Source organism: Cnephaeus nilssonii, assembly GCF_951640355.1.
Source record: "Cnephaeus nilssonii genome assembly, chromosome: 6".
Classification (NCBI taxonomy): domain Eukaryota; kingdom Metazoa; phylum Chordata; class Mammalia; order Chiroptera; family Vespertilionidae; genus Cnephaeus; species Cnephaeus nilssonii.
In genome coordinates, this window is record NC_137077.1 from 49,849,141 (window position 1) to 49,919,486 (window position 70,346).

Below are 70,346 nucleotides of genomic sequence, written 5' to 3' on the forward strand. Positions count from 1 at the left end.
ATTCATTCATTCATTCATTCATTCATTCATTCACTTACTCACTCAACAATTATCAGGTGCCTACTCTGTCCCAGTCAGTGTGCTTGGTACTGAAGGTACAGAGATAAGAAAGATGGTCTCTGCCCTCGTGGTGGTGTTGGAAGATTAATCTTGAGGACTTCTGTCGCATAATTTGAGGCCAAAGCACACCAATAATTTGGCCATTTATCTGTGTGGAAAGTCAGCCACATGTTTGAGCCCCTCCACCCCAATACACATGAGGGCTCATCAATAGCTCTGTTTATGCAGGTTCCTTTAATTATTGATGAATTTTTGGTTAGGATAGAGAGACACAAGCAATAAGTATCAATATAGAAAATGAAAAGTTCTAAGCAACTGTATATTGTTATCATTGTTATCAATATTGCAGATATTTCAGGACCCAGAGGCAGGTGTTTACCTTTTTTATTCTAGCGGGTGACATGGTTGGTCTCACCTGTCTTACCTGTGCCTGGAGGAACTTGTGCTTAATTGGACACTGGAATTTTGGGGGATGCTTGGGATTCTACTTGGAAGGGGATGTGTGCTTTTGACTAGAGCTCCTTTCTTCCTTACTAACCTCTATACCTTTTCTTTCCTTATTGCATTAGCTACGGTTCCAGTATGATGTTGAAAAGTAGTGGTGAGAGGGGACATCTTTGCTTTATTCCTAATTTTAGTAGGAAAGCGTCAAGCTTCTCATCATTAAGCATGCTATTAGCTGTAGGTTTTGGGGTAGATATTCTTTATCAATTGAGGAAGTGCTCCTCTATTCCTAGTTTACCACTATTTTTCATAGGCCCAGTTACCAGTTATATGTCTAATGGGAGAAGAAGCAGACAAATAATAACAAGAGAATATTTCTTGTGAAGATTATTAATGACCTCCATGTTGCTAAATTCAGTGCTCTGTTCTCAGATCTCATTTAACCTGATTTATTAGCAAGTATTTGATATAGTGGATCATTCCTTTTCCTTGAAATACTTTCTTCTTTTGGTTTCCAGATAGCACACTCTCCTGGTTTTCTTGCCATATTACTGGCTGCTTCTTTCCAGTCTTCTTAGCCAGTTCCTTTTCATATCTCCAACCTATAGACACTGTGGCACTCGTGGACTCAGCCGTTGTACCTTTTCTCATCTTTATCCATACTCATTCCCTTGGTGAGGTCATACAGCTTCACGACTTTAAATACTATCTATCCACTGATGACTGCCAAAGGCATATCTTTATCCTGGACTTCCGCTCTGCACTCCACATGTATACTTTGATCAATGTCTCTATTTGGATATCAAATAAGCATCTCAACTTTAATATCTCCAAAACTGTTCTCCCAAATGTTCATGCTACATATGTTCCAACTTGCTAGGCTCACTCCCCCTGCGGTAGCTCAGGCCACAAAATCCGAGAGCCATCCTTTATTCCTCTGTTTTCTCCATATTCCACATTCAATCCGGTGGCAAATCCCACCTTCAGAACGTATCTGGACTCCTACTACTTCTCACTATCCCCACCGCACCATGTGTGCCCCGGCTTATCGCTTCTCACAGGTGATCGACGTAATCTCCAGTCTGACTCCCTGTGTCCTCCTTTGCCCCATTCAGTCTTTTCTTAACACCACAGTCAATCATCCATTAAAAACATGTTAGATCATGTCATTTCTATGCTCAAACCCTTCTAATGGTTTCCCATCCAACTCAGAGTAAATGCGATACACAGTCTGCCCTCCCCTTTCATTGACCTTGTTGTCCTCGCCACTCTGGTCTCCTGGTTGTCCATCAAACAGGCAGGAAAACTCCTGCCTCACACACTCCCCCACTTGCTCTTTTCTCTGCTGGGAACTCTTTTTCCTCAAATAGCTACATGGCCAGGTCCCTCAATTCTTCCACGCCTAGGATCATGGGTCACCCCCTACTTAAGCCCCTAAATCCCCCATGTACTGCCTGTCTCCCCTCCCCACCCCCTTCTCTCCTTAGCAGTCCTCACCACTGAGGTCGTCTCCTGGGTGGATCTGCTGGCTCATAGTCTGTCTCCCTTGCTGGACTAAAGCTGCAGGAGGCAGGCACTGTGTTTCCAGTGCTAAGGAGAGTGGGGCACATGATTGAATGAATGGATTAAAAGCAGAGGAAAAGGGCAGACAGGAGCAGGGTGAAAAAGCAAGAGGGATTTAGGCATTTGGTGGTGCAGACACTCAAGCAGTTCACAGGGGAACCAACCCAGTTTGCCCTCCAGCTACTCCTCTTGGGGCTTAAATCTGGCACTTGGAGGAAAGGGCATCCCCCTCCCCTGGGGATCCAGGAGACTGGGGAGGAGACCCCTGTGGAGGTGAAAGGGAGAGGGGATCTGGAGGGATGGCATAGAGAATACCAGCTAGTGTGCCAGGCCCAGGACAGAAGACTTGACCCAGCCCTTGGAATTAGATGGATCTAGGCGCAGTCCCAGTGTGGCCACCTACCAGCAGTGTGACCTTAGACAGGGTGCACTGAGGGCAGGGTTCTGCTCTGGGGAGTAGGCAATAAAGAGTACTTGACTGTAGAGAACTTAAAATCAATAATATAACCAACTAAAAGTTGACCCGCTTTTTATTGTCACTGTGCATTGCTAGTCAGCAAACACTCTCTCTGTATGGTGTACTAGTTACCTGGGAGAAATTATTTTACTTCTCTAAGCCTCAGTTTTCTTGTCTGTAAAATGGAATGATTCCTACTTCCCAGTATCTTGAGGATTAAATCTGAAAGCCTTTGGGTGTATACTGTGTGGTTATTGTCATCCATTCACCCCCCTGCTGTCTTTCCTCCCTCTTTCCCTCTTTTTCTTCTGCCCCTTCTCCTCTCTCTTGCACAACCCTCCCTTCCCTTTGAAGCAGTCATCCCTGTTCCAGCCCAGCACCCCACCCCCTTCCCGCTCCAGCAGGTGTTCATTACCCCATCAGCCATTCTGGGGCTGTCCCGAGTCTGGGCTCAGCTTCCTTCAACCCTGACCAGCCGGGTGGGGTGGTGGGTAATTGGGATCAGTCAAGCATAACCCCTGTTCTGGGATGAGCTGACAACATCAGCAGTTTATAGTTCTGAGACATTATTTCGCCAGATTGTGCATAACACAACCCTCAATCATTTTTAGGGGGTGGCAGGTGGGGAGAGGCTGAGGAGTCACCCTGCAAACCTCAGGCTGAAGGTTTTGCTGCTCCCACAGTTTCTTCTTACTGCTGTCAGTCGGCCTGTAATGTAATCCTGGGGTCTGCTGGCCGGGCCCAGCCACAGCACCTCACTTTGCTGCTGTAGTGTGGTTGCTGGCTCATCATCAAGCTGTGCAGTGGGGAGGGGAAGAGTGGGTGTGGAGGGAGGGGCTAAGCAGGGTCTGGGAACCCTGGGCTCCCTGTGGCTGGGTGTGTGTGTGTGTGCTCGCGCACGTGGGTGTGGGACAGGGAAATCCCAGATGCTAAGAAGGCTTTGCTAAAAGCCACCTTCTTCAGAGTGTTTCCATTTTGCCCAGAGACAAGTTTGTGCTGGAGAGAGGCCCTCACAGGGAGGTAGGTGTTCATGCTGAGACCTGCCCTGTGGGCAGGGAAGCTGGAGTCCCCTAGCAGAAGGAGGGGCCAGTAAGACAGGTTGAGCCCACCCCTGCCCTCTCTACCCCTCTGCCCTCTCAGACTGATGACCCTAAGATGAAATCTAAATGCCTCCCAGGAGAGATAAAGCACCCCTCTGGTTCGGGCCCATCCCCATCCTCCAGGCGGGATGATTGTTTTAGGTTTAATCCCAATTCCTCTCATTGTCCACAGAGCTTCACCTGTCCAGGGTAAAAATATTGCATCTCATAGACAAAAGGTCGATTTGCTTCAACAAACCTTTATCAGGCACTGATGTGTGCCCGGCATTGTATTTAGATGCTGGGATGGCTGGTGCCCATCCCTCTTCCTCTGCCAGGATCAGTGGTCCTAAGTTTCCCTCCTCTGCTCGCAGTCCCATTTCTGAAACCAACCCAAGCTCTGGGTGGGGAGTGGCAGTAAAGTGTGCACCGGAGGCCACTGGTGAGGCTGGGATGAGGAAGGGATCCTGGAGAAAGTGCCTCTGGGCGCCAAGGCAGAGAGCACCTGAGGGAGGGGCAGTGGGGGTAGGAAGGGCCTTGTCGGGAGAAGAGAGGCCCCGGTGAGAAGGTAAGAAGAGGGACGAGGAAATGGGAGACATTCTGGGAGACAGAAACAGACACAAGGAGCTCTACCTGGGTCCTCCCGCCCTTCCCAGGCCTCGGGTGGTTCCCCACCATTCCTCGCAGGGGCGCTCTGGGAGGGCCTGGATTTGGAGTCCCAGGGGTGAAGAGAACAGTGAGGCTTTAGCTTTACTCATCTGGGTCTCCCTTCCACTCCCAGTGAGGAGGAGGGGCCTGATCCTCTCTGTATCCCAGCACCTGTGAGGCTGGCCCAGGGAGAAAGAAGCCCAGGAGGTGTTTGCCCAGGTGAATGGAGTGTGAGTCACTGGGCCACCACCAGGAGGCACTTTTCCCCACCTGCCTTGATTCATCCCCTGGGGAAGCAGGGAGGAAGGGGGTCACTGCTGCACATCACTAAGGGGTTCCCCTAGTGGAAGTGCTGGAGGGGGTCTGCCCAGGCTCAGAGCTCACATCCAGGACTGAGTTGGGGCGCCTTCACTATTAGGTGGAGTCGTGCCTCCCCTTCGCAGGGTCCTGGGCACTCCGAAATGGGAAGTTCCACATGGATGGTCCTCAGGCCCAAGCCCATCTCTCAGTGATGGTGGGGGAATTGCCCTCCCTGTCCTCCTTTATTCCAGTGGGTGTTTCCTGGTTCCATAGGTAGTAATCTATGGGATAGAGGTCGGTGGTCTATCGGGATCTCCTAGACTAGAGCTTTGAGTTATTAATCAGCAAGGAGCTTAGCTGGCTCTTGGGCCAGGTTCATAGTGATGGCAATTCAAGTGGCAGCTGAGGCTGTGTGGCCCCATTGTCTGTCCCCTCCTTTCATGTATCCCTGAACCTCAGACCTTAGGGCAGAACCCCTAAGCCCTGCTGTCCTTCAGGATCCAGCTCACCTGACCCTCCTCCTGGGGACCTTCCCGAGGCCCCTGACTAGGGTGGGACCCTCATATATGTTCCCCTTCACAATTCTCACATCTGCAATTTCCTGCTCCACGTCTGAATTTCCTGCTATTTATCATTGAGATATATTTCACATAACACATAACTCACTCATTTTAAATGTACAGTTCAGTGATTTTAGTATATTCCTAGATATGTGCAATTATCATCACTGTCAATTTTAGAACCTCAAAAAAATCCTTCAGTTATCACCCCCATACTTCCCCCTCGTCTCCCCGTCTTCTTCTTCCTCCAGCCCTAAGCAACCACTAATTTGCTTTCTGTCTCTTAGATTTCTATATTATGGACTTTCATATGAAAGGAATCATATGCTATATGGTCTTTGTGACTTGCTTCTTCTACCTATATTTTCAAGGTTCATCCATGTTGTAGCATGTATCGCTCCATTCCTTTTATGACAGAACAATATTCCATTGTATGAATATACCACATTTTGGTTATCCATTTGCTTGTTAATGGACATTTGGGTTGTTTCCACCTTTTGGCCATCGTGAATAGTGCTGGTGTAAACATCCACGTGCAAGTTTTGGGTTGGAAATGTGTTTTCCTTTCTCCTGTATGTACCTAGGAGTGGAATTGCTGGGACATATGGTAACTCTGTGTTTAACACTTGAGGAACCACCAGACTGTCTTCCAAAGTGGCTGCACCAGTTTACAGCCCCTATAATGGGCTCTAGGTGCTATGTCTACCGGGTGAGTTGGCCCTGACTAGGACTGTCTTGTTCATCACTGTGTCACCAGCCCCTGGGTGGCCTGACTCAGCAGGTGCTTCGTAAATGCATATTGAGTGAAAGAAGTGAGTGGATGGGTTCTTTTGAATCTGCTGCCCATGGATATGAACCCGAGACTTCCCTTCAGACTCTGCCCTTACAATCTTCTCTGTGAATCTCTCTCTGATCCCCTTGCTGGGCACAATCATGAGTTGCTCTTTCTCATAGCCTCACACTCCCTGGCTCTCTTCCTCTGTGACGCAGAGTCCCTTCAGGGTTCAGAGGGTCTTAATCACCCCTGTACCACCAGCTCCTCATGCAGGGCTTGGTGCAGAATAGATGCTCTGTGTAGGGCTGTGGGGGAAGGAGACCTGTGCCTCAATGCTCAGGAGAGCGGAGCCACAGGGGGAATTGGATGTGGGGGGTTGTTTTAGGTAATCAGTGAAGCAACAGGGAGGGTATCTGGCCCCACAGAGGGTGAAACTGTTGCTACCAAGTCTCATTTCCAGACCTTGGGGCTCCCTAGAGAGGAAGAAGAGATGGAGGGCTCTCCTCCCTAGCTGGGCTGCCACTCATCTTCAGTGCTTTTCCCGGACCAGGAATGTCCTGCACGCAGACTGGTCCAGGATGGTGAGGCAGAACCCAGGCCTGGGAGTCTGATGAGAACAGACATTATAGGGGCTCCATGAACTTTCTCTCGGACACGTGCAGGGCGCCATGTGGTGAGGAGGCCTATGTACAACAGACACGTAGTTTTTAATGTGGCAAGCGACTTGTACACTATTGCGGTGTGATGTGCAGTTTTTAAGTGTAATTTGTATGGGCCCACGTTTATTCCACAGGCCACTAGCAAATTGTTCATATGTAGTTTTCCCATTTATATAACAACCTTCCTTTTCAGCCCAAGTTCCCCAGCTTCCAGCCCCAAAGGCGGCTTATTTGTTCTCCCTCAAAGGAGGTTTCTCCTCTCAGACCCACAGAGCAGGTTGAATCATCCTGATTGCTGTAACCTGTGACCAGTTAGTTTATTGGGAACAGACAAGCCCAGAGGCTCTTGGCAGAGACTTGGAATCCTGAGAGGGTGAGGCTTCTGTGGCAGCAGCCCTAGGGGCGGGGCCTCTGGAGGGATGGGGTCAGCCCAGCACCTCCTCCTCCCTCACAGCCCCTGAGCCAGAGCCTCCAGTTGGCTGGTCAGCCCCACATCGCTGCAGCCAGGAAAACACATTCATATCAGACCCAAAGCAAGAGGGAAGTAAAGGGAGAGGGGGTAGGAACCAGGTGGCTATCTACAGAGGTGGACTTGACTTCATTGAGCAAATAATGTCAGCTCTTGATTGTCCCTATGCCAAGTAAATATTCCATGTCCCCTTGTCTTTGTTCTAGGCGTAGCTCCACCATCAACGGCCAATGGGAGCTCAGGGAAAAGATGCATTTTCAAAGTGTGAGCTCAATACATTTGAGCAGGCAAATCTACTGCTAAAGGCCACCTGTGGATTCTGTGTTAACTGAGAGGGCCTGGCTAGGTCCTGAGTGATCCCCAAATCCTGGCTTTGGAATTCAGAATGGGATTTTGGAATATCTCCTTTTGACATTTGCAATAGTGCATTTTTTAGGTGGGTGCTAAAAGAAGTTCACTTTTCTTAGGTGCATGAGAATCAGAGGTAAGGGAGGTGGGGAACCTCCGGGGGTCGGGGGAGGCTGGCTTTGTGGGGAAACTTCCATGATTTAATCCGCAAAACAGAACTGTGATGTGCGCAGTTGGCCTTCTCATCCGGAAGAGAAGTGGTCAGTGGCTGTTGTCATTCTCTTGGCCACGCTAGGGCCAGACTGTCAGCAGTCTAGGGGCATGGCGATGCAGTCTCTTTCCTTGCATCCCACCGCCGCCCCCAGGGCCTAGCTCGAGGTATGCACACAGATAAGTAAAAATGACTCTAGAAGATGTGATGGACCTGGGGAATGGCTCCCAGTGAAAACCTGAGGTCAATACAAGAAGGGGAGGTTTTGGAATGTCCTGGTGTTCTGCCCTGGAAAGCATTGGCAACATCCAGGCTGAGGGCTAGTGCCCTGCATCCTGGACTCCCAGCCTCTGAGGCAGTGCTAGCACTTGTGGCAGGAGGAGCCGCCCCCAGTCCCTAGCTTCATGCTGGAGCAGCCCGGGCGCCCCTGGGGCTCACAGGGGATGTAGACTTCACCGGTGCTCATGGCGCTGCAGCCCCCACTGCTCTTGAGGCCACTGGTGCAGTATTCGGTCCTCAGCATGGGCGTGCTGACCACACATGGCTCATACAAGACCGCACCTTTTGAGCTGCTCACAGCTGCGGGAATAGAAAAGGATGCTCAGGGCCCTGCACTGCATGACTAAGGGCATTGCCCTGAACGCTTCAGTCAGGCCATATCCCCCACTTGCTGCCACCACCTGTAAGGAACCCGCCCCCCCCCCCCCCCACAATTCTCACTCCAGCTACAAGTGCCTATAAGGTCCCCAACATTTCTCTGTTCCCAGAGCCCTGGTTTCTGCTTCACCCTCTCTGTTTCTACTTGTCTGAGCTGCTTCAAATCCTCTTTCTCCAGAAAAGCATCTCGTTGTCAGTCCTGCTCCTCATTCTGACTCCCAAAGACTTAGCTGCCTTGCAGGAGAGCTTCTCCCTCTGACCAGAGCTCCTGGCAGACAGAATCCCCTTTGGGATGGGGAGGCAAGCCGAGGTCTGGTCAGGAGGTTGATCAGCCCCCAAGAGCCCTTGGGAGACGCATCTACTCACAGATATTCACGGGCCCAGTGCCTTCACACAGCCTGGGGTGAGAGGAAAAAGACACAAAAATCACTGTATTAAAGTAAACAAGGCCAATAACTCTAGCCCCCCCACCCCCACTTCTTCTGCCCAAACCACAGGTCACATTGACGAGAAGGGCCCTCAGACTGTGAGCTGTTCTGGGTTTTCCATGACTGCAGGATGGGCTATAGCCACAGCAACCCGAGGACAGAGCGTCTCCACACCTGGGGCCCATCCTTGACTAACCTGTGCTCCTCGCCCTCCAGCAGGCGCCTGTAGGTGGCGATCTCGATGTCCAGGCCCAGCTTGGAGTTCATCACCTCCTGGTACTCCTTGAGCAGGCAGGCCATGTCCTGCTTGGCCTTCTGCAGGGCGGCCTCCAGCCCCGCCAGCTTGCACTTGGCATCGTTGAGGGCTGCCTCTCCCTGCTGCTCTGCCTGGGCCACGGCAGCTTCCAGATTGCAACGCTGGGGAAGAGGGCACAGTGGGCATTATTGGGGGCTTAGGAGCCCTGGGCTGACTCTCAGAGAGAACACGGCTAGTGTGAGATAATAGAATATATTTACAGAACTCCTAAAACCCTTGTGATTTCCTAAGTGGTAAGAGCATTGGAAATATCTTTTGTTCTAATATTTGGTCTTGGACCCAGAGCTCCTAAATTCCTTGGAATTTCCTGAATGACAGCAGTGTCTTTTGTTCTAATGAGTGACTCTGGGTGGGCCTCTGGGTGGTGCCTTGGTGAGGGTGGGTCAGAGAGACCAAGCCATGATTAGAAGCCTGGAATTTTCAGTCTCACCCTCCATCCCCCAGACTGGGGAGAGGGGCTGGAAATAATTATCATGCCTACGTGAGGAAGCAAAAACTCCACAAAAACTCCAAATGTGGGCTTCAGAGGCTTCCAGGTTGGGAAACACAGAGAGGTGTTGGGACAGTGGTGCCCTCAGGGCATGGAAGCTCCGCCCCCTTCCCATATACCTCCCCTATGCATCCCTCCCATTTGCATGTTCACTTGTATCCTTTATCAGCTCCTTTGATAACAAACTGGTAAACAGCAAGTCAACTGTTTTCCTGAGCTCTGTGAGCTGCTCTAGCAAATTAATCAAACCCGAGGAGGGGGTTCCACGTGACAGCAGATTGGTCAGAAGCTCAGGTGACAACCTGGACTTGTGATTGGCATCTGAAGTGGGGCAGTCTTGTGGGACTTGTGGGAGAGCCTTACCCTGTGGGATCTGACACTCTTTCCAGGTAGTGTCAGAACTGAGTTAAATTGTAGGACACCCCGCTGGCCTCACCTGGGCTTTGACATTCTCGATTTCTTGCTGCAGCCGCTGGATCAGCTTGTTCATTTCCTGGATCTCATTCTTGCGGTTGCGGAGGTTGTCACAGTGGGTCCCGGAGATCAGCCGCAGCTCCTCATACTGCGGGACTGAGAGGTCAGAACCCTGGGGCCTTGCTGTGGTACCTCCTAGCCCCCTTTCTCACTGCCTGCGTCTCTCCTCCGATGACTTGCTGGCTCAGGCGCTCTTTGGATTCTCACACTTGCTCTGTTCCCCATCCCCTCTCCATTTCTGGTCAGTTTCTGAGGTCCTTTTCTGGGCTGCTCCTCACAGCCCTGCACAGTCAGGCTTATTAAACTTTCCTCCAGTCTCCAAGCTCCCCTCCTCTCTGTTCAGCTGTTCTGAGGCTTGTGCTTTTCTCTCTGCACCGGAACCCAAAGGTCTCCCTCCCTCTTAGATGTCCCTCTGGACGTTAGAAAGGGTTTCTGTGCTCAGCCTGGGATGCCTAAGAGACAGAGGACTGAGGACAGACTATGTCACCCCCAGGGTGAGCACGATTGTATATTCTCCAAAGCAATTGAAAACAAAACGAAATATTCCTTTGACATAGGAGTGACTCAGTTGCCATGTTTCTTTTGCCCTTTGCTCTTCTTTCTGCCTGGAATGAGCATGTGGTATGACGGTCATCTTGAGACAGGAGGCAACCGTGACGATCAAAGCGATGTGCAGGATGGCAGAATAGAAAGCTAGAAGGAGCCTGTGTCCCTGATGGTGACATAGACCCCCTGGGCCATCGTGGGTAGTCTATTTCTGTACTTCAAGTTATTTGAGAAAAAAGTGAAAACTGAATTGAACTATTTAAAAAAAAAGTCTAATCCTCACAGCTAATTATAATTTAAAAATAATAGGATTGTCTTTCTGGCTTTGACTTAGGAAGATGGGAAACAGATTGTTTTCTCTGAGCCACTTGACTGATGGGCAGCCCAGGAGAGTAGCGGGAGGAGGGACCAGCCACCTGGTGTGGATGGGCCATGGAGTCACTGGGAACTGACTTCAGGCCAGCGTTTGATACCTTTGTTCCAGGGAAGAACCTTGCTGGAGGCACTGTCTGAGCCCCATTGCCTTCAGAAAAAAGTCCAAAGCACTTAGCACAACTCTGAAGATTTGCTGTCATCTGGCCCCATGCTACCCCATCCAGCCCCATCTCCTTGCGGTGCTTCATACTGGAACCTCACTGTCATGCTTCTGCATCCTGCTCGGCTGCCCCTCAGCTGGACGCCCCTCCCCTCATGCTCTGCTTACTGCAATCCTGCTTGGCCTTCAAGATCCAGACCAACACCACTGCCTGCCTCTGCCTTTCCAGACACTTCCTGCGACCTTGTTTTTCCGTTTGGTTGGTTACACGTTTCTCTCCTGTGGACTGTAATCTCCTGGAGCGCAGGGATGGTCTGACTCCTCGTATCCTCGTGGTGCCACACACCTCGGCCAGGCCATCCTTCCCTGACTACCTTATTTAAAATCATGTTCCCACAACACTCCCTGTGCTTCACCCTGATTGATTTTCTTCGTAGCATGCATCACCATCTAACATACATGGACTTATTTGTCTTGCTTGTTGGCTGTTCCTCCCTGGCCCTGCCTCTAGAATGAAAGTGACACGAAGGCAGGGATTGCTGTCTGTTTTGTCCCCGTTTAGAATCCCAGCATCTAGAACAGTGCTTAGCACATGATGGATGCTCAGGAAGCAGTTGCTGAATGAGTAAGTGGACGAGTGAACGAATGAATGAATTCATGAATTCATGGTGCCTTTCACAGATAGGGCAGGTGAGACTGAGATGATAATATTTGTTCAATCAAATTGCCTTTGGGGACACCAACTGCCCTTAGAGCAAGCCCCTAATTACCTAAGTCTGGGGCCATCTTAATCACCTTCCTGCTCTACCATTAGTAACCACTCCATGCCATTAGCCTCCCCTGACTCCTTGAAGCCCAGCGCCCTCTTTGCCATTATTGCCAATTAGTACTCCTTGAATTCATGTCGAGGGAGTCTGTGAGTAAATAAAGCTGGGGCCCCTGGCACCCTGATGACAGGCCTGGGCGGCCTGTGGGGTCCACTCCCACATGCTCCGCAGGCACCTGGCCTGGGGCCCGGCAGAAACAACAGGGGCTAGGATTTATGGGAATCCCTGTCTCTGTGACATGGCATGACTCTCTCATTATCTTCTCACCCACTTTCAGGGGAAGTGGGTCTAGCGCGCCCTCCTCCCCGGGGCCTCACCCGGCACTGGTACCAGGCCTCCGCTTCAGCTTTGCTGCGGCTGGCGACTTCGTCATACTGGGCCTTGATATCAGCAATGATGCCGTCCACGTCCAGCACCCGGCTGTTGTCCATCTTCACGATGACCGAGGTCTCTGAGATCTGAGACTGGAGCAGGCAGATCTCCTGGAGGGAGGGGGGAGGACCAGTGAGCTCTTTGAGGATAAAAGGGGGAGAACCTGCTCTGACCTCCCCATAGCAGCTTTGCACAGACTTGTGGTGGCTGTGACGGGCCTTCAATCACCAACCTGCTCCCTGTCCCACTCCAGTTACACAGGGCCCTGAGAGCCGAGGCCTGGGCATCGGACTTCCGGGGTCTCGCTGCTGAGAGCCAGCTGTCCCAGGCCAACTTCTCAGTCTGCTTGCCCTGAAATGTACCTGCTGGGCTAGAGCTTCCCCACCATCGTCCTCACGAACTGCCCCTGATCTACCACCTGTGGGCAGCGTGGCTACAGGTACCTCCTCGTACAGGCCCTTCAGGAAGTCGATCTCCTGGACCAGAGCCTCCACGTTGGTCTCCAGGTCAGCCTTCATCAGGAAAGCCGTATCCACATCCTGTGATCGGAGCATTGACAACTGTAACCTGGGCCTGGGAGAACGTGGGAGGGCCACCCCTCCACCAGGGGGGCCACTCCCCCCAAGCTGGTGGCAGGTGGCAGGGGTGGGACCCACCTTTCCTCATGGAAGCTCATGTGAAAGTGAAGAGGCCACAAAGCCAAGAATGGAGGGAGGGGTCCACAATCCCAGGACCACATGCCTGGGCCTGGCCCCCTCTTGGAGAAGGGCCTGAAAGGAGCCTTGAATGCAGCGTCTCTGAGCTCACTGTGTAGGGCCCGGGCCAGAGAATACCTAGCTATCTGTCTGAGAACTCATGGCAATGGTTTCCATCTTTTGGGGCTTGAGTTGAGAGTTTTTGTTTGGATTTGGCATCAGCTGCATTTCCAGCTCCTTGGGCAGATGTGGACACAACCCTGACCAGCTTTGGCCCCTGTGAATTAGGAGGCAGAAGCCCAGTCAACCACCGCCCCTTAGCAAAGGGTGGGAGAGGAAATGCAGGCCGCCTCTTTCTAGGGTCACTGAGGCTGGCACCGGGGCAGGAGGGTGAGTGGGCTGCAGACTCGTTTGGACACAGTCCAGGGGCTGAGTGTCCTGAGGCCCACTGGGCCAGCTCCGGGGGCTTTCTCCCTCTCTGAGCCAGCTCCTCACCTTCTTTAAGGCAACGAACTCATTTTCCGCACAGGGCCGCAGGGACAGCTCCTCTTCATATCTGGTGGAATGGGCAAGAAACAATGTTTGAGTCAACCCGTGGGGTTTGGAAGGGGCCTTGGTATCAGACCTGAGGGAAGGGGCCTTTGGGGCGCATCTGCCTTCCACTGGCTGCATTCCCCAAAGAGTCGCCAGGTGCAGCTCTGTCTCTGGACACCTCTAGCTGCTCCAGCCCTTCCAGACAGGTGATTATGACCATAGCCTGTCATTAGCCACGTTGCCAGTTTACCCCACTCCCCAGTCGCCTGCTCCTGTGAGGAATCATCCTCTGGGAAGTCCTTCCTCAGGCTAACTTCATTCTGTCTTGGTGCTAAGGAAGCCCACTTTATCTGATCATTTCCTCTGGGAGGTGGTGGAAGCCTGTTGCTGGCATCGCTGTCTGTGCGGGGTTGTTCTGAGAGTTGGCTGTAGTCACTGAAATCCCAGCTGCCCCCGTGCCCTCCTCACCGGAGAGTCCTGAGCCTGGCCCCTACCTGCAGCTCCGTTGCAGAGGTAGCAATTACCCACGTTACCAGACCCATAGGCACAGCCCAGCTATTTGCTCTAGGTCCTCGCCCACTCCCTGCCCCCCAAGGCAACGGAATCAGGGTCAAGAGGTTCTGTCTGGCCAGAATGACTCAGTTTGAAGAGCAACTTCGATCCATTAAAAGCTTCACTGCGCTTCCTGACGCCCAGGCTTCCTCTTCCCAGCAGAGCTCTGCTGCAGCTGGGCGCTGGCTGCTGGAGCTTATGCCCTGATATGAATCCGGGCCCGTCAAGTGCTAGTCCTGTGACTTTCAGTAAGTGACCTGGCTTCTCTGTGTCTCAGTTTCATAGTCTGTAGAATGAGGATAACACTGGTCCTGCCTCATGGGGCTGTTGTGAGTTAACATATCACATGAGTTAATATCTGCAAAGCACTAAGCCTGACACGGGGTACGTACTATGTCAGTGTTGGTTATTATTGTTAAAATACCACCCAATCTCATCCTTCCGCTGTCCCACTTTTATAATCCAGAGTCCTTGTTTTTAGCTGCAAGCCAAATCTCTGGCCACTGTGTGTCTTAGTCTTACCCTTTGGAAAGGCATTGCTCATGCTGAGAGGGCAGGCCTTCACCCGCACCCGGCCTTGCCACAGCTTGCCTGCAACAGTCTGCTGGAGTTGTCTCCTCTAACTTGTCACACTGTGGCCCTTCCTTGACATCTGCTCCTGTCCTTTCTCCTTTTCTAAGGTCTACTCTGGACTCCTCTTCTATAAGAAGTAACTGCAATGAAACATATTCTTCAAGGCCCTGAGCAAATGCCACCGTCCCCAGGATGCATTCCTAGGCCCCTTCTGCTCTCTCTCTCTTGGGATTCCTCCGCCCTTCTGGCCTGTACCACCTTGTAGTTGTTGGTGTGTTTACACAAAGGTCTATGCTTACTGGGCTGGGGCATCTTGAGGGAAGGAGCCAGTCTTTTCCATCAACCATGAGTAGGCATGTGGTTGACACCTGCAGCAAGAGTGTCCCCTATGTGGCTCTACTCCACTGACCCACGTCCCTTCTGAACTGTTGTTCTCAGAATACTCACACCGTTTCTTGTTAATGGAAATGTCTCTCTCTCAGCCTTCCCCCATCAACATGTGCTCCATGGGATTCTGATCCCGGGAGAGGCCCACTTAGGACTATTAAGCAATTTGCTTTGGCCTCAGCTTCTTGTAAGCACTGGATCTACAAGCCTTCAAGCTCTTCATTCACATATGCTTATCAACCACCTTCTCCTGCAGTGAGTCAGGCCAGAGCTGCAAGTCTGGCATGTTAAAGATCTTCACCAGGAAGAACTGGGCCAGGAGACAAGGGAGACAGAGGATCTGCTAGTGACAGGAGGGGTGAGGACTTCCAGCTGTGACAGAGGAGGGGGCGGGGAGGGGAAAGGGAAGGGGAGAAACCAGAGTCAGAGGGTGAGAGGAAAAGTGAGATAGATTAGTCTGAATGTGGTTCAAAGAGATGATGAGAGGAGGCTTATGAGAAGAAAGAACAGAGGGAGCAAAAGCTTTGAAGGAAGAGGGTTTGGGGATCTGTTTGTGGAATAAGAAGTAGTTCGGGAAATGCCAGGGGATTGGTGGAAGATAAAGTAGAACAGGTGGATTGGAGCAGAGCCCTGGAATGCCAGAAATGGCAGGAGAAAAGATCATGTTACACTGAGAGGGAGGACGGGCCTGCCTTTGGCAGGGTGGTGGGAAGGGAGATGAAGACAAATGCACAATGTCAGAGTTTCTACCAGGTGCCATGTGGGCAATACCCTAGACCAGTGTTCAGCAAACCGCGGCTCGCAGCCACATGCGGCTCTTTGGCCCCTTGAGTGTGGCTCTTCCACAAAATACCATGTGCGGGCGCACACGTATAGTGCGATTGAAACTTCGTGGCCCATGCGCAGAAGTCAGTTTTCGGCCTGGATGAGTCTATTTTGAAGAAGTGGCGTTAGAAGAAGTGGGGGTGTCGGTCAGGCGATGGGAGACACGGCGCATGTGCCTCGCGAGCCGCCGTTTGCCGACCACTGCCCTAGACGCTCTGCCTACATTATCCTGCCTTAGTGTTCGACCAGCTGATGAAGTAAGTTTTAGGTTCCAGATTGTTTACGTAGCTTGCCCTGGGATCCCTGGCCGGTGAAGTCAGAGCAGACTCACTTTTTCTTGTAGCCCTCCAGCGTGTCCTGGAGGCTGCAGAGCTCCGACTCCAGCCCGGCCCGGTCCCTGGCCACGCAGTCCAGCTGCTTGCGGAGGGTGCAGATGTAGGCGTCGAAGATGGGCTCCATGCTCCTCTGGCAGCACCTCTGCTGCTGCATGAACTGCCACTTGGTCTCCAGCAGCTTATTCTTCTGCTCCAGGAACCGGACCTGCAGCCAAGAACAGGATGTCACTGGGCAGCGGGTTCCCTGGGGACCATGGCTTGGAAAGAGTAAATAAATGGTGGTGTGGCAGTGAATCAGTTTCTGCTCTCTCTTCTGACACACCGCCGCCAATACGCTAAACGGACAGATTGGGTCTCTGCATAGACTGGCACCTGAGGTTATGTCTGTGTCTCCCCTGCCTTGGGGAGCTTATAGGACCCACCTTCCACCCAGGGGTTGCACATAGTAGTGGAAAGAACACTGCCCCATGAGGCCTGGGGCAGGTGCTCCTTCCAGCCCTGCCTGCCTCCACCAGCCTTGTGAACTTGTCCAGGCCACCCCATCCCTTTAAGCTTTGTTTTCTTTCCTAAAGCTCCTACTTGGGGCTATGCATGGGAAGCACTTTAAAGATCTCCATACTAATGTAAGCAGGTGACATTCTAGCTGGAGTAGTCGGGCTCTCTTCAGTTACAGCCCAGGGACACTTGGGGGAGAAGGTCCTATCAAAGGCTTTGTCCCAAGACTTCAAGTTTCAAGCTCTTTCATGCGCTGCCCCATCCTGCATGGCTGCATCCCAAACAAGTCCCTGTTGCAGTAACGTGGCGAGCTGCCGGCCCCCTCCTCCATTTCTGTGCTTGGAAACCTAGATGAGGAGAAGCTGAGTGAGTTGACCAGGTCACCCAGCTAGTGGTTGGCAGAGGAAAACAGTCTCCAGTCCTCGCCCTGGGACTTTGCATATGGTGCATTATTTCCCAGGAGAACTGTAGGGGAAGTAACATGACCCTACTTCTGGTCAATGCCATGTCACCAAGGAGGCTTCCAGCCCCACAGAGGGTGGTGTGATGTTGCTGACAGCCAGGGCCCATGTTGTTAGAATGAGCTTAGAGCCTTGTAGAACTTATGGGTTTTCAAAATTAAACTGTGTGACAGTTCCCATTAACTAAAACAAGTTTCTTTTTGGAAGGCTTTTGCATGTACTACCTCCTTTAATTTTCCCACCATCATTCCCCTTCTTCCCCCCTCCTTCCCCCAAGGTTGGTTTGCATGCGTCCTCAGGGTCACAGTTAGGAGTGAAGCCAACACCAGAGTCCAGGTCTCCTGATTTCTGGCCCAAGCCTCTTTGCACTAAACCTTGGGGTCACCAGAAATGCCTGTTCAGGCCTTGGCATGTGTCCTGACCCCCAAGAGCCTTTCTGGGGTGGGGGACAGGCCTAGAGGCAGCTGAGGGAGACAGGCCAGTTTAGTGCCTCCCAAAGACAGCACACGACCATCCCCGAAGGCTTTCAGAGGTGTGGCTCTGGGGTTGGCAGATATAAGACTTTGCTCATGACCACCTTTATCCCTAGTTCTCACTGCTCCACCTTCTCCTCATCACAGGCCTAAGCTGATGGCAAATTCCGACGTCACCGGCCCACCTCAAGGCCCAAGGGTCTTTGCTCACCTCTAGGTCCAAGGTTCTTGCCCCAGCTCAGGCACTTAGAAAGCAGCTCTATTGTTAAAGCCTCATCAAGAAGGCCTCTTAGGTTGTTCCTTTCAATATCTATCATCGCTTTGGAAGTCCCTCTTGTAGTCTGACCTCAGGTAACCTTGGTAATTTTATCAGATAATATCCAGAGAGAGATGACATTAAAAACAAAGGATCAGCAAATAGAAATGTTGAATGCTGAGCCTGATCTAACTAGCTTTCAATGATTAGTGCTCATGAGTACAGGAGAGGCCAATAGATGAACTGTGGCTTCTCTATGGCCAGTCTTTTCCCGTCTCCTGGACCAGACACAAAGTGTTCTCTGCATCCCATGGTCCTGGACCTCTTACCTTGTTGATGAAGGATGCAAAGCGGTTATTGAGGCACTTGATCTGCTCCTTCTCGTCCCTCTTCACACTCTGCACAGTTGGGTCAATTTCCAGCTGAAGTGGGACTAGTAGGCTCTCATTGATGGTGACGGGAGTGATGCAGGCGGGAGGCCCACAGGTGGCCCCCACTCGGTATCCGAAGCCAGGAAGACCACACCTGGAAGCGACCCGGGGCCTCCCAAAGCCCACGTTGCACAGGCTCCGTGAGCGAAGGCAGCCCAGGGCCCGGAGGCCCCCGCCACCCCCAGGCTGGCATGGCCCCGAGCTCACTGCATAGTGGGTGACCCTCTGGGGGAAGACAGCTGAGCATGAGCTGAAGCTCCGACTGCCACATCTGGAGCCCTTCTGGTAGGATAGGCACGACATGGCAGAAGAGAGAGGCAGAGAGGCAGGCCCTGGTGGGGAGAACGGGAAGCAAGAGCTATCAAGTCAGCTCAGCTCGCACCCTTTTATCTGGCAGGGGCTGGAGGTCTGAGCTGGGTCAGACCCCCAATCACCATTAAGTCAGGTTTATGAGCTTGGGAGACTGGCAGCTCTAAGTACCCAGGTGGATAATTAGGGTAGCAAAGAGTAGAGAAAAGGAGCCAGTGGTCAGTGCTGGCGGCCCCATAAAAGTCCCATGTGTACTCCTTCCTTGTTAACAGGGGTTATGAAAGGGGCATATTCAGAGGGTCAGTCTCAAGGAAAGGGAGAGTTGGGACTTTATGCCAGTTCAAGGAGAGGGGGCATGAATTACATCCCCTGGCTGCCCTGGCTCAGAAGCCAAGTTGGATATGCTTTAGGATGCTCTCTTCCCTCAAGGCTGTTTTTATGTTTCTGCAGATGCTCCAGACCCAAGTCCCCTAAGGACTTCTAGGGGATCCTGGGAGTTCCCAGGGAAGACGGGTTTTGGGTGGAAGAAGCCCTCAGGCCAGCCGGGGTTCTGTCTCTGGCTCCCTTACCTCCTGTCTCCCCAGAGTTCCTGAGATAGAAGACTCCAGACACAGAGTTTTGTCTCCAGGGCCTGTTTAGTCCAGAAAGGCCATAGGGGACTCAAGAGGAGCTGCCTCGTGCTTGAGGAGAGGAAGGAATGCTTTCCCCCAAACATGCATCGATGTCAGCCATTAGGTTGGGGTTCCATGTGGCTGTTTCTTTCCCTTCTTACCCACTCCATCCGGAGCCTCCCTGAGGTAGACAGAGCCTGCTCTGGCCCGAGGACATCTCTGGGGACAGTTGCTGCCCGCAGGAATTGTTTAGGTGTATTTGGGATAGAGGCCTTCTCCCCAGCAGCCAGGTCACAGCTCTTTGAAGATGCTAGAACTACTACCCCCATCCTGTTCCCCCCCCTCTTTCCTCAGTCCCATCAGTGAAACTGCTGCTGTGGCCAATGGGTCTTTCCCTTCTACATTGTGACTTTTTCTAGGTCAGAATCAACTCAATAATAATAGTAAGAACATTTATTGGGTGCTTACTCTATGCAGGACCACCCTGAGTTCTACATTTATTATCTCATTTAATTCATTCATATAATGTCACCATGATGCAGTTTCTATTTTACAAATAAGGAAAGGGAGGAGCAGGGTGGTTAAACTCCGCCAAGGCTGGATTCAATCCCATTCTTTCTGATGTCACTGTGCTCTGCTGTTCCCGTGGAGAGAAGCCGGGTTAGGAATCGGAGGTCTGCTGCCACTGTGCATTATATTTTCTCTGTTCCTTGGCTTCCACACCTATAGACTAGGAGACTGGAACTCAATTGGAAATTCTCAGTCTCACTGTGACATTTCACAGTGTCCCTTTTTGCATAGTCTTGACTTTGGTCCCAGCATACTGAGGAGGGAAGAGGGGGGCTGGGGCAGGTGAGGTTTGTCATGAGACGATGGGTGATGATGGTGTTGGTCCTGTGCATGGTGCAGGAGAAGGGGATTCTCACTGTGCCCTAGAGGAAGTGTCACAGAACTGGGCCCCGGAGATGGTGTTAGTGGGGATGGTGATGCTGAGAAGCCAGATGAGGGAATAAACTCCCTCCAGACTCCCGTCAGAGGGAATGAATGAGATAGTGGGCAGACCTGTGAGGCTGGGGTCACTGGGACAGTGTGGACACTGGAGAACATCCCCCAGACACATCCAGGCCAGAGCGTGGTCTCAATGACCATGTTGGACTCCCTGGAACCAGGACCAGACCTCTGGGGCAGAGAGCAGGGTAGTTCATTGGAAGGCACCTGCTTCTGGAGAACACCAGGTCCAAGGTTGCCCTTTGAATGTGAGATAAGACAGACTCGGTCAACACCCAGAGAGCTCGGTGACATTTTATTGAAGCTATTTCAGGGAACAGACAGGCTCAGGGAGCCGGCAGTAGAGAAGGGTTTGAAAGGATCAGAGCGGGAGTGACTGTTCTCGGAAGCAGTGGATGCTCCTGTCTTCATGCCAGCAGCACGCAGCCCGTCTCTCCTCGCCTTGTGAGTGCATTTCGGTCTTGAACACATGGCAGGTGTTTTGAGGGTTTACAAGTCTTTTAACTAAATAGGAAACCACCCTGCGAAGGCCGCCTCAAAAATATTTCTGTGCCTCCCCTGCTCCACTATTCCACCGACACCCTATTTCTGCTTCCCTTAAGGGGCTGAGCAACGCATCCCCGGGGAACACCTAAGGAAGAGCTGCCTCGCTTCTGAGTCTGCTCTCTCGGGCCTTCCCTGTGGGGCAGGGCGTTTGGTGGACTGACTGCTTTCAAGAGTTTCAGTGGCTGAAGCTGGGGACCGGCAAAGCCACAGCTAGACATTTCAGAGACAGGAATATAGAAGAATGGCCAGGAGAGAGAAAGAACAGGAACTGTATTGTCAAACAAAAGTGGGGAAGTGAAAGGAAGAAAAGAGAGAAATAAGGAGAGATGAGGAGAGGAGTGGGGAGAGAGAGGAGACACACTGGGTGGCAGAGGATGAGTCGAAAAGGACTGAGTGGGAAAGAGAAGGTGGAAAGAGCAGGGTAACAAAGGGAAGAAAACTTTCCAGAAAAAAGGTGATGTGGCAGGAGGGCTTTCCCTGGGCAGTTCTAAGATAGGCTGATTTGGTTCTTTCCCCAGTGTGTCTGTTGTAGGCACTGGTGCTGAGCTGCCTCCCACACCTTCACATGAGCCTGCCTCCTCCCCCTCAGCATCAGGACATTTCTGTTTGGGCCCATAATTCTAATAGTGGCTTAAATGAAGCAGATTTGGGAAGAATGTGGCTATAAAATATTATCAAATGCAGCCCTGGCCATGGAGAACTTTTGGATTCTTGATACAAGTATTGCATTCTCCTACGAATAATCAACAGTTGGCAATATTTTAATGGGTGTTGATTTCTCTCTCAAATATTCTGCTGCTGGTGGTTGTCAGGGGAAGTGGCTGGCGTCCTGGGTGAGGACAAGAAGGAAGGAGGTGAGGAGGCCATATGTGGGCAGGGTTGGCATTACTTCCTGGTCTCAGTGGCCTGCAGGAGAAGTGTTCTGTCTGTGTGAGAAAGCTCACGTGAGAACTCTGGCCTAGACTGCACTCAACTTTCTTGGCGCACCAAGGTCAATTCTAAGCTTCCCGTGAAGGACTGTGGTTACAGTGGATCTGGGTCAGACAGGAGGAGGGAGACCCAATTGCACCCCCGCTCTGGAAGCTATTGAAGGGCAAAGTCCCACCCAGCTTGGTCTTGGCTCAGAGCAGTTGAATCAGCATTAGCTAGGATGGATGCCCCTGGCCCTGGAGGGCCCCGGGATGGGGAGTGAATGGGGTCCCTCTGTAGGGACCTGTCTGGAAGCAGAGGGTTGGACAAGGTGACCTTGGAATGCACAGGCCACTTTCCCACTCCCTGTGCGTCCTGCTGCCAGGATTGACTTTGTGCAGGGGGTGTCAGCAAAGCTGCAGGCCTTGGGGCTGGGAACTGGGGGTCTGGTGGGTGGGGTGGGGAGGGTGGGGGAGGCAGCAGAGGGAGGTGGGGCTCTTTAGCTCCTATAACTCTTCTTGGTGGACGACGTCTTGGAGATGATGCGCATGCTGGAGGTGCTGCCACCCATGTTGCGGCCACTGGTGGAACTGAAGCCCCCGCTGCCACCGCCATAGGAGAGGCTGCTGCTGTAGCCGCTCCCGCCCACACAGAGGCCGCTGCCCCCGCTGTAGCCTGTGCCTCCAGAGGAGGAGACCACGGCTGTAGAGAGAAGGCACGGGGCACACTGGCAGTCTCCGCCGTTTCCCAAGACCCACCCTCCCCGGGTCTGGGGTCCATGGCACTTCCTCAGGGAACAGGAATCTCCTCAGTCCCCCAGGAGCAGGGTCAGAGGGTGGGCATGTGCTCCCCATCCCCATCGCACGCTGCTCAACAGGAGCATCTGTACAGGACATCACACCTTTCAAAGGCCTTCACAGCTGTGACCACACTGTCTCAATAGGTCTGAGAGGACACTATTACTCTGAGCACCCCCATTTTACAAAGGAGAAACTAGAGGCACAACGAGATCAAGTGGCAAGCCCAAGGTCACCCCTGCTAGAAACCAAGGTCTTAGGCTCCCATGCTGTGTTCACTCCTCATCTACACCAGGGGCTCTCACTGAGTGAAGGCCCCACACTGTGAGGGGGTCATGGACTCCCAAGCTGGAAGAGACCGGAGGCCATCCAGATGACCCTCCCCAGGAGTTGAGTCCCTTCTATCGCATCCTGAGTCTAGCTTCTGCTCAGATACTTTCAGCAGCAGGGAGCTCACTATCTCTAGATGCAGCTCCCACAGCCTGTCAAACATGTGACCTCCCCCTCAGTGTATGTTTCTCCAGGGGAATTTTTCTAGTTCCCTCTATTAAGCTCTCCCCCATCCTGGTTCTCCAGCCTCTCTAATTTGGTCTGATCCACATGGGGCCCAAGGGATTCCACTTCCCATGCCCAGGACGCAGGACTCCACGAATGCCACCTGCTGGGACATTCTGCGAGATGATTCCTCCCCATCTCCCTGCCATTGCCTGAGGCCAAGCCAGGCCAGTCACTGCTCTGCTTGTTCCATTAATTTGCTTCGATTTTTTACATTTAACCTATCTAGTAGCCTCTTGTCAGTTGTGTGAGTTTGAATCCCTGCCAGAACTAGCTGAAAAATCAGGGACCCATTGCTTTGCTAGTAGACCTGTCCTGTAACTGGGGTCCCCTGGGGCCTGGGTGGAGTCATTCCTGTGGACATATGACCCCACTGGGACAGGCCCTAGGAATGAGAAGTCATCACAAGTCTCTCTTGACCGACTGGGAGGAAGGGCGGAGAAAAGAGGGGTCTCCATAGAGCCCCTAAGAGCATCTTAATGATGTCCCTAACCCAGCCTGTTCATTGTCTAGTCATCAAGTCCTTGTTAATGATGCCCTTAGCTTCCACTTTATCTCCCACTTTCCTATCATCCCAAGGCATTTACTCACAGATGTTCACGGGTCCGACACCTTCTCCAGTGAGTCTGTTGCATGTGGGAGAGAAAGATACATTTGCTGAGACTTTAAAGAGCACTGGGTTCTTTGTGTTCAGAGTCATCAGCACAGAGCACTTACTGGGTGCCAGGCACTGTGCCTACAAGCTTTCCATTCATCTCATTAGCCTAAAGAAGTTAACGCAAATCTGTCAGGGGACATCTAGGAGATAAACCCAGTCAAAATATGTAGAGGAATGGGGAGAGGGACCCGTGCTCACTAGATAGAGGGGCAGTTAGATTGTAGGCATCTTTGGGCAACACAGAGCCCTGAGGTTTGTCCCAGGAGTGGCCTCATTTGTCTTAGGGTCTGGGCAGAAATGGCCCTGCTTATGGCCTTCCAGGTAATCATGGGCCACTTTTCCCTGACATCTTGCCCCTAGTCTCCTGCCCTGGGTCCAATAGGAGCTGTGGGAGGAGCTATGACCTCAGGAGGCCTCCAGGGAGCACCTGTGTTTTAACCCTGTATCTACCCTTGGGATTTCTCCCTGGGGCTTGACACTGTGGGGCTCTTGGCCGCTGTGGCATTGCTCTAGTGCTCTGGTGGAGTCTGTTTGAGCTATGTTGGGAGGAAAATGTAGCCCACCTGCACTCCTCGCCCTCCAGCAGCTTCCTGTAGGTGGCGATTTCGATGTCCAGGGACAGCTTGACATTCATCAGCTCCTGGTACTCACGCAGCTGCCTGGCCATGTCCTGCTTGGCCTTCTGCAGGGCCTCCTCCAGCTCGGCCAGCTTGTGCTTGGCATCCTTGAGGGCCAGCTCCCCACGCTGCTCAGCATCAGCGATGGCGGCCTGGAGCGCGGCACACTACCAGGAGGACACAAGAGTTGGTGAAATCCACAGAGAATGCAGAAAGATGTGGGCTTCAGGTTAAAAAGATGGAGGACATTTTTTTTTAAATTGATTTCATGCAAAGGAGGCTAGAGCTTCATCAAATTTAAAAATAAGATTAATCTCTGTCCCCCTTGGATGATTCGGGACTTAGCCAGGATAGAGACAATGATTTGGGGGTCCTTTTCCATACTGAATGTTTGTGGATAGTGGGTAAGTAAAGCTGGTCAAAGTTTTGCCTTGGATGCCTCCAGAGGACAGAGCCCTTCCTGGAAGAATTGATGTTGGACAGAATTCAGGAAGAAGGTTATAACACCCCTAGAGAGGCAGGAGACCACCTTCCTGGGTGGTCACTCATCTGGCGCAGCCTCACTCTGCACGGGCTGAGTTAGGACCAGGCCCAGGTCTGCCCAAGTACAGGGACTTAGATGGGATGACCTCTGGGAGGTCAGTCCTACCTGCTTCTTCAGGTTATCAATCTCAGAGCGCAGCCTGTGCATCAGCCGGTTCAGCTCAGAGATCTCCATCTTGGTGGTGCGGAGGTCGTCCCCGTGCCGGCCAGCAGACCGCTGCAGCTCCTCATACTGGGGAAAAGGAGAGGCAGAAGGCAGGCAGATTCAGGCCAGAGACAAGGAGGTGGTGGTTTCCCAGGGCCCAAAAGGCTTTCCATACACCACTGGAGGCCCCTCCCACTCCCCACTCCATTCTCCATCAAATCCATGCCCATCTTCCCTGGACTCTGCTCTCACTGTGTCTACAGCTCCGCACCACAGTTGCACCTTTCTTATTGGATCCCATCTTTTGTCCCTCTCCCTTGACACCAGGCATCTCATTCTCAACCTGTAACTCTCTGCTTTTAAAGCTCATTTGTGTTTGTTTTTCTTGCACCACATCTCATATCCCCGTGATTCCCCAGCTCAGTGTTTGCTCTAACCTGGAAAATCTCATTGTGTGAACCAAATCCAGCCCTTTCCCCCCACCCCAAGACCCTCAGTTCCGGACAGTTCCACCTTTCTCCTCTGGATCCAGGAGGCTCAGCCTGCCTTTTGTTACCACCCTCCCTCTCTTTTGTTCCTCCTGGCACTGGTGGCTGGTACTATCCAGCTGTCCCTTGCCTCTCTTCTACAGGGTGTTGGAGGTGTGTCCATACTCCTTGGGGCAGAAGGACTAACTACCTCCTGCCTTCATATGGCTATTCCCTCAGTGTAGCCCAAGAAGTTCTCAGTACAGAGGGTAAGCCCCAAGCTGAACTCAGATCTCTTCAACCCCATCAGATTGGGACATGTGAGAGGACAAAGCTCTTACCTAAATTGCCTTTGGAATCCCAGTTCTCCACAATTGTTTCATGAATTTGATGTTGACACCTCACCTTGGTCTGATACCAGGACTCAGCCTCAGCCCTGCTGCGGTTGGCGATGTCCTCATATTGGGCCTTGACCTCGGCGATGATGCTGTCCAGGTCCAGGTTGCGGTTGTTGTCCATGGACAGGATCACGGAGGTCTCAGAGATCTGGTCCTGAAGCTGAGCCAGCTCCTGTGATGGGGTCCAAGTGAGAGAGCTGAAGCAGGGTGTAGGTGTGTGTGTGCATGTACATGTGAAAGCATGTGTGTGTGTGTGTGTGTGTGTGTGTGTGTGTGTGTGTGTTTTGTATGCATGTGTGTTGGGACACTGTGACCAGGCCCCTGGAACAGATCTTGGCATCAAGGGCAACACATGCACTGTTAGGGTGTAGCACCCTGCTAAGGTCTAAAAGGGCTGGGAAAGGCATTAGGGAGGTCACTGGGTTTACTCCCATGCTTTATCATCAATCATCACAGATAACTAGCTGCTACATCACTCCTGTTGCCAAGGGAATGCACCTTGTTGTAACCTGCCAGTGCCATGATGTCTCATGTTCTGAGGAAAACAGCCTTTCACACTAAATAAAGAAATCATCTTGTGAAATAAAACTGAGTCAGAAGGAGCCAGAAAGCTTTGCTACATCTCAATTTTGTTTCCCAACTTTGCTCCTCCCAGCTCCTCAGAGACGGGAAGTGGAAACAGCAGAAAGGGCACCAGACTGAAAAATTCAAGTCTTGGATCTTCAAAGCAGGTTAGATAGCATCTCCGTCCCAGGGAGGAGCATTAAATAGTTCATGTCGATGTAAGATGGTCTTTGAAACAATAAACACACAATTAATTTGTTAATGATCACTCCTCAGATTCCTGTAGAGCATTGGTTTAGAAAATATGATCCTCAGATCGGCAGCATCACCATCACCTGGGAAGTCTGGGCCCCACACTAGATTCACTGAATCAGAATTGATGTTTTATTAAGACCTCTAGAAGGCATTGTAAATTTGAGAATAACTGGTCCAAAACATAAATCTTAAAAAATATCCTTTCCTTTTTTTTTTTAATCAACAATTGGTACATACATTTCCTGCTTCAAGAAATTATTGCTTTGTTGCTGTGTCCTGCAATTTGTTTTTCCCAAATAGTTTTTTCCTGGTAGTTGATGTAGCTTGAGGGGTCTCTATCCCCAGGCTTGCTGGGCTGTAGGCTGGTTCAGAATTAGAAGCCAACAGCACACTGGTCATTAGCATTAAAGTGAATAAGCAGAGAAAATGGTGCCTTTTGCCCCATGTGATTTGTTGGATGGACCTTGAACGCATCCAAAGACACAGAGCTGATGTTCCTGCCCCTAAAACAACACGACCAACTTCTGTTGGGCACAAACATATGTAACCCCCTGGGCATATCGCCTGTCCTTACCAGGCCTACCTGGAGGCACACAATATCGGCTACACTCTCTCCCTGACATCACTGATCCCATCTCTACACTCTCCCCATCACTCCCTCTACTCCACCCACCTTGGCCTCTTCTTTGTATTTCTGGGTCCTCAGTTCCTCCAGGTTTCTCTTCAGATATCACCCACCATCTGCCTTGCCACTGCTCCTTATTGTCATGTTTTTATCGTCCCTACTGTGCCTGAAATGGTATTGTGTCTGTGCGGCCTGTCTCCCCCACTGCAATGAAGCTCCAAGAGCTCAGCGGCTTGTCGGTGTTTGCTCAGCGCTTTGCCTGCAGCCCCCAAGAACAACGTCTGACTCTTAACAAAATGCGTCTTCAGGAGAACCAGGCAATGCGTTGTGTGCTTCCAGAAGCATCTAAAGGCTCACTAACTGTCACTTGATTTGCATAATTGCACCATCCTGCAGTCAAGAATGACAGGTAAATTTAAGCTGAAATGGGTGAGCCGGTTGCTCAGATAGTTCTATGGAAACCACGCATAATTCAATGATGGGACATTCCTTTGTCTGACTGACAGAACATGCGTGGCACAGGTGGTCAAGGTTAAATTTCTCACCTCACCTGACTCACAACTACCAGATGGAAACTCATTTTCTCTCTAGGTAGGGGAAGTAGCGTCTGCTCCATGAATTCCAACCCAGGGATGGGGTGGGGAGCAGAGAGGAGATCAGAGCAGCAGCTTGTAGCCTCTGTGCCCAGCTGAGGCCCCCCTAAGCCTCCAGCCCCTCTGAGGGGAGCAGTGGGCCCTGCTTACCGCTTCGTAGAAAGCTTTCAGGAAGTTGATCTCGTCCATTAAGGCATCCACCTTGGCCTCCAGCTCTACCTTGTTCATGTAGGCGGCATCCACGTCCTGGGCACAGAACAGGCCATCACTCTGAGTTTTACCCAGTCGGGGTTAACCAGCTCCTTTGTCGGGTGGGAGAACTTCAGTTCCCAGGGATGAAAGCAGTGTTTTATTCCAGGCTATGGAGTGGGACTGGTATGGGAGGGGGGGTCCATTCCCTGAGGACCAAGGCTCTCAGGGAATGCCCACCAGGTCGTCAGCTATGTCACCTCCATTTGGTGAGGACAACCCCATCCTGGGCCCATGAGCTCTCCCAGCCGCTCCCTGAGGCTCTTGGTGACTTCCCCTCCACCTCATACTCTCCGCCCCTTCCTCCCCTCCATATACCACTGCTCCATTGTCCCTCCTTCAGCTCAGCTCCGGGCTGGTTCTCCCCTCCCTCTGTCACCCTCCCCAGCCCCGCTAAGCAGGAAGGTCCACAACTCTATGAAACTGATCCCTGTCTTGTGCCAGTCCCCCGAGCCTGCCTTGATGTCCTGGAGACTCAGCTCAGCATAAGGCCCATTTGCTTCACCTCTCCCTGCCCTGGACTCCACATGCGGGGGCGGGGGGGCCTGGTATCGGGACTTATGACTTGGACTTTGAAGCCCTGGATCCTGAATATCTGGGTAACCTGGGGCAACGTGCTTAACCTCCCTGATGATGAGTTTTCTCACTTCTAAAGTAAAACCTGTTCCCAAGATTGGTTGCACAAATTAAATAAAGCCTTGTATGCAAGGCCACTAGCTTAAGTTGCAGCTGTCACTCCTGGAAGGGGCTGCCTGAGAGTCAGAAGGGAGCATTCCTGTCCCCTCACCTTCTTGAGCACCACAAACTCATTCTCCGCCACTGTGCGCTTGTTGATTTCATCTTCGTACCTGTGGGAAGGGTCAGACGTGAACTGATGTTAGGCACAGAGGCTCTGGGAGTGAGGTTAAACCAGGGGGCTGTAGGTGGGCAGGAGATGGCAGGTCTGCAGAGCAGACCTGGAAAATGTGCTGCTATAGCAGAGCTCTCCTGCCACACACGTGCCCCCAAATCCCATATCAACCAACACCCACCTACCCCTTCTACACAACGCCCAAATCCCAAATAACAACAACAAAAAAACCCCCCAGCCCTCATTCTTCCTGAGTTTTTCACACAGCTTTGCTCCTTAGAGAGCTTAGGTCCCACAAAGGGGCATGCATGTTTCCTTTTATACCCCGTGGTCTTGTTCCAACCCAAACAGAGGCCGTGAGGGGAGAGACAGAGAGAACAGTAGGAAGTGTGCAGTCCTAGGCCTCAGCGGCTTCTGCACCCAATGATGCCCTCATGCCTCTCTGTTCTGTTCTCAGCCACACTGACCCTGGCCTAGGAAGCTGAATCTTCAGGCTAAAAGGAGCGACCCACCCCCCTCTCCAGTTTCCTCTCTTCCCCTAGGCAGCATCCCCCTTGCTCACTGATCTCTGGGGTGACCCATTTTCTACCCAACCTGTCTAAGTAGTGGGGAGTCCCACCCACTCAGCGGCTCTGAAGGCTGTGGTTGGGGCTTTGTCTCCACCTTCCAGCCCAGTAACCCCAGGCAGGTCACTCAACCTCTATAGATGCCCTTCCCATCTATGAAATGGCATGTCGTTATTCTTTTAAACAGCATGCTCCCACACGATGTATATAACCAGATCTCCCCTGCTTTTGTATTGCCTCTGCAGTCCAGTAGTTCCTGAGACAAGCTTTTTCCTGCCAGTTGATTTATTTTTCCTTATTATTTCCTTGCATTGCCTTTTCACTAAATATGAACACCTGTTCTTCACCTAGTTCCATACAACTAACTGTCCTTGTCTCCTGTGCTTCCCAGCTCACAGGCCCTCTGCCAGAGGGCGAGCACCAGGGGGTCCTGCACAGGCCTCTTAGTCACTTGCCACAGGAACATCACCGACTATTAACTAGGAGCACATGCTCCAACACTCCCCCAATTCCTCCTCTGTGCCTCTTTCCTTCTCAACATTAAACTTTCATCTCCTCCTCCAGGAAGCCCTCTTGGATTGAAAAACTGTTACTACACATTTGCACACATATTATAAATTATCCATTTGTATTTGCTTTTCTTGTCACTACACACATATACCTAAACATCAATACAATAAAATAACTAACACTTATTAACAATTTACTATGTGCCAGGCAGTGGGCACCCTACCAAGTAGTTTACATGCAAGTTTTGATTTAATATGCTCATACTATTAATATGTCCTTTAACAGGCAAAGGGGCTGGGGCTTACAGAAGTTAGTTTTCTTTAGGCCTTTTAGCTAGTAAGTGGTTGAGCCAGGATTCTAACGCCACTGACTAGATTCTATACTGCTGTCCAATAGAACTTTCTGTGATCATGGAAATGCTCGGTATTTACACCCATTAGCCACATGTGAATTGAGCACCAGAAATGTGGCTAGTGAGATTGAGGAGCTGAATTTTAAATTTATTCCATTTCAATGAATTTAAATTTAAATAGGCACATGTGGCTAGTGGCTACCATGTTAGTGCAACTCTAAAGCCTTAACTCTTACTATATTACACACACAGTAACTAAAAAAACTCCGTATCAAATGACTTATTTTGTTTGGACCAATACAATTAAAAATAAATTAGAACAATAAAAATAAAAAATTACTTATGTCTATAGGCACAAGATACTATATGTTTAATGGTGTGCGTGCGTGTGTGTGTGTGTGTGTGTGTGTGTGTGTGTGTGTGTGTGGTTCCAGGGAGAAGGCAGCATGTATGGGTCTTTCTCCTCTGTTCCCTGCCCCTTGGCCAGGGTTGGGGTAAATGCATGGACATTATGTAAATTAGCAATGGGACTGAGTGAAACATTTAAGGGTGAGATTATATAGGCTTAATTCTTAACTCACAAGTTGCCACTTATATAAACTTAAATGAGTCAGTCACTCTCCCAGAGCCTTATTTTCCTCAACTGCAGAATCTTTCAGGTTGTTGTGTATGTCATGCTCTCTGTGTCCATGTTAGTTATCATCCTGTATAACCCCAGCCCTTCCCCAAAGCCCTAGGGTCCCAGTTCTTTTTCCGAGTAACCTCGGTACCCAAAGTGTGTCCCATTTCCCCACCGAACTGGGCACTTCTGGAGGAGCTGGCTGAGTGTCCACTCACTTGTTCTTGAAGTCCTCCACCACGTCCTGCATGTTCTTCAGCTCCGTCTCCAGCCTTGCCCGCTCCCCGCCCAGGCTGTCCAGCTGCCGCCTCAGGTTGTTGATGTAGGCTTCAAACATGGGCTCAATGTTGGCCCTGATGGTTTTATGCTCCTGCAGGAGGCTCCATTTGGTCTCTAGGACCTTGTTCTGCTGCTCCAGGAACCGCACCTGCCCCAGTCAGAGGTGAGAGATTATGAGGGCTTCCTTGCAGCAACCTCCCAGAGAGCTGTGGGACCCAGGACCCTCCTGGGGTGGGGCTGTAAGACCTCAGAGTCCAGGTAGCAGGCTCCTTCTCATCGTTCTCAGCCCAGAAGGTAGAGAGCCAAGCAAAGGTAGGTGCGATGGGAGAGAGGCGGGTGGTTTGATTTGGAGGTGGGAGAAGCAAGGAGGGCCAGAGGGACTGGAAACTGACCACACCAAGCCATGCTGATGTGTTGTAGGTGAAGAAAAGAACACTCCCCCTCACATTACTGGGTGAAATTTTGATTCCCATTAAATGGACAGGAAGTTCTTAGCAGAACATTCAACCTGTCTATTTTCTTTTCAACATTATTTCTCAAGATCTAGACTCTGGACTCAGTTGCTCACACCCTCCAGGAATGCTGGAGTGGGTCACTCTGGAGTCGTATTGAAGGAATTTGGACATAATCCCAGCCGTGTCTCTGCAGCTGTGTGGCCTTGGTAAGCCCCTTCCTCCCTCTGCTCTCTCAGGTCCTCTGTGCTCTTGTGCTACAAATTTGGTTTCCTTGAATTGCACTCATCTGCTCCTCAGCTTGGAAAAATATGCAAAACCTTTCTCCCTAAGCAAAGTCCTTTCACTGGGAGCAGCTGGAATGACACACAACCTCAGAGAATGAAGGAACAGAGCCTCCAAGACTTTGGAGATGGCAATTTGCCTGCTGAGGGTCTTTGACAAATGCACCCACCCCACCAGCTTTCTCTTCCATTGCAGAGGAATGAGGGCAGTCCTGGCTCTAAGTCCCTCCCTAGTTACCACCCTTTGGTTCCCAGGTGCCTTCCTGATGAGCCTAAAATAGCATTCTTTTCCTCAGAGCCAGGCTCCTGGAAATCTCACAGCTGTTGATGCACACACCAGGCCAAGTAGGGTGACATGGGTGATAAAATTGAAGAACCACTGCCTCAGTGGTTAGGTTTTACACATTTAGAGATCTGGGTCCATATGATGAGGCATTTATAGACTGTTAGACCTGCAAAGGCACCTCGGAGTCCATCTATCCAACCCAACTGAGGCCCAAGAACTTAGGGATCTCCTAGCAGTAGAGCCAAAAATGAGACCTGGGCTGGTTGCCTCTTTAGCACTTTCTTCTAGATCCCAGGTGTGGAGTCTGAATGATCCAGATTCTTGAATTGGTTCTTCCCAGGCAAAAACAACCAGCTCAGGTGTGAAGCAGGGGTGATGACGCAAAATAGAATCCAAAATAGAATGATATCTTTCCCCAAACTGGGGAAATCCCTAGGATTCCAGGCCACATAGCAAGGGGGGGACCCACGGCTGAAGTCACAGCTTTCCTCTCTTTAGAAGAAAAGAGTGAAGCACTTTGAGCAGCCCCTGGCCAACCACCAGCTTCTCAGACATACCCAAATCACCAGGGCGGTTGCCACAGGAGGGCTTGCCCCTATTAAACTCGGCAGGAAAAAGTGACCTCAGCCCACTTTTGTGGACTGACCTTGTAATCTTTCTTTCCTTTATCTCCTTCCTCCAAACTTATCTCCTTTCACTCTCTAATTGTAAGCCCAGTACACGATCACAGTCCATCAAAAGAGCGATGTCCTTGCAGTGTGTCAGAAAGCTCAGGAGCCTGGAGGTGGACATTTTTCTGCTCCCACTTCAACAAAGAGGGAAACCACCCCGTCCTCCACCCTGTCAGCAGTCTTCCCACCCCCAGGATCACAGGTCTTGGGCAAGTCACAGTTGACCTCAGAAAAGCACAGAGAGCAGAGATCCCCCAGCGTTTCTAGTGGGGATCCCACTGCCTCTCACCTTGTCGATGAAAGAGGCGAACTTGTTGTTGAGGGTCTTGATCTGCTCCCGCTCCTCCTTCCTCACCCGCTGAAGGGAGGGGTCGATCTCCAGGTGCAGTGGGGTCAGGAGGCTCTGGTTGACAGTGACCTCCTGGATGCCCCCAGATCCAGGCATCATCCCACCTCCATACCCGCTGCAGGCTCCTACTCTGTACCCCATGCCGCCAAGACCCATCCCATAGCCAGCGCCACCGAAGCTGCCCCGGCTGGAGCGGTAACCCCCACTGACGGAGATTCTCTTGCTGCCCCCAAGGCCATGGAGACTCCTGCTCCCAAAGCCACCCCCAAAGCCACCTCCGAATCTCTTCCCGCCCTGGGTCATGGAGACAGAGCTGAAGCTGGTCCGGGAGCCCGGGAGGAAGTTCGCTGAGGAAGTACTGAAGTTCCGAGTGCCCCCTGACTTGATGGTGATAGAGGATCGCTGGGTCATGGTGGGAGTTGGTGGCAGAGAGTCAGAGGAGCAAAAATGTCACAGGGATGAGGAGGCTTCAGAGTCTAACTGTCCCAAAGTCTCCTTGGCTTTTATCCCTTTAAGAACTGGGCTTGGCCGGAGAAGATCAAAGACCACTGTGTTGAGTTCATCTCAATGGCATGTCTGGCCATGGCCCATCTTCCTGCCCCGCTAATCATCATGGGGAACTCCCTACCTAGGGCAGGACTGGGCCTGGGCATTCGAGCCCCGGGCAGGCCTGGGTCCCCAGGCCCCCACTTGCCCAGGTTCTCTGCCACATGCTGTCAACACTCCCACTGTATCTCATCGGCTCCTCTCTTATTGATCTCCAGGTCTTGGACTTTGAACCCAAGCACTTCCTATCACTTATAAAGAAACCCCATTTATTGAGGACTCAATCTGCGTAAGACCATGTGGCAGGTAGTGTGTCATTTGATTCTCATGATAACTTTGTGAGGGTAGAGGGCAATAAAAATTGCTAACATTTCCTAAGCAGCTGCCATGGGTAGCTGTTTTACACCTGCCTTCTCATTTAATCTTTACACAGCACCACGTGGTGGCTATTACTATTCTTTTTTTGCACGTGAAGCAGTTGAGGCATGGAGTAGTTAAGAGACTTGGCAGACCTCAGATAGCCAGTGACCGCTGCGCCGATGTTGGGGCCCAGTGGCCTGACTGCACCTCACAGCGACGGGGAGAGGTGGCTTGTTACAGAGAAGCAGACTCAGGACTTCAAACTCCTGCCCCCTCTACTCCTCTTGTTCCAGCTTTTAACTTGACCCTACCCCTCCACCAGGGATGTTTAACAATTGTTCTTAGTGCCATTTCTCTCCTTCTTGCCATCCTTTCCTTTTCAATCCTTCCCAATTTTCCCTGATGAGAGGGGTCCAGGAGACTGTAAACTCAGGAATGTGGGCGCTTCCGGATGGCTCATTGCTGCAATTATGGGCCTAAATGTCTCCTGTGCTAAGTGAAGGTGCTGCCCCGGGGCTGGCTTTTAACTCCGCTCCTGCCCTGTGATTTCTCTGCTCAGGTCTGCAAGTTTGAAGCTGTCAGGGAACAATGGTCCTTTTGCTGGCAGAGGGCTGGGCCCCCGAACCTACGTCAGTGTCCTGGAGGAACAGTCTGGCTTTGGGAGGGATGGCATTGCCCTGCATGACATACGTAGCGGGGAAGCTGGGCAGAGCTTCTGCCCGGGGGCTGGGGCTTCTCAAAGACAACATCCCAACGAGGGGTAGGAGGAAGTGGGCAGAAGCTTGGGTGCAGAGTCTGCCCTCCTGTCCTTCCCATCTCCCCCGAGTCCAGCCTTCTGAGCTCTGGGGAGAAGTAGGGAAGGAAAGTCTGATGTGCTTTGGGTACTCCTTGTGTGAGGCCTTGTGCTGGGAGGAGGAGGAGGAGAATTGTTCTGTGCTCCGTCACCATTCTAAACAGAGGGCTGGACACCAAACACATTACACATACATTTAATTGACACATTCCAGAGAGGGGAGAGAGGGAGCCCTCACTACCAGCAGGCAGCTTATAAGCACCGTGAGACAGGGGGCCTGACAACCTGGCATTAAGACGGTCTGGGAGACACAGACTCCTCATTTCTGCATCTGGAGGGAGGGAGGGAGGCGGAGCTGAAGGGGAGCCTCTATAAGACAAGGCTAATGTGAATCTTGAAAGTCTGTGCTCTGGCACGGAGAGGGCTCCATGGGCAGTCTGGGGGACTGTCAGGAGGGCAGAGGCTGGCTCAGGTTGGAGATGGGTTTACCAGGATGCCAGGCTTCCTAGCAGCACAGGTGGGCCTTGTGACAGGGAGAAGAAGGAGAAGGACCCAGGTGTCTAGGGGCGCGTGCACACAGGCCAGGTCGGTGGGTAAACTGGTTTCAGGACCCAAGTGAGAGAGTGGGTGGCTGCACTTAGTGTTTATAGCTCTTTCGGCTAGAGGACGTGGTGGAGACAAACTTGACACTGGAGCCATTGCCCCCGAGGACCCGGCTGCTACTGGCACTGAAGCCGGAGCCTCCCAGCCCCGTGCCCAAGCTGTGCCCACCACTGGTGGTGAAGGAGTAGCCGCTGCCCCCACTGAGACCCAAGCTTCCACCTCCAATGCTGCTTCCACCGCCGTAGCCACTGGAAACAGTGGAGGTGACCACAGCTGTGGGAAGAGAGGAGATGTGGTCAGATTCAAAGGCAGGAGAGAAAACACGGGGGTGTCAGGGCCTGTGCCCTGAAGTTCCTGGGGAGGGAGGCCAGGGTGGTCTCCTCAGGCAGCTGTTAGCCTCCTAATTTTCCTGACCGTGTAGTGGGATCACTGTGCTATGCCTCAGCCGGGTCCTCTCTGTGCAGCAGCTCCACGTCCTCCCAGTCTGGAATGGTTTTCTGCCTCCCCTCCACTACTCCGTGCCTCTCTCTTCCGTTCAGAACTTAATGGAGACTTCTCTCCTCTGGGAAGCTGTTCCAGTCCAGCTGCCTTCCCCTTTGATCCTGCCCACTCCCCCCACCCCCACCCCCGCCTTCCCTCCTCCCCCCCGCCCCCCGCCGGGCTGCGCTGTCCCATCTCCCTCTGCGGACCCGGCTCTGGTGTCTCCCTTCCTTCTGGAAGCTCATAGGAAGGCACACACGTGCTTTCCTTGGTGCCACCCAGCTCTGTGCTCAGAATCCCAGAGGGGTCTGGAATATTATTGATAGACCAAGTGACAGATAACCATTGGCCAGCCACCACCTTAAACATCTAGTCTCCTACGTTAGGTTCTTGAGAAGAAAAGTTGAAATAAAAAATAGATTCTGTTATGGGATGAATTGTGTCCTTCAAAAAATACGTTGAAGTCAATGGGACCTTATTTGGAATATTTGCAGATATAATCAAGTTAAGAGGAAAATCATTAGGGTGGGCTCTAACCCAGTATGACCAGTGTCCTTATAAGAAGAGGGAAGGTGTCCTAATGTGAAGACAGACACACAAGGACATAGCCATTTGACCACAAGACAGAGATTGGAGTGGTGAGCCAAGGGTTGAAAGCAACCACCAGAAGCTAGAAGAGGTGAGAGGGCATTCTCCCCTACAGGTTTCAGAGGGAGCACGGTCCACTGGCACCTCGGTTTGGGATTTCTAGCCTGCAGACTGTGAGACAATAAACTTCTGTTGTTGTAAGCTACCCAGTGTGTGTGCTTTGTTGTGGCAGCCCTCAGAAACCAACACAAACTTTCAGGTGCTTTCAAGGGAATGGAAACTTTAGAGGCTGTGCCGTCCATTCCCCAAATTAGCGTTGAGGATCTCTGGAGACACTAGACAAAGACATCAAGGATGGACACCTGGGTGGTTGAAAGGCTCTGCCTTCTAGAACCATCGGCTAATACAAGCAATGGCTTTGGCGAACCTCACATAGAGAAAACAAAACTCACTTGCAGAGTGTATGTTGTAGAAGTCATTTCTGTTGGCCTCAAGGTGCCAGCACTGAGCTCTGAGTGACCTGGGGGTTGGGCCAGTTTGCTAAAGCTTCTCATTCCTCAGCCGCTGCACCTCCCTGCTATGTGTATGGTGCTCTCACTGCCCTGAAAACCCTTGGTTACTCTCTGTGGTTATAATCTACGGAGTTAAGACAAGCAGTGGGGCTTCTTCCCAAGTTGTTCCGGGAAGAGGCTGTCTAAATAACAGTGCCCTTGTGCTCAGCATGAAGCTCCCTCCAAAGGCTGAGGGCAGAGCAAGAGCTTTCATAAAGTCTGTCCTCATCGAACACGCATCTCTGAGCAGTAGAAGCCCCAGGGAGAACAATGTGAAGTCCTGGGAGAGGGGAGGTGTGGCCTGTGGGTCTTCTATGCAGAAGGAGTTCAGCAAATCTCCCAGTGCCCCTTTGCGGCACTCACTCACTTACAAAGGTCAGTATTGTGACCTGGAAGACTCTCTCCTAAGATGGCTCTCTTTTTAACAAGTTCAGAACGTCAAACCTTCTCAAAATGAGCCCTTTTGGTGGGACCCCCTCCAATGCCTCATGTGCGCCCACCACCTCTCCATCCCCCAATCACACAACTCCAAATGACGCAAAGGATGTCATACTCACAGATGTTAACTGGAGAAACACCCTCTCCACTCAGCCTGATTGGAAGAAGGGGGGAGAAAGAGGTTACTATTGTGTCCAGAAGTTTGTGGGCATTTGAAATGACATTTTTGTAATTGTTTTAAATGCATCAAAACCACTTGATTTTTATTGCAGAAATAGTGGAGGTTGCAATTATTTAAATACTAGTAATATTAAAAATAATAACTTAATGAATGAAATAATGTGGAGTTTGAGATTCATAGGAGTAAAACCTGTAATCCCAGAAACCCATTTTTGGTTTAGACTAGGTAGACACCTTATGAAAATTAAAGCCATCATACACTGGTGTCCATTGAAAATGCAGGACTTGTCATAGAACAAGAAGAATTATCTCTGAACAATGGGCCATTGTCGTGCACTGGGCAGTGCTGAGGTTATTATAGGTGTGGAGAGGAGTCTGAGTCATAAACATAACACTTGCAATAATCAGTCTATTATCGTGGTAGCAAATAGAGTAATTTTGTCTTAGCATCTTGAGGACAGAACTGGCATTCATTTATAAATACACACTTAGAACATTAAAAGAGCTAACAATTATTGGGTACCTGGTACCTACATTCTGCCACTTAATTCTCTCAACTCCATTAAGTAGGTTTTATTATCTCAGTTTTATAGATGGAGAAATTCAAGCTCAGAGCGGTTAATTTGTCCAGCATCACCATTTGAAGCCAGATTCATTGGACACCCAAGCACATATCTTTGGCCACTAAATTGAATGACAACTATCATTAAAATGCACACTTTTTGTATACCCTGCATTATTTTAAGAGCATCATGTATAGCCCCTATATTAACACTCTTAAGGACATATGAGTTAGAAACGATGGTTATCCCCATTTTACAGGTGAGGACACTGAGGAATGGAGAAGTTAAGTAATTTGCTCTGGGTCACACAGCTGGTAATTGGCAGAGCACAAAGTTACCACTGAGCCAGATCATGTGACCTGCTCTCTATTATATCTTTGAAGAAACTGAGGGCTGGAGAGGGGATAGTGACTTTGCTAAGGTTGCACAGCCTGTTAGTGGCAGGCATGTAAGCCTAACTCCTAGGACAATTTATTATCAGTCCAGAGCCTTTCATACCACACATCCAGCCCTGCCACATAACCAGATTTCTCCTTTGATAGAATTTGATTACTTAGACCTGATCAGGTACTAGATTTCTATGCGGTGCTGTAAGTAGTTATACCTCAAACATGGGAATTTGATAACGATTCACTAACATGAAAAAAAATTGCACCTGTATTCTTTGTCATAATTCAATTCCACCTGCATTTTGCTTTCCTTTTCAGGTGAGGAGAGGGCTGCAGCAACCTGAGCCCCTAGGGATAGCCAGACAGCTGGGTTACTGCCTCTGCCCTCACCTGCACTCCTCGCCCTCCAGCAGCTTGCGGTAGGTGGCGATCTCCACGTCCAGGGCCAGCTTGACATTCATCAGCTCCTGGTACTCGCGCAGCAGCCGGGCCATGTCCTGCTTGGCCTTCTGCAGGGCTTCCTCCAGGTCCACCAGCTTGGCTCGTGCATCCTTGAGGGCCAGTTCTCCGCGCTGTTCTGCGTCAGCGATGGCTGTTTGCAGGCTGGCGCACTGTGAGGAAAGGAAGAAGCTGAGAGCCTTCCTGGTAGCCCCTGGACATGTGGTGCTTCTTGGTTGGAGTCCCATGCACATGGCAGAATGACCCGGGAGGAATGAGTGTGCAGGGAATTCTTGGCCCTGCCTAAACTTTACCTGTTTCTTCACATTGTCAATCTCGGTTCTCAGCCTCTGGATCATCCGGTTCATCTCAGAAATCTCTTGTTTGGTGTTTCGAAGGTCATCACCGTGTCTGCCCGCCGTGACCTGCAGCTCCTCATACTGAAGGAACCAGAGCAGAGTCAGTCATCTGGTCAAACGCCAGGGCTGGGACTCCCTGTGTGCACAGCCTGGCCATCAGCGCCACAGCAGGCCCATCCATTCACTGATCATTCACACATTCCCTCACTCATTTATTCAGGTGGTATTTCTTGATGGGCATGTACTAGGCTTTGGGAATATCGTAAAGAACATAGACCCCTGCTTACAGCTTATTGGGGGAGATAGACATTAATCAAAGCAGCATATTATTGAATATATAGTTCCAAACTGAGAAAAGTGCCCCTTAGGAACTTAACAAAGTCCTACGAGAGTGTAATAAAGGAATATGACCCAGATATGGAAGTGGGAGAAGCGATCAGGGCAGTCTTTCCAGGGATGGAGATGCTTGAGCAATGCTCAGAAGGATGGGAGGGAGAGAGCTAAGCGACTGGCTGGGGAGAGACCACTCCAGATGGGAAACAGCCTCTGTGAGGACGCTGGGGCCTAAAGAAGTGTGGTGAGCTCTGGGAATGAGAGGGACTTGGTCACTGTCCTTGGGAAGCTCCTGGTCACAGAACATACATCCAGACTGACTGTGATCATGAATTTTGGTAGCCCTCCAGACACCACTGCTGGGGAAACGGGATAACATGCAAGGAAATTGTGCTGGGTGGAGCCGAGGCTGTCGAGGGCCCAGTTCTGAAGACTTTGTAACAGAATCTCCATCTCGGGTAGCTCCCCATCTCATCTGGGTGCACATCCAGGACATACTCATTTAGGAGAAATAAATGCACCCTGTGTTGAGTGGACTGGAGTGAAACCCACACCTTTTCCAACGAAAGAAGGGCCCCTGCCTGAGCGATTATCTGTTGGATTTTGAAAATGCTGAATAGCTCAGCTCCTGTTTCTGGATACACACAGTTAAAGGGAACAACAGCATTGACAACGAAAGAAATAATTTGCTGTAAATTTCAACCACTCCACTTGGGGGTTAAGTGTATTTCACCTCCACTCATCATCAAAGGGCTGCCTTTGCACTGTGCACCCCTGTCAGCTGACTCCCTCTTCCTTCCCACCACCTTGCAGGGGTAGGGACTAAGGCATGAGTGCACAGAGCAGGGCAAGGGATAGGAGGCAGCCTGTAGGTGAACAGCTGCCCCCTGAAAAGCGTCTGAATCTGTCAGGGAGCTCATCTCATCCACTGGACTATCCTGCTTACTATAACCTCCACAGCCAGGCCTTCTTGCCATCTGCACTTCTGGACAGTAGCTCTCCCTGGTTGTCCCAACCTCCCTCTTCCAGATACAAATTCTCTTGCTTAGCAAAGTGCTAATTTCTGCCTTCCAGCCCCACAGAACTGCTTGCTCAGCCCTGAACACCTTGCTCAGCACTCTTGTATCTTGCTGCTTCCAAAGTGGATTGAAAATGCACCTCTTCTTGGAAGCTTTTTGTTGATGTTGTCTTTTCCCTTCCAAGATTGTCTATTCACTTCATGGTCTCCCAGACCTTGGGTTCTGTTTGCAGTTTATTCATTTACAACTCTGTAATCTGCTTGGCATATTGTAGGAGCTCTATAAACATGTACTGAATAAATAAGCCATTTAGAAACAGCTTTAGGACTGTTTCTTGAATGTTTTAGAGTCTCACCCAGCCCCCAACCAGATCCTAAGTGATGTGGGGGTGGTGGCTGTCCTGAGAGCCTAGCATCGCCTGACCACATAATAGTGTGCATGGGTGGGTTTCCATACACATTTCAAGCCAAGTTTTCATAGGATCAGCAATGCTTCTGCCAAGTGGAAAGAGATGGAAATGCTCACATGTTTCTGGAAGCTTGTGGCAAATAGTTAAATGATGATTTGGGGCTTCAGAAAACACTAGCCCTGGACCCTATCACAGAGGTGCCCACACGCACCTTGGTCTGGTACCATGACTCAGCCTCAGCCTGGCTGCGGTTGGCAATGTCTTCGTACTGGGCCTTGACCTCAGCGATGATGCTGTCCAGGTCCAGGCTGCGGTTGTTGTCCATGGACAGCACCACGGAGGTGTCACTGACTTGGGTCTGCATCTGGGACAGCTCCTGCAGGGTCAGTAAACTCAGTGTCATCAAGCCATGAAAAGAAGGGATCTTGAAATCATGAGGTTGACCACCCATCAAGGTCAGGAAGCCCTCCTTTAGCATTCCTGGCAGGGAGTCTTCTGCTCTTCCCTGGGCACTCCCAGCATTTATGGGGTTCCTTGACAATAGAGGGTTTCTTTAGGATCAGATGATTTTTAGGGCCCTCTGCCCCCTGCACAGTATGTTTTTATCCCTCCCTGCTTCTCTCTCCCTCCCACAGGCCCAGATCTCTTGTTTCCAAGTACAGTGCCCAGAATGAAGCGTCCTCAGAGGTTAAAAAGTTGACCAGTGAGCTGAGGCACAGCTTGCCTTTCTGAACTTTTCTGGGAGGGGGAATGGAAACGTGAGTCTTGATCCCTTGGGAATGCTACCTGGGATTCAAGAATCAGCACTCTTTCCTCAATATGCTATGAGGTGGGGGGCATAAGCCTCACAGCTGGAGTAGGCTTTAGTGTGGCAAGATTTTAAGCAGTTCTCCTGGGTCCCCCGACCTTCCAAACCCTAGTTTGGAGCACCTGGGGCACAGTGGCGGATGGGGACACCATGGGCATGATGCTCTCTGAGGCACCCCTTTCTTTCCAGGGGCCAGACCTAGGGAGGATAAACACATTTTCAGGCTCTTACTTCCTCATAGAGCATCCGTAAGAAGTTGATCTCGTCGGTCAGACAGCTGACCTTGGCCTCCAGCTCCACCTTGTTCATGTAGGCGGCATCCACGTCCTGGAACAACAGCACAGGGTGCTCCTCTGAGACCCCAGCCACAGCAGCAAGTCCAAGAGAAGCTGAGCAGACTCCTCTCTGGCCCTTCTAGGTTGGATTTTAGCAAACTCTGCATCTGGGGTTGGGGGGTTAGGGGGTGAGAACTAGAGGATTGAGTTCCCTGGGCTAACAAAACCCTATGCAGGGGCAGTGGGCCATAAATACAGAGGGAACATTTTGGCAGGTTTGAGCTCTCCAAATATTCTCCAGGTCATGTGACATTTATTGAGTGGCCCAAGGGTTGGGTCGCCCCACACTCCCAGATTCAGTTTTGAATCTTCTCCATTGAGAGACATTTCCACCCACCTTCTTCAGGGCCACAAACTCATTCTCAGCAGCAGTGCGCTTGTTAATTTCGTCCTCATACCTGTGAGCAGAGGGGGGTGGGGGTGTGCTATTGAGCAAGGTTTTGATGGAGCTCTTCCCAGGCTGAGGAGGAGGGTGCTGGTGCAACAAGAAATCCCCTCCAGCTCTTCTGCTCGCCTGTGCGTGACTTGGGGTGATTCGCTTAACCTCTACTTCTCCCTCTATAAAAGGAGAATAATTTCTTCTGCTAGACGGTTACCCACCCCCCTTCTTCTTTCTTTTGTAAGACTAGAAGGTGAGCATGGAACTTATGGAAATAGAAATATGTATTTATGCAACTCTATCTTCTTAGAGATGTACAATTCGAATTTAAAAAAAATTTGTTGCCTCTGCCGGGCTGGCGTGGCTCAGTGGTTGAGCATCGACCTATGAACCAAGAGGTCATAGTTCCATTCCCAGTCAGGGCACATGCCTGGGTTGTGGGCTCAATCCCCAGTGTGGGGCGTGCAGGAGGCAGCTGATCAGTGATTCTCTCTCATCATTGATGTTTCTATCTCTCTCTCCCTCTCCTGTCCTCTCTGAAATCAATAAAAATATATTTTAAAAAATTTTTTGCTGCCCCAAGCGCCTGCTGTAAACTTTGTTCAGGACAGTGTTCCTGGTAGATTTTGGTATATTTTCACTGAGCCTCAGGGCAGCTGTTTGAGCAGTGTGCTTTTAGCAATTAAGTGTAGCTCTAACTCAGAAACCAGGGCTAAGGCAGCTAAGGGGTCAGTGGAGGACCACCCCTTTCCCCTGGATACATCACCGACTGTGGCCTCGGTGATCGCCAGTCAAATTTAGCCTCCCAAGGAGGACCAGATTGCCTCATTTTACTCTAGTGTGCATCCTGGGAAGTGCAAGCCATCTCAATAATAGAGCCCGTGTCCAGTGGAGTTAAATAACATGCTCACCTTGAAATAATATTATACTTTCCAGAGTAACAATATTCTGTTAGGTGATATCGATACCCCTTTGTGGTTGTGTAGACAGGGAAGATTAGGCTTCTTATTAATAGTGATGCAGGGGATGGGGGTGCCTCTGCCACCTCCCACCATGCTGTCTTCATCTTACGGGATAATGACTGCAAGTTCCAAACCTCCCAGCTGATACTAGCATTTGCTCCTTTGCACCCAGAGATGACTGCGTGTGACCAGAAGCTCATCTCCCACCTACCTGACTTTGAAATCTTCTACGACGTCCTGCATGTTCCTCAGCTCAGCGTCCAGCCTGCCCCTCTCACTGGTGACGCTGTCCAGCTGCCGGCGGAGGTCATTGAGGTAGGCATCAAAGAAGGGCTCCAGGTTCTGCCTCACCGTCTTGGTGCCCTGCTCTTGCAGGAGGGTCCACTTGGTCTCCAGGACCTTGTTCTGCTGCTCCAGGAAGCGCACCTGGAGTGGGAAGGAAGAGAATGAAATCCTGAGAAACAGGAGAGACTTGAGAAATTAGTTGGAGCCAGGTACTCCAATTAATGAGGGAAAGAAGGAAAGTATACTTCTCACATGACACCCGTATGTCAACTATTTAATTGACAACTCCAAAGTCAAGATGAAAAAGCCCTTGAAGTTACCCCACAGTTCTCAGAGGCTTCCATAGAACTAGTATAGAGCCTCTATTCTTGGGTTGACAGTCTCGACAAAGCCTGCTCTGGGTTAGGTTCGTTGGCTTAGTGGGAACTCCTCCTGCAAAGGACAAGTTAACTTTCCTGGTGTTGACTGAACCAGCCCACATGGCTCCCAAGCAGGATACAGAGACATTTCCACAAGGCCCCTTGGAGCAAGCTGGTCCCACTTGCAAACACCTCACCCCACTGGGAGGCGCCTGCTAATCAGACGTGCTTAGCTGGGAGGTTGTTGCATTGCTGCTTCCCCTCTGGGCCGGGGGCCACTCCCAGAGGTCCTGCCAGCTCAACCCAATGGAGCAGAAGCAGCTCCTGGCTCACCTTGTCGATGAAGGAGGCAAACTTGTTGTTGAGGGTCTTGATCTGCTCTCGCTCCTCTTTCCGCACTCGCTGGATGGTGGGGTCGATTTGCAGGTTGAGGGGAGTCAGGAGACTGTGGTTGACGGTGACTTCTTGGATGCCTCCAGGGGGGCAGACAGGGAAGCCAGAACTCCCATAGCCTCCGCCCACTCCACCCCCATAGCCAAAGCCACTGCTGACCCCAAACCCACTGCTTGCCCTACCACCAAAGCCACTTCTGAAGTTGTTGCCACTCCCACTGATGGAGACCCGCTTGGTCCCCCCTAGGTTGTAGAGGCTGCGGCTTCCAAAGCTGGCCCCCGGACCACTGATTCTTCCCAGCCCTCCACTGCCCCCTGTGGTGCGGGCCAGAGAGGCTGAGCTGAAGCGAGGGCGCCCGGAGGCTGAGGTGGTGCTGAAGCCCCTGCGGCTGCCGGTCTGAAAAGTGATGGTGGACTGCCTGGACATGGCTGCTGCTCAGAAAGCGGGGCAAGAAGAGCTCCTGGCGCGGGTGTGTATGAAGGGGGATAGAGAAGACAGGGTATCTGGGGAGCCCCAGGCCCCATGGCTTTTATGGGTCTCTGGGAGGGGCGGGGCAGTGCCAATCAAGGCCTCTGATGGCATCTTCTAGGCATTTGCCAGCCCTGAGCTCACACTCTGCTCCCCTCTGGAAATGGTGTAGGAGCCACTGGTTGGTTCCCTGACACGCCTCCCCCATGTGCAAAGTCCTTTCCAGTCACAACTTGATCAGCAAGTGAATGAGAAGCACATTAATTGCTTTCAGTCATGTCCTAACCATGCATCTGATAATGGACTCAAAAAACACTGCCTCATTTCTAAACCGCTTTCTTAGGCCTGGGACCGACTCCCTCCTGTCCAAACATCTTGTGTCATTACAAGTGACGGCGATTTACTGTTTCCTGTTCCTTCTTATCCCTTAGCTATGCTTCCCACCCCTGAGCATTTTCTCAGCTATTATTGCCCAGTCTCCCGCCTCCCACCAAGCTGTCTCTCCAGATCTTGAAAATCCTGCTCTAACCTCATCTTTCTCAGGAATCCACTGAGTTTTGATTGCCCCTTTATTTTATTCTTAAGCTTCCATCTCTATTGTTCAGGTCACAGGATATTCTGGAGCACCTGGAGTGGGAAAGAAGAATGTGCACGTGCATGTATGTCCTGTCTATTCCAATGCAACGTGACTAAAGACCAGGCCCTCTGTGCCGTGGAGAGAAGCCATGAGAGTAGACAGACAGGGTTGAATCCCAGGCCTGCCCTGTACTCGTTGTGAGCCCTTTGGTCAATCACAAATGTCTCTGAGCCTCAGTCTGGATGTCTATAAAGACGGTTTTCTGATGAGTATTCATGTGTGAAAACAACTTTTGCAATGCCTTGACCATGTGAGTAAATGTTCAGTCTTCTCTCCTTCTGACACTATCAAGCCAGTATGAATGAAGTGCCAGTCCATTATGAATTTGAAAGAAACACAATACACATTCTTTTTCTTTTTTAAATATATTTTATTGATTTTTTACAGAAAGGAAAGGAGAGGGACAGAGAGCTAGAAACATCGATGAGAGAGAATCATCGACCAGCTGCCTCCTGCACACCCCCTACCGGGGATGTGCCCGCAACCAAGGTACATGCCCTTGACAGGAATCGAACCTGGGACCTTTCAGTCTGCAGACCGACGCTCTATCCACTGAGCCAAACCGGTTTCGGCTACATTCTTTTTCTTTTATAGAAAACTCATGGTCCTGTTGGGAAGATGACTGTGAAGCCCACTAGGTAATTTATGAAAAGGTGGTAGACAGCAAAGCACTCCCTCCCTGCTGCTTGAGGCTGCTTAATTCCAGAAGTCTCCCAGACAGGCCACTCCTCCTACTGAAGGCCAGGGTTCCCACTGTTTAATCCTTCATCAAAGAGCTCCAGTGGTTGCACCAAGTAGAGGATTTTTCCTTTTTCCCTGGTAGTCTTATTGACTGTGCCTGCTTTCCTCTATCTGGCTAAAACTGAAGAATCTACAAGGCTCCTTGTTCCCCTTTCATCTGCCTCTCATCCCCCTGTCTCTACCCTGGGGAAGTCAGACAGAGACATTGTTAGATCCCTTTCATCTTGCCGACTTCTTGCTCCTTGCAGTGGTTTTGGAGAGTGGCAGAGTGAGAGAGGACCTGAAATGCATTTAGTCTCCTTTTTGTGGATGAGGAAGCTGCATCCCTGAATGGAAAATTAAACAGAAGGACATTGCCTAGCTAGAAGTAGAGCAAGATCCCATGGTCTTGCCACACAGGTGCCCTTCCAGAAGCACACCGTAACTGATGGGCTGGCAGACGCTTGGCACCTGGAATGGCAGCTTGGCACTTAGAGGTGCGGATCTCTGTTGTCTGAGCTAGTTCCTCCTTGGAGCCGAGGCCAGGGGGTGGGCCTCTCCTCCATCAAGAGATTGTTTGAGAGTCTCAGTTTCCACAGGGAACCTATGAATCATAGCTTTTGTTGATAGAGGCCAAGAGGAGCACAGGAGTTCTCACCTGGTGGCCAGTGCTTCCAGGTCCTAGCTGGGGTGGTGCATGCGTCTGGGGTGGAAAGAATAATTGTCTTTGTTTTCTGTACTCCTTGCACGATAATCTTTCTTCCAGAAGAAGGATGCTTGTTTTCTGAGCCGTGCTGACTAAACCCTTCAGAGCTTCCTGTGAAACAAAGGGTCAAGGCCTGGGGAGTGCCTTAGCGTGCATGCCTATGGGAGTGGGAACTGCCACAGCTTTCTCCCATCAAGTCTCCCGAGCGGAAGCTGGCTCCCTCTTCCTTTCCTCCTGGGTCATTCATATATTTCCCGAACCCCCCCACCCCCCACCCTGCCCCCAGGTGCACCCAGCCTTTTCCATTCTTGTTTCTCTTAGCCATCACTTTTTGTCTGGAGTGGCCCAATTCCTTCCTTCTTTGCCTCCTCTCTTTAATTTTTTCACCTGGATTGGTGTTTCCAAAACTGGATTGTCTTACACACTGACTTCTGTAAGATAGATGGAAATAGGTAAGTCTTTTACTTCCCTTTCTTCCTCACTCTCTCTTCTGTGACCTTTGACCTTCATTGTCATCTTTACCCTGGTGAACAATGTCTACCTAAACACCTAGACCTTGTAGCCAGTGTCACTACCCCCTTTAAAACCTCAAAACTTAGAGACTAGGAACACTTTCTTTTATTTTATTTTAACCTCCAGTTTTATTCTACTTAGAACTCACCCCCAGAAGCCTTCTCAGATAAACTGTGCACAGGCACTAACCTCTTTACATTGCTCCCTGAGAACACCCATGTGTGGCTTTCACATCAGTGTATTTTTCCACCTGCACTGGTTTTCTGGTGGTCTGGATGTGAGTTTACCTCTGAGGTTTAGGGTGTTTCACAGAGAGAATTGTGGCAGAAGTTCAGTTGACACAGGTTGTCTAACTAAAGAACAGCTATGCATTCCTGTCTGTTCTCCAGATTTCCTGAGTCTCCAACTTTGTATTATTGGGTCTTTCTTGGAGGAGTTTCCTTGAGGTTTTGGGGAGTGGTGGATTCAAGAGTGAAGGTATTGGCTCTGGTGCCTAAGGCTGGGAGTGCCAAACTCTTTGATGTCCTTGCTCCCTGCCTGTTCTTCTCAGGGTGGTCTCTCCCATCCTCAGAGGGACCCTGAGGCCATTGATTGTGGTGGATTTCAAGGAGACTGGGCCACTAGGGCTGTGGAGGTCAGTGGAGGTATACCTGTCCAGGCGAGGGAGTGGAGGGTGCACCAAGGAACTTTGGCTTCCAACCAAGTCAGGGCCAGAGGAGGGCAGGCTGGATGGGGACAGCAGGTATTAGGTAAACTCCTAGAGCAGGCTGACCTGCTGCACAGAGGCAGGGTCCCTAGGCACAATGTTTAAGGACTCAGGCCCCTGCCATCCAATCCCTCAAAAGCTAGATCCCTCCCAGACGGCGCTCTCCTACTATCTTGGAGAGCCCTGTCTGCAGTTAATAAATGTATATTAGCAATTACTTAGTGCCAGGTGTTTGATGTTCTAAGCACAGGCAACAGAGCCGTGAAAAGACAGACAAAGCCCTCCCTCCTGGTGCTCACAATGAAAGGGAAAGGGCAGCAGAGGCCATTTGGAGGTGCAGTCATAACCTGGGTCTCCCAGTTTACAGCTCCTAGAGTGTAGAGAAGATAGTTCCATGTGGTGACACCTGAGACTCCCAATCAGAAACACTTTTCACCTTAACTATTCATGTCAGGGCAGCAGACTTCCTCAATATTTGGTATCTCTAAGGTGCACCCAGCCTCTCCATGGTGGTCAGACCCTCCACCTCATGGACCCCTTTGTTCCCGCATTCAGTGGCAATATTGTTCCCCAAAGGGACTAAATGTGCCAATTGACCTCAAGAAACCACCAACATTCAGGACTTGGGACATGTACTTGCACATGGCCAGACCTCACCTGATCTGCTCCCTTTACCACCCACATAACCAGGCATTTCACTTGGGCCCACATTTGATGGGCAGGTGGGTGCAGAGCTTTGTGCAGGTGAGCAGGCAACCCTCAAGTTCCCTTCAGTCAATTTTAGCGGCAAAATTGGGTGCTTTTTTCCATTCAAACATGTGTTTAGGAGAAACAAGATGGAGCAGCCCCTTCCCTCCATGGTCAAATCCTTTAGACACATCCAACAGGTGTGCACATGCTAAGCATGGACACACATGTCTTAGGAACATCCACAAAACAATAATCCACACACAAACATGTTGCTGACTGGGTGCATAGGACAAAGAAGTAAAGCAAAGGTACAAAGTCAGTCTTTTAAAATCTGAAGGAGACCTTAGAGATGAGGACACCAAGGACAAGAACATACAGCCATTTGGTAGCCGAGGCAGAGCTCCTGATTCCTCCTGATGCCCACACCCCAAGCTTCCCTCACATCATAGAGCTCAGGGAGAAAAGCTCCCCATTGCCTGGGAAGCACAGTTGGAGCCCTTCCTATAGTGAGAAGGTCAGTGCAATGCTAGCATCTTAAGGGCCTCACACTATACCCTCACAGAAAGCACCTGAAGGGATTTAGACAAGATTATTCCAGGTGCATCTTGGCCATTCCCCTCTGACCACTCTAATGGCCTAATTTTTCCCAGGACAGGAGCATTTCACCAAGTCTCTCTGGTTGGTGCTCAGGGGCTGCCATATAGGGACATTGCTGGAGAGGAAAGTGGGGGTGAAATGGGGTGCCCCTGCAGCTCTTCCTGGAAGGGAGTGGCATGACCAATCATAGGATGGAAGTTGAGGGCTTCAGATGAGCCTTGCTCTCCCTGTTGGCTCTGAGGGTCACATTTTGGGCACACACAAGAGGACGTAGCCTCCTGAGCATGGGAGGAGAGGCTGGGGAGCTGGCTTGGTTTAACATTTCTCATGGATAAATCACAGAGTGAAGCCATCCAAGAATACTTAAGATGGGATTGTGTTTATCTGCTGAACGTACACTTACCTTGTCTGTAAAGCTGTGTTTCTGTCTGAGGCATCTTGGTGATGCATCATTCACCTGGGTGTTTCCATAGGCAGAAGCTTCTGGGTGTGGGGTCGTGTTTTCCACCATCTCCCAGAGGGTTGGGCCCATGGGACAACCAGCCTTGGCCTAGGAACCCTTGCTCATTCTGGGCAGGCTGATGCCCAGCTGACCTGTGGGCACCAAGTGAGCACACTGATAATAAGGATGGTGACAGTGACAATGGTGCTGAGACCACAAATCGTTAAGCTGGGGGAGATTGACTCAAGGTCGCTGGAGAAGGGTACCTCTCAATTGCTCGATTTAAGAGGGGTAAACAATCAAAAGTCCAGACACACAGCGGGATGAAAAATTACAGCCCACGACTCACTATTACAAAAGAATTTGTTTCTTTGAAGGACTCAACAGAGGACTCAATGAGCCGGCTCTGTTTGCACTCAACGTGCAATTGATGTGCAGCTTTGCAGAAGGCTCCTTGGGTGGGAAATCAGACATATTTCTGGAATCTGATGGGATGAAATAGTTTCCACTGAACAGACCAGCACCATGTCTGTGATGCAGGTTACATCTGAGTGACCAGGACACTGCTCTCACTCCCTCTCTGGAAAGAGGATAAAATGCTATATGACCCCACCGGCAGAGATGGCCCAGCACCCTCTGTGTGACTCCCTCCCAGGGGAAGTTCTGGATGTGCTCCCATCAGGCCAATGAGAGACACCAATCCTTTTAAAGGAATACTTCAAAGTGCTTTTCATTTGCCCCAAGCACTGGCTTATTAAGCAAGAGTTGGTCAACCTGGAGTGAGCCCAGAGACTAATGAAAATGACGAGTGAATTGGGAAATAGGAAGTGTGAGGAAAGGGGAAAGGCATTATGGTAGGAGACCAACCTGTTTGTTGTTGTTGTAGTGACCAGGGAAAACACTTGAACCTTGGCACGAAAAATTCAATTTAGAATCAAAGGGCTTCTGTGGTCTAATTGTAAACAGGGATACCCTTTCTCCAGAGAAGTTGTGACATTTTTTTTTTCTGTAATGATGTAGAGGGTGTGATTCTGCAATGAATGGAATTCTTTTTTATTTGTTTATTTTATTTTCTTGGAGCATTTAATGTCTCTCTGAGATAAGCAACCTGTACTCTCTATTTTGATAAGGTTGTTTAGGCATCATGGTATTTTGTGGATTTAGTTTTAAAATATGATTTTCCTATTTCTTTAAAAATTTTCCCTTGAAAGAACTGACATCCACTTAACCTCTCTGAAGTTGGACCTGCCATTGATCACATGCTTTTATACTTTGCACACGTTGCCCTTGCCTTATGTGGTGTGTGTGTGTGTGTATAGTTTTGGCTCTGCCAGGAGAGAGAGATTTTTTTCTAGGGTAGTCACATAATTCAGTTGAATCTAACATGTACCTAATATGTACCTACCTTCCTGTAAATTATCTGTAGGGTCCAGAACCCAGCTATGCCACGGGTAATCTTACACTGTATTGCTGAATGACTTTGCTGGATTGCTGAGTGACATTGAGTATGCATGAGCAAATAATCACATTCTACTCACCACTCCCTCATTACCAAAGATAAATAACAAGTCAGAGTAGGGAAAATAAGGCTTCAGAGACCAGTAAGGCCTCTCAGAAAGAGAAAAGACAAAATAAAGCTTGGATCGAGTCCAGAGCTGGAGGAGGAGAGAGCAGTAAGCTGTGCCAGCTGGGGCAAAAGCATCATCCCTCTTCCGCCTAGTGTGGGCTGGGATTCTCAAGCTCAAGGGCAACATGGCTTGGTGTTTGCCCTCAGTGTGTGAATATGGCACCAACTGATGTCATCATCCAGCAGATGCCCCGTTTAGTGAGCACCCTACTCCTATGCCTGCTCTTTTCTTTCCAGGGGAATGGTATCTCCACCAGAGGGCATGCAAAGCAAGAAAAGGCTAGAGTGCTAGGGGAAGGCCAGGTCAGTCCCTCCTTGTTCTTACCTGCACCTCTCCCCAGGGCCAGAAGGTGAACTGATGGAGCCAGAGTCTGGATGAGACCACACCTCCCTCCCACGGGGGAAGAGCGCAGATTCTGAAAGGAGGCAGGTTGATTCTTGGATCTTGGCTCTTATTCATCTTTTATCATTATAACTGGGATAAAGTTCAGCAAGGTGAGTGGATACAGAAATCAATAATTCTCATGCACTACCTTTTAGTGACTATAAAATATGATAGGAAAGAAAGGGTTCTAATTCACAATGCAAAACCTCTTAAGATACCTAGGGATACCTAATAGTAGCAATAACAACAACAAAAATGCACAAAAATAGCCAGAAAATACTGAAAAACAAACGAACAATGAGTAGGAATTGCTGTATAAGAAATCAACATGGAATAGAAAGCTCTAGTAATTACAATGGTGTAATCACACAGAAATCAATGGGACAGAAGAGAAAATCAGCATGTAACAAGAGTGATATTTCAATGGGAAAAATGAGGATGTTTACCTTTATGTAGAGAAAAGTACAAAAAAGAAAAAAACAATTACCCAAGTTCCCACTCCTTAGAATTAGTCACTATTAATATTTTGACTTATTTGCTTTCACCCTTATTTCCATGTTAACAACTTTTAATAGGTCACATATATAATAAATAAACACAATGTCCTTTAAAAAAAGTCCATGGCTCAAATTCCAGCTAAGATGGCCAACCAGCTGGTCATGCTGTCTCCCTCCCCCCGGGTCAATCCTGAGAAACTGTAGAACACATGGAGGACATGAATAGGCCTGGTGTAGAAGAGAGGGGATGGTTAGAGGAAAGGGTCTTAAGTTTGGTCTTTGCCTATTGTCTGCCCCTTTAAAGTAGAGATCCCGAGCAGCTGTGCCCTGTCTGTAGTGCAGTCCAAGAGCAGATCTACTTCATAGGTAGAGTTGCCAGCGTTAGCAAATAAAAATACAAGATGCACAGTTCAATTCGAATTTTAGGTAAACAACAAATAATTGCTTAGTGTAAGTATGTTCCATGCAATATTTGGGACATACTTATGTGAATTTATTTTAATTGTTTATGTGAAATTCAAATTTAAGCAGGCATTCTCTATTTTGTCTGGGTGGCCCTATTTATAGGTGATTGAGATAGGTGTCTGCTCTGAGTATCAAGCTTGCTGGCAGGTAGTTGGGCTCTGCAGAACTGAGTACTCAGCTGGTCTTCACTCTAGGGAGGTGAGGGAGGCCTGTAACCTACTCTCATGGAGCTTCTCATGTAGAGAGAGATAACCAGAGTCTGAGACTGTATCATTGGGAAGTTTCCCTATTAGCTTCTAGGATTTATACAGCATGGCAGTTCCTAAGCTCTGCTTCCACCATGCCCTTGATCTCGATCTCAAACCCTGTGTCTATATAATAGAAGGGTAGGGAGGTCACTAATTATCAAAAGTCTCTTTGCTCCCCAAATTTCTGCTTAGTGACCAACTCAAGCAGCAAGACTCTTGCCAACCTGCAGGCAACCATGGAACAAGGCTAGACCGTAACTTGACTCATGACCTGGGGCACAGGGATTTTGCCATGGTTTCAGATTATCAAAATATTATTTTAACTGAGTTGATTATTGTTGTTATTAGGAGTTTTCCTTGCCTATTTATTTGTTTATTTATTTATTTATTTATTTATTTTTGCCTATAGATAAGATTGGGTATAAAATACCTGATTAGCCAAATTCTAGAATAAGCTTGTACAAACATGGCCTGAATGGTAGAGTCCATTTCTGTCTAAAAGTCAAAATATAACCTTGACACTGATATCTGGGAAGATTTTAATGAACCTCCAAAATCTATTTTTGCTTACCAAAATTTGCATGCATCTTTACACTGAAAATGTTTTTTGGATATCTGATCACAAAAGGAGATTGTTTTCAGCCAGAACCACCTCCTGCCTGTCCACATGGACCATCGTTCAATCTTATCTTTCTGCCAATAGCTTTTCAGAACAAAGCTCTGAAAAGAGCTTTTATTAATATATTTTATTGACTTATTTTATTTCAAAGTTATGGAGATGTAATTAACAGACTATCAAATTTACAGGTCTATAAATTTTAACCAGCACTTGTCAAGAGAACTTCTTCAGTGAATCCAACTATCTTTGGATGCAAAGGAAATCTTTCCCAACTCATTTAGCACTATGTGGCTTTATTAATCCATCTACCATGATCTGGGGATATTTCTCTTCTGTACCAACTGGTTTGATACATCTCAAGATGGTATATACTAGTAAGGGCAACAGCTTTGTGGCAAAAGTCTTCATTATCATAGAGAGGAATCAAGCATTTTGCCTTCCTACCAACTGGCCTCTGTTTTGCTGGGTCAATACCGTGTTTGCCTGTTTCTGTGTGGGAGTAGTGAGGGGTATCTCTGAGAGTCTCAGACAGCTGGGTGGGGACCAAGCCATCAAATGATGGAGCTTGAAAAAAAAAACACCCCTCAATTATGAGGTTATGCTGATTTAGGTTACAGGACCCTGGCTTCCTTTTCTCTAACACACTTCATTCTGAGAAAGAGACTTGAATGGCAGAGGACTGAATAGTTGTTGGTAGTCATCGACTCACAGGATAGCTGAGTATCACACAATGCTGACTGATGGAGTTGGGCATGAAGCAAGGTAAATTGTCAGTGGGGCTGAGAAATGGTTCTCTGAACATGAGGATCATTGTGTGGTATGAGAAAGTTTCAGAACCAATACACAATCAGAGATACAGTCTAACACAGAATCTTTGTATTAGAAATATGCTTTATTGAACACAACAAAAGAAAGCAAAGAGCAGAGAAAAATATTACAGGGATATAACTCTGTACATGAGAGTGTTGTGTCAATACCATCTAGGGACACTGATGGGAAGATAACTTATTTGTCCTAAGGACAACTCTTGTGTGGAGTTATAATGAGCAGGGCAGTCAGACAGCAAAGGGAAGATTTCCCATTCTGTAGATGATGTAGATCAAGTTTCAATTTTCATGGGGCATAGGTCATTTTCTTACCAGAATTATGGCAGACTGATATAACTGATAATAATATGGGAACATCAAAAAGATGTCTACATGTCTGCATGACACTGATAGTTGACCTTCTTAGGGTGAGTAATGAAAGCTCAGATCTAACAGGAATAGATTAAGGAAATGAGGATTAGGCAACTTCAGCTTAACCCAGGGGCCAAGAGAAATCTGAGACAGGAGAAAAGAAGCAACCTGAAGAAAGGGCCATGCAGCTGCATAGGAGGACTTGAGACAATGTGGGACCAAGAGCCAACGGGAGGCCTTCAGTGCTTGTAGCCCTTCCTGCTGGAGGATGTGGTGGTGCTGTATTTGATGGTGGAACTGCTGCCCCCAGCAGAGCTGAGGCCACCCCCAAAGCCTCTGCCACTGCCAGAACTGAAGCCACCTCCAAGGCTGTGACCACTGCCATAGGAGTAGCCGCTGCCTCCGCCCAGGCCAAAGCCACTGCCGACACCACCGGCACTGCCATAACCACTGGAGACGGTGGACTGCACCACAGCTGTGGAGGGGAGGGGGACAAGGACACACAGACACGGTGAGCTCATTCTGCCAGGCTGAGTCAAGTCAGAAGAACTCAAGGGTCAGGGAGGGAGGCAAGCAAAGATACTTACAGATGTTGACTGGTCCAACACCTTCCCCACTCAGCCTAGGAAGGAGGAAACACAGAGACCATGAGACCTCAGACAACCACCACTGGACCAGTGTGTGAAGCCTCTATGTGAGGACCAACCAGGGAAAACTGCCTTTTCCATGGTTCTCTGAGAGTAGTAATTATGGCCATCACTAGGTGCTTTAAGTTTGTGCTCACTGGCTGCACATCATGGAGAAGCACCCAGATGATAGAGGAGGTTGTGAGTTGCCCACCTGCACTCCTCGCCTTCCAGCAGCTTCCTGTAGGTGGCAATCTCCACATCCAGGGCCAGCTTGACATTCATCAGCTCCTGGTACTCCTTCAGGAGCCGGGCCATGTCCTGCTTGGCTTTCTGCAGGGCGTCTTCCAGCTCAACCAGCTTATTCTTGGCATCCTTGAGGGCCAGCTCCCCACGCTGCTCAGCATCAGCAATGGCAGCCTGCAGGTTGGCGCACTAGAGGGGGAGATAAGCAGAATGAACTTGCAATGTAGTCCTCCAGAGGAGACTAGCTGTGCTTCCTATTTCCCAGTGAGGAAGAGAGCCAGAGCCCAGATGGCATGGAAATGCAGCTCAGACCCTTTCTTATCCAGTCTTTGTCCATTCTGCAAACCTTATCTAACTTATGACTCATCTGAAAAAACTTGTGCCCCTTTGTATTAACCACCATGCATGAGGATGTGGGGGCTGACTGGTGGAAGGTACTACAGCAGATATAGATCAGGGGACAAAGGAAGAAATGTACCCATCAGCTTGTTTTGAATATTGACAGCTTTTGTTAATCTCATATAGCAGCCACACTAACTTGTAGACAATCACAAACATTCTCATGGAGGTGATGCGTTTCTTCCACCTCACAATTTTAGGTGACACTGGTCTTTGTCAGGTGTCTTTGCTTGACTATCATTTTTTTGACCTTGAATCTTGAGCAGATTTGCACCAATCTTCCTCACTTCCTGGCCTGCCTTTTCTTTCCCAGTTTCCTCCATTCCCAAATCAACTGTTCTCATGTCATCTCTGTTCAATCCTTCTAGACTATATTTTACAGCTCTGACAGGGAAAACTGGTTTTGTCCACCTGTTTATATCATGCTCTTGGGTTGGGATCTATCTTACCTACCTGTAGGAACTCACTCAGGGTAGACACTGCATGGTGTCCTCTCCCTATTGTCTCCCAAATTCCCAGGAATCACAAATGATGGTTGATGACCATGTGGTGGTCTAGCAAGGAAAGGATGCTTTTATTTTCCTTAGTCCCCACCATACCTGTTTCTTGACGTGGTCAATCTCAGATCTCAGCCTCTGGATCATGCGGTTGATCTCAGCAATCTCCTGCTTGGTGTTGCGCAGGTCATCCCCGTGTCTGCCAGCTGTGACCTGAAGCTCCTCATACTGTAGCAAAGAGGGAGAGAAGCTGATGTATATGGGCGTTCACATGTTAACAGTGACTGTCACACTGTGTCAGGCTTTTATTAAATTAAACCCAATGGCTTCTCCAGAAGAGATTTTAGGAAATGATGATACTAGGTCATTGGATACTCTACACTAATCTCAGACCAACCTTGTCATGAAACCACTGCCTTTCTAGTTCTCTTTAGAACCAGCAATGTCCTGCACTGGTTTTCTGAGAGGCAGCATCAGTGTGAAGCTAATGCAAAAATCATTAGATTCTTATCTACATTAGCTTTTCTCCTGCATGGGTTTCTTTGACTTACCAGAATTGCACATAAATTCTGTCAATATCTACTCTATCGTTGCAGGGTATATATTCTGTGAGAGGACACCAGCTTCCTTAGAAGTACATTTTCCCTGTGAAGTCTGGTAGTCTTACTGGTATTTAGGGAATGAACACAGGAATGACTCAGCAGCTGTCCACTCACTGCTCACCTTGGTCTGGTACCAGGACTCAGCCTCAGTCCGACTCCTCTGAGCAATCTCCTCATATTGGGCCTTGACTTCAGCAATGATGCTGTCCAGATCCAGGTCACGGTTGTTGTCCATGGAAAGGACCACAGAAGTGTCTGAGATGTGGGTCTGCATCTGAGCCAGTTCCTGCAGAACATAAGATGGTGAGATCATTTTCTCCTGTAAAGTTTACAGGCTTCCCAATTCCAAGACCCTTTTGCAGAGCCCCATTAGAGTAACTCAAATGAAGTTGGAATTGCTTACGGCTTCATAGAAGGCTCTGGTGAAGTTGATCTCATCCATGAGAGCATCTACCTTGGCTTGTAGTTCAACCTTATTCATGTAGGCAGCATCCACATCCTGGGGAATAAGCCAATACCATGGAGTCAACTGAGCCCTCCTTCCCCATCTGCCCATCTTTTAGCCTCCCCACCTCTTGTCCTCTCAGAAGTGGGTAGGAATCCAGATTTTCCTCCTTCTGCAAAGAAACATGAACCCCTGGTTGTAATCAGCTCACCTTCTTCAGAGTCACAAATTCATTCTCTGCGGCGGTGCGCTTGTTGATTTCATCTTCATATCTAGAATGAGAAAGGCCTACGTCAGTGGTGAGAAAGACAGCCTGGGGTCAGAACTTTCCATAATGGATATATCCAAGGGCAGCTTTCTTGACAGTACGCCTCAAAGATTATTTCTGTGGTCCCTAAATTGTTTCCTTTTTTATTCTCCCTATGCACTTATACGGCCTTTTGCTTCATTTCTTTCAGGTTTGTTTTTAAGCAACATTTGTGATTTTCCTTTTTATGGACATGTTTTGCTACAAAATCATGACCACATGTCAACCTTGTCTTGAAGTGTGCAGTTCTGGAAATTGACTCCATATCTCTCCTTAACTCACTTGCTCTTGAAGTCCTCCACCATGTCCTGCATGCCCCTGAGCTCTGAGTCCAGGCGGCCTCTCTCCCCAACGATACTGTCCAGCTGTCTCCTGAGGTTGTTGATGTACTGCTCGAACAAAGGCTCCAGGTTCTGCCTCACAGTCTTGGTGCCCTGCTCCTGCAGCAGGGTCCACTTGGTGTCCAGGACCTTGTTCTGCTGCTCCAGGAAGCGCACCTGGAGGAACAAGTGGTTATTTGCCAGACAAAGGAAGGAAGAAAGTCATGTGAGTTGTCAGGTCCCCAAGCAGGCTTGTGTGGTCACAGCACTAGGCTGCTAGACATTGTATAGAGGCTCAAGCTGACAGTTCTGCTCCCTCAAACTGTTTCCATTCACACCCCACTGATCTCCGTGAAGTTCCCCCATGGACACAGAGGTGCTCTCACCCTCTAAGTAACGGAGCCTACCAAAGACTTTCAACGTTTCTCCTGTCAAGTGCAATCACACATCTAGTTTAAAGTAGCGTTTCCCTGATATAAAGCACAACATTTTTATTTAGTTGTGACATAGCTAAATGTTCAGAATCTAATAATTAAAATTTAAATCTAATTAATAAATGGATTCCATTCTAACTGCCCATTCAGTGCATGAGTGTCCTATAAAACATCCTCGTTGAATGGTCATTCTCTGTTTCTAAAACCAATTAGTGTTTCTATGAGACATGTAAATGTTTCTGTCTTTTTTTCTAATCCAGCTAGAATATCCTTTTCTTTTCTTTTTTCTCCACTATCCAAGCTCTAAAGCAGTTTTCACTGGAATTTTATTTTTAATGTCTTAGATTTTCCTCTGAAGGTAAAGTTAATTCATTCCATTTTCTCATTGCTTTATCTTTGCTTTAGGGTTATAAAAAGTTGAGAATTCTTTCTAGCCTGGAATGAGGGACATTTAAGATATTCAACAGCTCTAAATGATTTCCACCAGCTTCTGCCTATCAGATCCCAGGAGGCAGCCAGTTGGAGTATCTTTTCCCCTCTACCCTATTCTCCCCCTGAGAGGACATGTGTTGGTCCTCTACTTTGGGGGACAGGTCCTCTGGCTTACCTTGTCAATGAAGGAAGCGAACTTGTTGTTGAGGGTCTTGATCTGCTCCCGCTCCTCAGTCCTCACCCGCTGGATGGTGGGGTCGATTTGCAGGTTCAGAGGAGTGAGGAGATTCTGGTTGATTGTGACCTCTTGGATGCCTCCAGGGGGGCACACAGGGAAGCCAGCGCCCCCATAACCACCAGCAAAGCCAGCTCCACCACCGAGCCCAACGCCACCACCATATCCACCACCATAACCAAATCCACTCCCGGCTCCACCTCCAAAGCCAAAGCCACCTCCAACTCTGCCACCATATCCTCCACTGATGGCACAGCTGCCACCTCCGATGGAAATCCTCTTGGAGCCCCCCAGGCCATAGAGGCTCCTGCTGCCAAAGCCAGCTCCTCCACACACTCCACCGAGGCCTCCACTGCCCCTGGAGCGGGACACAGAGACACTGCTGAAGCCAGAGCGGCTGACCCCAGGGACTCTGGCTGAGCTGGCACTGAAGCCACGGTGGCTGCTGCTTTGGGTCCTGATGGTGGATTTGCTCGACATGGTTCCTGAAGATGAGAAGGCTGGAGGAGGCGCGAGAGGCTGGAGGGTAGAGCTGAGAGCAGCAGGTGTGTGATGCGTTTGCAGGCAGCAGTTTATATATAGTGGAAATGGGCTGGGCTCAGTCCTGGAAGGTGAGCTTGCAGATTGGGGAGGGTTGGGCTTTACAAGCAGTGAGATCACAGCTGGATTATTAGAAAAGTTATGAAATATGAAGATTGCACATTGGCTTCCTATAGTCAGGGGAAATTTTCTTGCCTTCTAGCTTTGACTTGATCTGAGTACAATAAGACTATTCTCAATTCACTGAGCTAGGAGTTAGTCACTGAATCAAACAAAGGCTCTGCATTTTATGCTTGTGTATCAGAATGTACTGAGTGCTCTCCTCTGCAAACTGCTATTTCACTCAGCAGAGATGCTGCAGCTCAATACAGGCTGTTGGATATGCCTAATAGAAAGATTCCTGTTCTTTTTTGTTGATTACAAAGTTAAAAATGACTTTCCTTCAAGGTAAAATTTCACACAGGTAGGTAAGTAGAATAACACCATGATGGGCCCTTGTGTACTTATCACCCGCTTTATAAAATGTATCATATCATGGCCAGACTCATTTCTTCTACACTCCCACATACATTCTCTTTTCCAATTGTGTTGTACTTACTTTATCTCCCACCTCTTGATTCTCTTTTAATACCTAAGATTGTTTTTTCATATCTGCTGGCTTTTCTCTACCTTCACCTGTTTGTCTCTTATTGTGCATTCAGCAATGTCTTTTTTTCTTTGTGCTGCTTTCAGTTTGGCCTTCATTTCTATTGTGGCTTTTTAAAAAACAACAACTCTTTTTTTATTCATTTCATAGAGGAAGGGAAAGGGGGAGAGAGAGCCGAAACCGGGGTGTGCAGGAGGCAGCTGATTGATATTTCTAGCTATCTATCCCTCTTCCTTCCTCTCTGTAAAAAATCAATAAAAATATATTTTTTAAAAAAAACCCATCCTCAAACCATTGTGCTAAAATGGTGCTCATTCATTAAAAAAAAAGAGAGAGAGAGATGGGGAGAGAGAGAGAGAGAGAGAGAGAGAGAGAGAGAGAGAGACATCAATGTTGAGAATCATTGATCGGCTGCCTCCTGCACACTCACACTGGGGATCAAGCCCACAACCCGGGCATGTGCCCTGACTAGGAATTGAACCATGACCTCCTGGTTCATAGGTTGATGGTCAACCACTGAGCCATGCTAGTCAGGTGACTATAGTTCCCCCCCGCCCTCTGCTTCTTTTCTGAGCTCTATAGGCTAATGTTTTAATCTTTTCTTGTCTCACTAGGGGCCCAGTGCATGAATTCGTGCACCTTGAAAGGAACTGTGGGCCACGAGGCTGCGGTGGGCACAGGGGTGGGTCTCAGCCCATCTTCCATGCCCCTGCCCGGCCCCTTCCACCAAGGTCCCTGGTCCCCTGTCTGCCGGCAGCCCTGCTCCCACTCCGGCTGCAGCCACCCCACTCTCACACACTGGTGGTGCTGCCCTGCTCGTACCCTCTGATGGTGCAGAGTGATTGGAGCCAGTGCCAGCAGCGGGTGAGAGCGGGGCCGGTGCTGTCAGTGGGTGTGAGTGGCAGCTGCTGCCCAGATTGCCCCTCAGGAGCAGGGGGAGGTGGAGAAGCCCTCAGGGGCAATTGGGGCCAGCAGCTGCTGCTCACACCTGCTGACAGTGGGGAGTAATGGGACTGGTGCTGGGCGCTGGCAGTAGGTGCGAGTGGTGGCTCTAGCGCCAGCAGCGGGTGCGAGTGGTGGCTGCTGGCCCTGATCACCCCTCAGGAGCTGGGGGATGTGGAGAAGCCCTGAGGGGCGATCGGGCCGGCAGCAGCCACTCCCACCCATTGATGGTGCCGAGCGACTGGGCTAGCAGTGGGTGCAAGTGGCAGCTCTGGCACCAGCAGCAGGTGCGAGTGGGGCCAGCGGCCAGCCGCAGTTGCAAGCGCTGGGCAGGACCACAGTGCACGGGAGCAAAGAATTTTCAGTAACCACCAGAGGCTCGCTCTGATGACAGCGATGGGCGCCCTGCCTTGGTCTGGCGCCCCTGCTTACCTGCTCCACCATCCCACCACAGCCGATGCCCACCATGTTCCACACTCTGCCACCTGCTGCCACTGCCTGCCTTGTTCTGCACATGTCCCCTGGTGGTCAGCGCATGTCATAGCGACCGGTTGTTTGTATGTTCTGCCATTTGGTCTATTTGCATATTAGGGTTTTTTATATATAGATCATGTTGCCCCTTTGTTTTTTTATTTTATCATGGTGTTTATTTCATTGAATTTCAAAGTCAATATAATGTTATTTTATTGCAACTTTTCCTGTTGAGTGTTTTTTGTTTTTTTCTAGTCCCTGAATTTTTTAAAAAGTAAAGTATCTTCTGGTGGTCCTGGAATGGTTCCTTTCTGACTAGTGCTCATCTTTGAATGAGGTGAGCTACTTCTGGACCTGAATTTGCAGAAAGGATTCTGGTAGAAGGGGCCAAGGCCATGTCCAGGCTAACAGGAATTCCCGTTATGACACAAGGCTGGGGTAAATAATTATTTTAATATTTATTTCAGCAAACCAACAAAGATCGCTACAGAGTGACTCACAATTCACAGTCTTTCTTTGCTTCACCAACACAATGCTGCCAGCAGGCCTTGACTGATTCCTTGTTCAACGCTGCCTTCAGAGTTTCTTGAAACTTCATAATATATGGGGACCTGCCTCCAGCCCACACACCCAGTTCTGACTGCTGCAACATGAGCTTCTTGGACTTGCACCTGAGGAAGTGTCCTTTTCATCGGCTTAGTAGGAGTTTCATGAGTCAATAGTGCCTGGCAAGTAGGAAAACCTCAGCATTTGCTTTGTCTGGCGTTCCTTTGTGGTTTTCCTGTTGCTTGGTTTGGATTTGTTTGTTTGTGAGAGTGTTTCCACTGGCTTTTTCTCAGATCTTCAGCTCTGGGCAGCTACTCTCTCTGTTTTCCTAACAATTGTGTGTCGATTCTTTATCTTTGTGATATATATATATATATATATATATATATATATATATATATATATATTAGTAGCCCGTTTGCACGAAGATTCGTGCAATAGACCTTCATTCACCTGGCTGCCTGCACCAGTTTTCTGCCGGCACCAGGGACCCAGGCCTTGGCTGTGGCCACCGCCTTCTGCCTTTTTCAGGGTCGGGGCTTGGCCCCGGGCGGTGGCCTTGGGCTCGGCGGCACCCAACATCCTTGCTAAGGATCGCAGGAGCCGACCCCAGTGGTTTCCTGCGATCCGTGCAGGCTGCCCACTGGTGCCCAAGGCCGGGAAAGCCTCCGCCCCAAGCTTTCCTGGCCTTGGGCTCGTCGCACCCAGCGTCCCTGCTACGGATCACAGGAGCCGACCCCCAGTGGTTTCCTGCGATCAGTGCAGGCTCCCCGCTGGTGCCCAAGGCCCGGAAAGCCTCGGCCCCAGGCACCCCGGGGAGCGGCGGCATGGGCCCGGCCACGCCCCCCGGGGTGCCGATGGGCCCGGCCATGCCCCTCCGGGGTGCCGATTGCCCCAGGCACCCCGGGGAGCGGCGGCATGGGCCCGGCCACACCCCCTGGGGTGCCGATGGCCCCAGGCACCCCTGGGAGCAGCGGCATGGGCCCGGCCACTGGGCACCGCCATCTTGATCTTCTCAACGGCGGATATGCCACCCGGAGTCCCGCCCCCAGCCTCCCGCCGGCCCAATCGTGGGCATAGCGGAGGTGCGGTCAATTTGCATGTTTCTCTATTATAAGGTAAGATATATATATAAATTTAGGGATTTTAAGATTTTTTGTGTGATTGAGAGTGGAGTTAACCTTTATGTTTCTTGTTCTTCTTATTGTTTTTAGGTAATTCCTGAGAAGCGGGAAATGCCTCCCTTTCCTCTGCTAGGTTATATTCAGAAGTCTCCCATCCACATATTTACATTTAACATACTAACTAAAATGTTAATTTAATCATTTTAAGTTAGAAATATTAATTTTCCTCTTTCATAATCCATGGAAATAATTTTATTCAATGTAGATATCATTGACCTCAGGGCTTCTCTCTTTTTTAGAACCATGTTGTGGATCATCTGAAATGTTCGTACAGGACATCGTATTTCCCATCACTAGAAATTTAATTCCAAACATATCTGTGCTCTTCTCATTATAATAGACTACTTTATGACTTAAATAAAATTTGTATTATTGAAAATTTCAAACAGATACAATTAAAGAGAATAGCATTCAACCAACATATACCAATTACCCAGATTAAATGATTATCAATATTTTATCATTATTGTTTAATCTAATTCCCCTACTTTTTATATCTGTATTTTCTATTTATTTTGTTGAAGCATCTTATAGGAAATCCAGATATCAGGTCATTTCACTTACAAATATGTCCATGCATGTCTAAGTAATAATAACTTTTTCATCTAAATCTGATTGTAAATAGGTATTAGATTTCATTAAGGAAGGACTAGATTATGATATAACAACTGTTATGCAGTTAGATTAAAAAATGTAGTCAGTGACAAGAATGCTCTGAGTTCAATCAGTCTGTAGTCTGACAATGAGGTGTATTGACTCTTTATGATTAGGGGGACCACAAATAGAGGAAGACAGAGTAAGTGCCATTCCCACCTCATCAGATCAAGGGCACACACTGTCAGCGTGACATCGCTGTTGATTTTAACCTTGATCACTTGGTTGAGGAAATGTTCATTAGATTTCTCTACTGTAAAGTTACTCTTTTACCCCTTATTCCTTTGGAAGGAAGTCAGTGTGCACAGCCCACACTTAGAGGGGAAGAGTTATTCTTTTCCTTTCTGAGGTGGGAACACCTATATAAATGATTTGGAGTTCCTCTGCATGAGAGTATCTATCATCCCTTATTAATTATTATCCAGTCATTTATTCATATCAGCATGAGCCATGAATATTTATTTTATACTTTGGATTATAACCAAATACTGTATTGTCTGTTTTTAATTAATTAACTTCTGGCTCAGATAGTTCCAATTTGGCTTTTAGGAGCTCTTTCAGTGGGCTTTTTGATTACTTCCTTACTTTATGGCACTGAAAGATGCTCCTGTGTAATCATATATTTCCCACCCCATTCCTAGAAACAATAGTTTCTCCTTCATTCCTAATAAAGGAGCCTTTATTTCCAATGGTATTAGCCAGGGTTCTCCAGAGAAACACACCAATAGAATATATTATAATATATACTAGAAGCCCGGTGTGCAAAATTCATGCAACGGTAGGGTCCCTAGGTCTGGCCTGCAATCAGGGCCGATCTTCCCCGGCTGCCGGCAGCTGACACCCGCCCCCGTCCCCCCCGCCCCCTTCCCCGCTGCCGTTCATCCTCTGTGTGGGGGGCAACCGGCAGGGTGATCGTGGTCCCACTCACTCACACCTGCCTTGGCTTGGCGCCACATGCATCCGCTGCCACCACCCTCAGTTCCCTGTTCCCCATCGGGCGATTGGGGCCTGTGGGCTGAGGGCAGCTCCTGCTTTGAGTATCTGCCCTCTGGTGGTCAGTGAAGGTCATAGCAACTGGTCATTCTGACGTCCAGTTGATTTGCATATACACTTTTATATATATGGACATGTATACACACATATTATAAGAAATTGGCTCATGTGGTTTCGGGAGGTTGGCAAGTCTAATATCTGCAGAACTGATGTCCCAGTCCAAGTCCTGAGGCAGACAGGTTGTTGACGAACTATAAAGCACCAATGCCCTAGTAGGAAAATAATTTGGCAAGAAAATTCTCCCTTATTTAGTAGAGAGTCAGCCTTTTGTTTTATTTCAACCTTCAACTGATTGGGTGAGGCCCACTTATATTATGGTGGGCAAGCTACTTTACTCAGTCTATTAATCTAGATGTTAATTTTATCTAAATACACACTCACATGATAGAAGAAATTATAGGCACCAAAATCTCAGGCATCTCTTGTAGCAATATGTTTACTGATACATCTCTTAGGATAATGGAAACTAAGGAGAAAATAAACAAATGGGACTACATCAAAATAAAAAGCTTCTGCACTGCAAAGGAAACCATCAACAAAACCACAAGAAAGCCCACTGCATGGGAGAATATATTTGCCAGTGATACATCTGATAAGGAGTTAATCTCCAAAATATGTAGGGAACTCATACAACTTAACAAAAGGAAGACAAACAATCCAATTAAAAAATGGGCAAAGAACCTAAATAGACACTTCTCCAAAGTGGACATACAGAAAGCCAAGAGACATATGAAAAAATGCTCAAAGTCACTAATCATCCGAGTTTGGAGTTCCTTTGCATGAGAGATGCAAATCAAAATGACAATGAGGTATCACCTCACACCTGTCAGAATGGCTATCATCAACAAGTCAACAAACGACAAGCATTGGCGAGGATGTGGAGAAAAGGGAACCCTCGTGCACTGCTGGTGGGAATGCAGACTGGTACAGTCACTGTGGAACACAGTATGGAGTGTCCTCAAAAAATTAAAAATGAAACTCCCATTTGACACAGTGATTCAATTCTAGAAATATATCCTAAGAAACCTGAAACAATCATCAGAAAAAATGTAAGCACCCCTATGTTCATAGCAGCGCAATTTACAATAGCTAAGATTTGGAAACAGCCTACCCATCAGCAGATGGGTGGATAAAAAAATTATGGTACATTTACACAATGGAATACTACATGGCAATAAAAAGGAAAGAACGCTTACCATTTGCAACAGCATGAATGGACCTGGAAAATATTATGCTGAACAAACTATGCCAGTCAGAGAAAGATAAGTATCACATGATCTCACTCATACGTGGAATCTGATGAACCAAATAAACTGAAGATCAAAAATAGACCCAGAGACATAGAAGCATGAACAGACTGTTGATCCTCAGAGGGAATGCATGGGAGGGTGGGAAAAGATCAACCAATGAACTTGTATGCATATATGCATAACCTGTGGACACAGACAATGGAATGGTGAGGGCCTGGCCTTGGGGGAGGGGGGGTGCGAGCGGGCTGGTAGAGGTTAATGCGGGGGGCGGGGGAGGAGGACCCATGTAATACTTCAACAATAAAGATTTAAAAAATAATAAAATAAATACATCCTCACAGAAACCCCCAGAATAAGTTTTGACCAAATACCTGGACATCTTGTAGCCCAGCCAAGAAAACATAAAATTAACCATCACATTAATACTGGGTAATAGTTTTAGAAGCCAAGATCTGGGAGCTAGATGTGCTCATTGCTATTGGGGTGTCATTGTTTCTAGGCACCATTAGGTGATAGAAAAATATGTGTATATAGTCTAGCCCCTGTATATGCACATTTCTATAAATATTACTATATGTAACCATCTGTCTATATTAAACTAAACATAACTTCATGCTGATGTCACCAACTCTAATTCATTACTATATGGATCATTTTAGCCTTCTTTTTTGTTTATCTGTAACCTCAAACACAAACAGTGATAAACCTTGCTCCAACCTTCTGCCATTTACTTACTTAATTTTTCAATCCAGTATATATGATAGCGGTTTCAGAATTATTAAGCCATATCCCCAGTGGAAAAAAACCTTATTAACTAGAGCTCAGTGTTTATGTACAGCCTTTAGTCTTGCAGATTTCACTTATTTCCAAAATTACTTAGGTCAGCCTTTTTAGTCCCCACACCTTTCAATGAGGTTGTTTTACACATTTGTAATGCAGAGAGGTTCATTTCAATCATGCATTCCATCCTAGGATTTCTTAACCTCATAGGTTATTCTTTGTAAAAATTTCTAACATTCAGGTTCACGATGTGCTGCAAAATTCTGTAAGTTTTTACAAATGCATAGCGTTGTGAATTCGCCATTACAGTATCATACAGAAGAGAACCATCCCCTAACCCCCCTTCCCTGTGCTTCATCTATTTAACCTTGCCTTTCCATATAGACTTTAGAATCAACTTGAATCTTTAGAATCTACAAAAGAGATTGCTGGAATTTCAATTGAGATTGTGTTGAATCTGTATACCAAATTGATATTTTAATGATATTGAGTCTTTTAATCCATGAAGGAATATCTCTTCATATGTTTATACCTGTGATTTTCTTCATCAGTATTTTATAATTTTCCACATATAGATTGTCTACATAGTTTGTTATATTTATACCTAAGTATTTAATCTTTTATAAAAAATTTATAATTTCATTTTCAGTTCTTCATTACTGACATAATACAAAAATGACTTTTATATACAGTAGCTCCCCCTTATCCATCCATGGTTTCAGTTATCCACGGTGAACCATGATCCTAACTATTAAATGAAAATTTCCAAAAATAAACAATTCATAAGTTTCAAATTGCATTCTGTTCTGAGTAGGCTGATAAAATATCGTGCTGTTCCACTCTGTCCCACCTGGCATGTGAATCATCCCTTTGTTCAGTGTATCTACACTGAACATACTACTGGCCCATTAGTAGTCACTTGGTATCTATCTCAATTATTAGATCAACTGTCACAATATCACAGTGTTTGTACTCAAGTAACTCTTATTTATAATGGCCTCAAAACCCAAAACCAGTGATGCTGGCAATTCTGATATGCCAAAGAGAAGTCATAAAGTACTTCCTTTAAGTGAAGAGGCATATACTGGTATGCATAGGAATAATATATATATATATATATATATATATATATATATATATATATATACACACACATACACACACACACATATACATATATAGTTTGGTACTATCTATGGTTTCAAACATCCACTGAAGGTCTTAGAATTTATCCCTGTGGATAAGGGGGGACTACTGTACTGGCTTATTAGTTCCAGGCAGTTTTTGATAATGTTTTCTAGATTTTCTCCACAGGCTATCAAATCATTTGATAATAAAGACAGGTTTATTTCTTCATTTCTAATCTGTATGATATTTATTTATTTCTCTCATATTATTGTACTAGTTAGAACATCCAGTACAATCTATATATATAAAAGGCTAATATGCAAAGTGTCCCCTCAGGAGTTTGACTGGGAGACCGGGAGTTCGATCGCTCACTATGATGTGCGCTGACCACCAGCGGGGTGGCACGGAATGAAGGAAGGCCCCAGCCAGCACCCGGAAGGCCCCTATTGGCCCTGATTGCTGGCCAGGCCTAGGGACCCTACCTGTGCCCAAATTTCATGCACTGGGCCTCTACTGTTGAATAAAAGTGGATAGAGAACATATACCTGCCTTGTTCTCAATCTCAGAAGGAAAGGAGGAAGTCCTCACTAGAAAGTGTGTGTTCTTTATTAAGATGAGCAAGTTGCCCTCTATTCCATGTTTGCTGAGATTTTTAAAAATCATTAACGATGTTGGATTTTGTCATATACCTTTCCTGCATTTATTAATACAATCGGATGATTTTTCTTCTTTAGCCTTTTGCTATGGTGGATTATACTGGTTGATTTGAATGTTGAACCAGCCTTGCATATCTGAAATAAACCTCACTTGGTTGTGGTGTATACTTCTTTTTATGCATTGTAGGATTTAATTGATAATACATATTTTGTTGGGCATTTTCATGGCTACTGGTATGTCCATAGAGGTATTGGGCTATAGTTTTCCTTTCTTGAAATCTCTTTATCTTGTTTTGGTATTAAAGTAATGCTGGCCTCATAGAATGAGTTAGAAAGTGTTCCTTCTGCTTCTCTTTCCCAGAAGAGATTGTCAAAAATTGGGACCACTTCTTTTTTAAATGTTTGGTATAATTAACCAATGAAAATATCTGGGCTTGTTGCTTTCTTTTATGGAAGGTTATATATTATTTATTCAATTTCTCTAATAGATATAGGACTATTCTTATAATCTATTTCTCCTTGTGTAAGTTTTGTATCTTTCAAAAATATGGCCTATTTTATATAAATTATCAATTTGTCATAT

The 70,346-nt window shown here is 48.8% G+C and overlaps 4 protein-coding genes across 4 annotated transcripts; all 4 read right to left on the minus strand.

Annotated features, from left to right (window-relative positions):
- Nucleotides 1-7,934: 7,934 nt before the first annotated feature.
- On the minus strand, nt 7,935-18,538 carry KRT82 (keratin 82; the record flags this gene model as incomplete). Its single annotated transcript, XM_079774184.1, has 9 exons — nt 7,935-8,152; nt 8,597-8,628; nt 8,855-9,075; nt 9,901-10,026; nt 12,164-12,328; nt 12,662-12,757; nt 13,409-13,469; nt 16,116-16,324; nt 18,134-18,538. 9 exons carry the CDS (start codon nt 18,536-18,538, stop codon nt 7,935-7,937), a joined length of 1,533 nt encoding a protein of 510 aa, XP_079630310.1.
- Nucleotides 18,539-22,007: 3,469 nt separating this feature from the next.
- On the minus strand, nt 22,008-33,713 carry LOC307101331 (keratin, type II cytoskeletal 75-like; the record flags this gene model as incomplete). Its single annotated transcript, XM_079774172.1, has 9 exons — nt 22,008-22,320; nt 23,562-23,596; nt 24,192-24,412; nt 24,895-25,020; nt 25,806-25,970; nt 27,986-28,081; nt 28,872-28,932; nt 31,200-31,408; nt 33,243-33,713. The coding sequence occupies 9 exons, from the start codon at nt 33,711-33,713 to the stop codon at nt 22,118-22,120; spliced, it is 1,587 nt and encodes a 528-aa protein (XP_079630298.1). The 3' UTR covers nt 22,008-22,117.
- Nucleotides 33,714-35,638: 1,925 nt separating this feature from the next.
- Nucleotides 35,639-45,298, minus strand: LOC307101334 (keratin, type II cytoskeletal 75; the record flags this gene model as incomplete). Its single annotated transcript, XM_079774175.1, has 9 exons — nt 35,639-35,877; nt 37,781-37,815; nt 39,184-39,404; nt 39,546-39,671; nt 41,563-41,727; nt 42,391-42,486; nt 42,832-42,892; nt 44,047-44,261; nt 44,813-45,298. 9 exons carry the CDS (start codon nt 45,296-45,298, stop codon nt 35,639-35,641), a joined length of 1,644 nt encoding a protein of 547 aa, XP_079630301.1.
- Nucleotides 45,299-55,590: 10,292 nt separating this feature from the next.
- On the minus strand, nt 55,591-60,441 carry LOC307101353 (keratin, type II cytoskeletal 6A). The gene is made up of 9 exons (XM_079774192.1): nt 59,854-60,441; nt 58,775-58,989; nt 58,397-58,457; nt 58,144-58,239; nt 57,862-58,026; nt 57,241-57,366; nt 56,211-56,431; nt 55,958-55,992; nt 55,591-55,845 (listed from the first exon to the last, which is right to left on the minus strand). Exons 1-9 carry the CDS (start codon nt 60,391-60,393, stop codon nt 55,610-55,612), a joined length of 1,695 nt encoding a protein of 564 aa, XP_079630318.1. The 5' UTR covers nt 60,394-60,441; the 3' UTR covers nt 55,591-55,609.
- Between the last annotated feature and the right edge of the window lie 9,905 nt (nt 60,442-70,346).

What these genes read in the sequence shown, in the direction of transcription:
- LOC307101353 (XM_079774192.1), bottom strand. Translation starts at nt 60,393, where the DNA reads ATGTCGAGCAAATCCACCATCAGGACCCAAAGCAGCAGCCACCGTGGC. An exon ending in CCAGAGCCTTCTATGAAGCC is followed by an intron (nt 58,027 to 58,143) that starts GTAAGCAATTCC and finishes TATGTTCTGCAG; the next exon opens with GAACTGGCTCAGATGCAGAC. An exon ending in AGTCCTGGTACCAGACCAAG is followed by an intron (nt 57,367 to 57,861) that starts GTGAGCAGTGAG and finishes TCTTTGCTACAG; the next exon opens with TATGAGGAGCTTCAGGTCAC.